At 42.4% G+C, this 55,914-nt stretch overlaps 4 protein-coding genes, 2 long non-coding RNA genes and 1 pseudogene across 8 annotated transcripts; all 7 read right to left on the minus strand.

Moving 5' to 3' along the window:
* Positions 1-9,845: 9,845 nt before the first annotated feature.
* On the minus strand, positions 9,846-12,890 carry LOC121839396. 2 transcript variants are annotated; one of them, XM_042298280.1, is made up of 6 exons: positions 12,824-12,890; positions 12,304-12,666; positions 11,816-12,166; positions 11,486-11,617; positions 11,238-11,272; positions 9,846-10,230 (listed from the first exon to the last, which is right to left on the minus strand). In XM_042298280.1, exons 1-6 carry the CDS (start codon positions 12,879-12,881, stop codon positions 10,093-10,095), a joined length of 1,077 nt encoding a protein of 358 aa, XP_042154214.1. In that variant the 5' UTR covers positions 12,882-12,890; the 3' UTR covers positions 9,846-10,092. The 2 variants fall into 2 exon arrangements, with proteins under 2 accessions (XP_042154214.1, XP_042154215.1); XM_042298281.1 differs by having other exon boundaries at positions 12,304-12,628; positions 12,824-12,887.
* Positions 12,891-20,875: 7,985 nt separating this feature from the next.
* LOC121839397 lies at positions 20,876-21,838 on the minus strand. Its single transcript, XR_006078935.1, has 4 exons — positions 21,770-21,838; positions 21,431-21,637; positions 21,234-21,268; positions 20,876-21,125 (listed from the first exon to the last, which is right to left on the minus strand). It is a non-coding gene; the product is annotated as an uncharacterized LOC121839397 (long non-coding RNA).
* Positions 21,839-29,001: 7,163 nt separating this feature from the next.
* On the minus strand, positions 29,002-32,032 carry LOC112214675. 2 transcript variants are annotated; one of them, XM_042298282.1, is made up of 6 exons: positions 31,966-32,032; positions 31,446-31,808; positions 30,958-31,308; positions 30,628-30,759; positions 30,380-30,414; positions 29,002-29,386 (listed from the first exon to the last, which is right to left on the minus strand). In XM_042298282.1, exons 1-6 carry the CDS (start codon positions 32,021-32,023, stop codon positions 29,249-29,251), a joined length of 1,077 nt encoding a protein of 358 aa, XP_042154216.1. In that variant the 5' UTR covers positions 32,024-32,032; the 3' UTR covers positions 29,002-29,248. The 2 variants fall into 2 exon arrangements, with proteins under 2 accessions (XP_042154216.1, XP_042154217.1); XM_042298283.1 differs by having other exon boundaries at positions 31,446-31,770; positions 31,966-32,029.
* A 100-nt stretch (positions 32,033-32,132) lies between these two features.
* Positions 32,133-41,149, minus strand: LOC112214877 (annotated as a pseudogene).
* A 1,453-nt stretch (positions 41,150-42,602) lies between these two features.
* Positions 42,603-45,642, minus strand: LOC112214964. Its single transcript, XM_024373996.2, has 6 exons — positions 45,011-45,642; positions 44,559-44,906; positions 43,900-44,106; positions 43,574-43,705; positions 43,341-43,386; positions 42,603-42,985 (listed from the first exon to the last, which is right to left on the minus strand). The coding sequence occupies exons 1-6, from the start codon at positions 45,048-45,050 to the stop codon at positions 42,964-42,966; spliced, it is 795 nt and encodes a 264-aa protein (XP_024229764.1). The 5' UTR covers positions 45,051-45,642; the 3' UTR covers positions 42,603-42,963.
* Positions 45,643-51,244: 5,602 nt separating this feature from the next.
* On the minus strand, positions 51,245-52,343 carry LOC112214682. The gene is made up of 3 exons (XR_002948141.2): positions 52,266-52,343; positions 51,831-51,875; positions 51,245-51,727 (listed from the first exon to the last, which is right to left on the minus strand). It is a non-coding gene; the product is annotated as an uncharacterized LOC112214682 (long non-coding RNA).
* A 1,916-nt stretch (positions 52,344-54,259) lies between these two features.
* On the minus strand, positions 54,260-55,714 carry LOC112214878. Its single transcript, XM_024373914.2, has 5 exons — positions 55,466-55,714; positions 54,964-55,314; positions 54,724-54,852; positions 54,573-54,622; positions 54,260-54,471 (listed from the first exon to the last, which is right to left on the minus strand). The coding sequence occupies exons 1-5, from the start codon at positions 55,680-55,682 to the stop codon at positions 54,355-54,357; spliced, it is 864 nt and encodes a 287-aa protein (XP_024229682.2). The 5' UTR covers positions 55,683-55,714; the 3' UTR covers positions 54,260-54,354.
* Between the last annotated feature and the right edge of the window lie 200 nt (positions 55,715-55,914).

Here is a 55,914-nt window from a genome sequence, read left to right on the forward strand (position 1 = left end):
TGAGCTGCTCCTTCCTGTCACTCACACCACAGGAAGTGATGCATACCTTCACTGGCCCCTCCTCTACCTCAGACCCCAATCATATTCTCCTTATAAGGTGCTTCTCAGAATAGGGGGCTGTGATCAGTGCAAAGCCAAGACAGGAAATACTAAGGGGGGAATAACATCATGATAAAGGCAATTTTGGTTTAACTCTTTATTTGTCTTTAGAAGTGATCAGTATAATGCAATTGTCTACTGTTGGGTTTTTGCCCCTCATGGTCACCCAATATAAAAATGACCAAATCACTGACACACACACAACAGAGATCTAAGTTAAGAGAGGCCAAAAGAGGCAACTACTCCTCTGCAGCCATTAAACAGTTGTTACTTCACTGGGTCTCAACCCCGCCCTGTGCAATTGGGTCCTGGACTTCCTGATGGGCCGCTCACAGGTGGTGAAGGTAGGAAACAAAATTTCCACTTTGCTGATCCTCAAAGCTGGTCCCCACAAATGTATGTACTCAGCCCCCTCCTGTACTCCATGTTCATCCAAGACTGCGTGGCCATGCACGCCTCTATCTCAATCATGAAGTTTGCAGATGACACAACAGTAGTGGGCTTAATTACCAACAACGACGAGATATCCTATAGGGAGGAGGTGGGGGGCACTCGGAGTGTGGTGTCAGGAAAACAACCTCTCACTCAACATCAACAAAACAAAGGAGATTATCGTGGACTTCAGGAAACAGCAGAGGGAGCACCACCCTATCCACATTGACGGGACAGCAGTGGAGAAGGTGGAAAGTTCCTCTGCATACACATCACGGACAAACTGAAATGTTCCACCCACACAGACAGTGTGGTGAAGAATGCGCAACACCGCCTCTTCAACCTCGGGAAGCTGAATAAATTTGGCTTGTCACCTAAAACCCTCACAAACTTTTACAGATGCACAACTGAGAGCATCCTGTTGGGCTGTATCACCGCCTGGTACGGCAACTGCACCCCAACAACCGCAAGGCTGTCCAAAGGGTGGTGCAGTCTGCACATTGCATCACCGGGGGCAAACTACCTGCCCTCCAGGACACCTACAGCACCCGATGTCACAGGAAGGCCCAAAAGATCATCAAGGACAACAACCACCCGTGCCACTGCCTGTTTACCCCGTTACCATCCAGAGGCCGAGGTCAGTCCAGGTGCATCAAAGCTGGGACCGAGAGACTGAAAAACAGCTTCTATCAGACTGTTAAACAGCCATCACTAACACAGAGAGGCTGCTGCCTACATACAGACTTGAAATCATTGACCTCTTTAATAAATGGATCACTAGTCACTTGCATTACTCATCTCATTGTATTTAATACAATCTATTGCATTTTCTCTATGCCGCTCGGTCATCGCTCATCCATATATTTATATGTATATATTCTTATTCCATCCCTTTACTTAGATTTGTGTGTATTAGGTACAGTAGTTGTTGGGAAATTGTTAGATTACTTGTTAGATATTGCTGCACTGTCGAAGCTAGAAGCACAAGCATTTCGCTACACTTGCAATAACATCAGCTGACCATGTGTATGTGGCCAATGAAATTGGATTTGATTTGATGTGATTTGATTTCTAACTCCTCCTCTCTAACCACACCCTGTACCACTGAGCTGTGTGGCCTAACTACTTTGCAGAAGGCTACAGTAGGCATAAGGTACAACTAACAAAGTAACACTACAAAGATTGATTGATTTACATTTCAATAGGTTTAACTTAACTACACAGATACAATACAGCAAGATTTAAACTTGTATTCTAAGATATGGCAAATTAATGTATTCAAAGATATGGACAACTTATTGTCCTCCTCTTCCATCCTCCTCCACTTTATCATCTTGTAGCAGCATACACTACATGGGGGTCCAGCTCCTTCTCTCTTCTCCTCTCCATCATCCTCTTCTTGGATGTGAAATTCAGGCGGCATAATTCAATGCATCTGGATCGTGGTTTTGTAGATTTGCAAACACCATGACATAACCAACATCTGTTATTTCCACGATTTTTGAACTGCTAATATTTCAGTATTTAATCATGCAGTATTTACCTGATCATTGTGTGATTGCCTTTGAGAATCAGGTCCTAAATATGATATAAAAGAGAGACGAGAGAACGGTCTAATGGATCATTCCATTCTAGTGTACACACTGACTCTGATCATCAGTGTACAGTTTGTCATGGGAAAAACATCCACATTTGAAGTGTAGTTCACAGGTCCAATATTATCATGAAATTGAATCCTACCTGTATTGTGTCGGTTTGAGTCTCGTCTGATCTTGAGGACCAGGATGAGGATGACTATCAGTAGAACAGCAGTCACAACACCCAGGATCACAACCAGGGGAAGTAGGTACATGGTTCCATCATCCTCTCCTAGGTATATGTCATCATCCTCTCCTAGGTACATGTCATCATCCTCTCCTACTAGACTGATAGTTCCATTACAGTGTCCTATTAGATGACATTTTATTAAATCACTTGGTGATCCTTTAATGACAGACTAAAAAAATGTTGCGTTATTGTTTCTTAATTATTCTTTTTTTTTTAAATCTACATGAGAAAGAAAGATAAACTCACTCTCTTTATATGACTCTGGTATTTCCTCACCTCCATTGTGCCCTATAACATTGAGATGAGTAAAAAATAAAGAAGTATTTTTTTCTCAAAAATATAATATTAAAAAAAGATGTCCACTAACGTTTTGCCTTTGTTTCATGATAACTCCTGACAAGGCTCTATAAACATGTTCAAATGTAACAAAAGACAGAGAAAAAGCTGAACACTTAACCTGAATTCTTTAGAACTGTTGCATTGACAAAGAGCACGTGGCTATGTGGATACAATCCACAGAAACACAGGCCACAATCAGTTATTTCAAATTCAGTGATTTTGAGAAAGAAAGTGGTCTTGTTGGTGCTGTTGCTGAACATTTCAAAATGGCTCCTTTGAAACCATTGTGGAGATCAGGTGTTGAATTAAAGAACTACATAGACGAGATACACACAGGCTCTGATCCGTTGACTTGCTTGAACCAGGCTGTGTGTCCCACAACCGTTGTAACATTGGAGCACTGCAAGGTGATGGTATCCCCAGTACGGACCACCATAGTCTGAGACTGAGAAACCAACACAGAGACCAAACCTGAAACACAGAGAACAAAGTCCTACATTAATGACTGTAATCAGTGATATCACATTTACATGTTAGAAATCAGGAAGAAGTGACGCACTGAACATTCTGGTTATACTTGATGGATGCAGTCAATCTTACTCTGTCTAAATTAGAGATTTAACAGTAGCTTGCTTACTCAATTCATAGTGCAGTAGAGCTGGTAGGAAGGTTCTCACCATTCTGTTCGTAAATCTATTCTGCTCTGTCTGGTTGTGAGTCAGAGAACATCTCGTTATTCACAATGAGATCAAATCAAAAATCAAATCAAATCAAATTTTATTTGTCACATACACATGGTTAGCAGATGTTAATGCGAGTGTAGCGAAATGCTTGTGCTTCTAGTTCCGACAATGCAGTAATAACGAGCAAGTAATCTAACTAACAATTCCAAAAAAAAAAAAAAAAAAAACTACTGTCATACACAGTGTAAGGGGATAAAGAATATGTACATAAGGATATATGAATGAGTGATGGTACAGAGCAGCATAGGCAAGATATAGTAGATGATATTGAGTACAGTATATACATATGAGATAAGTATGTAAACCAAGTGGCATAGTTAAAGTGGCTAGTGATACATGTATTACATAAGGATGCAGTCGATGATATAGAGTACAGTATCAACGTATGCATATGAGATGAACAATGTAGGGTAAGTAACATTATATAAGGTAGCATTGTTTAAAGTGGCTAGTGATATATTTACATCATTTCCCATCAATTCCCATGATTAAAGTGGCTGGAGTAGAGTCAGTGTCATTGACAGTGTGTTGGCAGTAGCCACTCAATGTTAGTGGTGGCTGTTTAACAGTCTGATGGCCTTGAGATAGAAGCTGTTTTTCAGTCTCTCGGTCCCAGCTTTGATGCACCTGTACTGACCTCGCCTTCTGGATGGCAGCGGGGTGAACAGGCAGTGGCTCGGGTGGTTGATGTCCTTGATGATCTTTATGGCCTTCCTGTAGCATCGGGTGGTGTAGGTGTCCTGGAGGGCAGGTAGTTTGCCCCGGTGATGCGTTGCGCAGACCTCACTACCCTCTGGAGAGCCTTACGGTTGAGGGCGGTGCAGTTGCCATACCAGGCGGTGATACAGCCCGCCAGGATGCTCTCGATTGTGCATCTGTAGAAGTTTGTGAGTGCTTTTGGTGACAAGCCGAATTTCTTCAGCCTCCTGAGGTTGAAGAGGCGCTGCTGCGCCTTCCTCACGATGCTGTCTGTGTGAGTGGACCAATTCAGTTTGTCTGTGATGTGTATGCCGAGGAACTTAAAACTTGCTACCCTCTCCACTACTGTTCCATCGATGTGGATGGGGGTGTTCCCTCTGCTGTTTCCTGAAGTCCACAATCATCTCCTTAGTTTTGTTGACGTTGAGTGTGAGGTTATTTTCCTGACACCACACTCCGAGGGCTCTCACCTCCTCCCTGTAGGCCGTCTCGTCGTTGTTGGTAATCAAGCCTACCACTGTTGTGTCGTCCGCAAACTTGATGATTGAGTTGGAGGCGTGCATGGCCACGCAGTCGTGGGTGAACAGGGAGTACAGGAGAGGGCTCAGAACGCACCCTTGTGGGGCCCCAGTGTTGAGGATCAGCGGGGAGGAGATGTTGTTGCCTACCCTCACCACCTGGGGGCGGCCCGTCAGGAAGTCCAGTACCCAGTTGCACAGGGCGGGGTCGAGACCCAGGGTCTCGAGCTTGATGACGAGCTTGGAGGGTACTATGGTGTTGAATGCCGAGCTGTAGTCGATGAACAGCATTCTCACATAGGTATTCCTCTTGTCCAGATGGGTTAGGGCAGTGTGCAGTGTGGTTGAGATTGCATCGTCTGTGGACCTATTTGGGCGGTAAGCAAATTGGAGTGGGTCAAGGGTGTCAGGTAGGGTGGAGGTGATATGGTCCTTGACTAGTCTCTCAAAGCACTTCATGATGACGGATGTGAGTGCTACAGGGCGGTAGTCGTTTAGCTCAGTTACCTTAGCTTTCTTGGGAACAGGAACAATGGTGGCCCTCTTGAAGCATGTGGGAACAGCAGACTGGTATAGGGATTGATTGAATATGTCCGTAAACACACCGGCCAGCTGGTCTGCGCATGCTCTGAGGGCGCGGCTGGGGATGCCGTCTGGGCCTGCAGCCTTGCGAGGGTTAACACGTTTAAATGTCTTACTCACTTCGGCTGCAGTGAAGGAGAGACCGCATGTTTCCGTTGCAGGCCGTGTCAGTGGCACTGTATTGTCCTCAAAGCGGGCAAAAAAGTTATTTAGTCTGCCTGGGAGCAAGACATCCTGGTCCGTGACTGGGCTGGGTTTCTTCCTGTAGTCCGTGATTGACTGTAGACCCTGCCACATACCTCTTGTGTCTGAGCCGTTGAATTGAGATTCTACTTTGTCTCTGTACTGGCGCTTAGCTTGTTTGATAGCCTTGCGGAGGGAATAGCTGCACTGTTTGTATTCAGTCATGTTACCAGACACCTTGCCCTGATTAAAAGCAGTGGTTCGTGCCTTCAGTTTCACACGAATGCTGCCATCAATCCACGGTTTCTGGTTAGGGAATGTTTTAATCGTTGCTATGGGAACGACATCTTCAACGCACGTTCTAATGAACTCGCACACCGTATCAGCGTATTCGTCAATGTTGTTGTCTGACGCAATACGAAACATCTCCCAGTCCACGTGATGGAAGCAGTCTTGGAGTGTGGAGTCAGCTTGGTCGGACCAGCGTTGGACAGACCTCAGCGTGGGAGCTTCTTGTTTTAGTTTCTGTCTGTAGGCAGGGATCAACAAAATGGAGTCGTGGTCAGCTTTTCCGAAAGGGGGCGGGGCAGGGCCTTATATGCGTCGCGGAAGTTAGAGTAACAATGATCCAGGGTCTTTCCACCCCTGGTTGCGCAATCGATATGCTGATAAAATTTAGGAAGTCTTGTTTTCAGATTAGCCTTGTTAAAATCCCCAGCTTCAATGAATGCAGCCTCCGGATAAATCGTTTCCAGTTTGCAGAGAGTTAAATAAAGTTCGTTCAGAGCCATCGATGTGTCTGCTTGGGGGGATATATACGGCTGTGATTATAATCGAAGAGAATTCTCTTGGTAGATAATGCGGTCTACATTTGATTGTGAGGAATTCTAAATCAGGTGAACAGAAGGATTTGAGTTCCTGTATGTTTCTTTCATCACACCATGTCACGTTAGTCATAAGGCATACGCCCCCGCCCCTCTTCTTACCAGAAAGATGTTTGTTTCTGTCGGCGCGATGCGTGGAGAAACCCGTTGGCTGCACCGCTTCGGATTGCGTCTCTCCAGTTAGCCATGTTTCCGTGAAGCAAAGAACGTTACAGTCTCTGATGTCCCTCTGGAATGCTACCCTTGCTCGGATTTCATCAACCTTGTTGTCAAGAGACTGGACATTGGCAAGAAGAATGCTAGGGAGTGGTGCACGATGTGCCCGTCTCCGGAGTCTGACCAGAAGACCGCTTCGTTTCCCTCTTTTTCTGGGTCGTTTTTTTTTTGGGTCGCTGCATGTGATCCACTCGGTTACACTGGTTGTAAGGCAGAACACAGGATCCGCATCGCGAAAAACATATTCTTGGTCGTACTGATGGTGAGTTGACGCTGATCTTATATTCAGTAGTTCTTCTCGGCTGTATGTAAAGAAACCTAAGATGACCTGGGGTACTAGTGTAAGAAATAACACGTAAAAAAACAAAAAACTGCATAGTTTCCTAGGAACGCGAAGCGAGGCGGCCATCTCTGTCGGTGCCGGAAGTACAATAGTACAAGTGAGATCAAAAGGGATTTCATTGGTAGTGGGCGTGGTAGGTAGTATTGGACCATGATGTCTATTTGCAGAAAGCATAATTGACACAGATGTTTTCTGTGGATTGTAAAAACAGAAATGTATCATATTTTTGTTGAATCAAAATGGAAATAGGTGTTTGGGTTCGGTTGGGTTCATATAGGTCAGTGTTTCAGAAAAAAACTGAAATAAAATGTACTAAATCGCTCTTGGCTCATAGAACTGGGGTTACGTCAGTAACCTCCTGTAGCCACGAGTTGCTGTTGTAATAAACAGAGCGGTTTCTGTTTTCTTCTTACAAATGTGTGACAAACTATTATGACCCTATCCCTGAAAGATAAGACTCTTCTGTTTCCCTCTACAATGCCCACAAGCACCAATGACTCACAAGACCAGGCATTGGGGGAAAAACATCATCAACGCCGACATTCTTTTCTTTATTGCCTGATGATCTTCTGAACTTCCCAATACATTTCTGACGCATTTCAGTCACTTCAAACCATACTTCCTTCAGATTGAAATACTGTCAAAAATACTGTCAACAATTAAAAAATAAACATTGGCAGTTGATTGCATCACTTTTTTTACATGGTGGGTCTCGTAAGATGTTGGATATCAAAATGAGGTCGTAGGCCAAAAAGGTTTGGGAACAGCTGACATAGGTGTTTCAGTTTGGTGGGGTTCCTAGATGACCGCAAGGCTTCACCCTACAGATGGATTATACATGTTCAAATGAACTATTCACCAGCCTTAACCCTTAACCCCAGGTCTAGCCTAACTCTAACCTTTAAGCTCAGCCCTAACCCTAGTCCTAGCTGTAACCCTAGCCTAATCCTAACCCTAATGACTGAAACTACAGCTACAAAGGTAGACAGGTCTTTTCAGGTGTTTTTGCGAGAAGGTAGCTGTAGTCCAGTATGATGACTGGAGAATGGCTGAGTGGGTGTGTGGAAAGGAAAGTAGTGGGCATGTGGAAAGGAGTTGGTGTGTTGAACGTTATCTGCTATAGATTAGACCGTTTTGATTGAGCTATGTTTTTTTTCTCTTCAGTTTCTTACCACGTAACTACGATACATTGAGCTACCGTGAGAGTTTGGAAGTCTGTTTTGAAACAAGAACATGACTCTGAGTCATATTTCACTGTTAGTTTTACACATATCCATTTTCATCATCATTGATGATGCTCCTTTTCCCCCAGTCTGAGTTAGTGCCTGGTCTTGTCCAGTCTGTTCTGACATCTGGGAATTGTAGAGGGAAACAGAAGATGCATATGTGTTCCTGAGAGTATTATCCTTCAGTGATGGGGTCATAATGTTTTGTAGTTTAAAGCATTCCAACGATAGAGTAACATTTGTAGGAAGAAAACTGAAACCACTCTATTTATTACATCCGCATCTAGCATTTGAATTTGTAAAGGATCCGCCCCTGTTTACATTTTAGCCTAAAATGACATACCCAAATCTAACTGCCTGCAGAGTCAAGGTAGAAGACATTATTAGTTATCTTCCAGTAAATAGCTACTAAAACACAGAAGAAATGGACTAGGCAGTCTAGATATGCACATACAGTACAGTACTTAGTGAGATGCAGAATCACACAGAAATCAGAACCATGGACAGCCACATCATATTTAGCTTACGTTGATTGGACTAAATCGTTTTTGGTATATTTTAGTTGTCACTGTATTAGACTAAGCAGAGGTGATCAAATCTACTCAAATCAAAGTTTATTTGTCACGTGCGCCGAATACAACAGGTGTAGACCTTACAGTGAAATGCTTACTTACAGGCTTTAACCAATAGTGCAATAAAGGTATTAGGTGAACAATAGGTAAGTAAAGAAATAAAACAACAGTAAAAAGACAGGCTATATACAGTAGCGAGGCTATAAAAGTAGCGAGGCTACATACAGACACAGGTTAGTCAGGCTGATTGAGGTAGTATGTACATGTAGGTATGGTTAAAGTGGCTATGCATATATGATGAACAGAGAGTAGCAGTAGCGTAAAAGAGAGGTTGGCGGGTGGTGAGTGGCGGGACACAATGCAGATATCCCAGTTAGCCAATGTGCGGGAGCACTGGTTGCTCGGCCCAATTGAAGTAGTATGTACATGAATGTATGGTTAAAGTGACTAGGCATATATGATAAACAGAGAGTAGCATCAGCGTAAAAGAGGGGTGGGGTGGGGGGGGGCACAATGCAAATAGTCCGGGTAGCCATTTGATTACCTGTTCAGGAGTCTTATGGCTTGGGGGTGAAATGTTGAAGTTGAAATGGTGCTGGAATAGTGGAGGCAGTTCCTGTTTTCATTGCGACTTGCGGTAACTCTCCGTGGTTCTAAATCAATAGTTGTTTAGTGGTCCGAAAATGTGAATTTATGCTGCCAATGTGTCCCCCTATTGTCTCGGCCATTAGGCTTGTGTATCACGGTCTCAAGGCATATGCATTTACAGGTTATAGAGAAAACAATGCAATTATCACAAAACATAGGTTGTAATATGGCTTGGCTTCCCCAGTGTTTTTACCCACGCACCACTACTGCCTGGTAGGTGTGTAAACCGACACTTCACTTCTTATAAAGCAAAGTGTATGTCTATGTGCGGTATGTGGAGTCAGAGAGATTCTCATGTTCTCTCCTGAAAAATGTATTTGTATCTCAACGAGACTAAACATAATTAAATGAAGGTTAAATAAAAAATTCACCTCTTCTGTGATAAGAAATAGATGTGTGTTGGTGTTCCTCCATTTCTAATGGTGTGATGGAGCCTGACACAAATTCAGCTAAACTGATATTACTTTTAATAATTTTGTATATTTGTATATGTGGTGGCAGAGATGTTCTGTAGACAGAGAATAGAGATGAACGGAGTGTATAAATGAATGGTTTATTATGTTAAAAACACACAGTCATACAGCAAAAATGGGATTCTCTATCAGATGATTTCTTACAAACTGTCAAAAGTTATGGCTATTTAAGGCTGGACAGGATCATTATGTAAATCTAACAAAGACAGTGTTAAAGTTTTCTTTGTTGACTTGTAAATTACTAAGTAATTTAAGTTACTAAATAATAAAATGTTGCTTCTTGTAGTCTTTGTGACAGTGGTGATATTTCACTGCTGCTGAAGGTATCTGACATCAGAGTACACTGCATCCTCTCTGCTGGTCTTCTTTCTTGCTGTTCTAGAGGAGGACTTGTTCTTGGGGGTGAAACTGACAGCTGCATAGTTCAACACATCACTGTCTTGATTCTGAGGGGGGTGGAGCCATGAGAAAATACATTATGATGACAGCATGATCTACTATATAATGTTTCTATTCTCCTGTGGAAGAAAACACTCTACAAAAGACATGACTGTTCAGACTGTACACCCACTACAATGACCTGACAGTCAGTGGAACAGTGACAGACAGAAGTTCAATGATCACGAAGATAAGTAGGCTATATCTAGTACAGTGACCTATTACTTCCAAGAAAGCTTATGTTACGCGGAGTGGAACAGGGGAAAGCAGACCCAAGAGCAGACTCAGATGAGGAGACGGGGATGAAGTAACCAAGGCATTTATTGAAACACAGGGGGAGATGGAGTGCAGGTCAGGGGAAACTCAGTCGGGTTCTGAAACCAGGTGCGGCGGCTGAGGCTGGAGCGAGAGGGGTTGAGACAGGGTAAGCAGGTCTGGGGTGGAATTCAAGGGAGCAGTAGAGTGGGAAATCCAGGACAGAGAAGCAGGATAACGAGATGTGGGACAGGAGACTGGGACCAGAGTCAGAGCGGGCAGAATGAGCAGAGATTACAATCTGGCAGTGTGGAAGTGGCAGGGCTGCGTATTTGTAGAGGTCTTGATTATGGAACAGGTTGCAGCTGGTGGGGATCTGCTCTGACTCCAGCATACCTGTCTACGCCAACACAATCACACACACACACAGAGAGAGAGAGAGAGAGAGAGAGAGAGAGAGAGAGAGAGAGAGAGAGAGAGAGAGAGAGAGAGAGAGAGAGAGAGAGAGAGAGAGAGAGAGAGAGAGAGAGAGAGAGAGAGAGAGAGAGAGAGTGTACTGGGGGAGTGGCGGTAGGTCAAGGAGACACAGGATGAGCAGTAGAGGGCATTGCAGGAGCAGATGTGACAGCTTAATAACATAAAAAGCACAAATAAGCTGAATACCAGCTGTATAATAAAATTATATAATAAAATAAAGTTAAATGTCAGTTTCTTGAAAAGACATAAAATATACTATATTTATAAATGTTGTAAAATTTACCTGATTGCCCTGGGACGTTGGGACACCTGTCCTTCCTTCAAAGAGATTGAAATAGAGGAAGCTTTTTTATAAGCAATTATTTTATATGACAATCTATCTCTTTTAAACTCATGTAGTTAATTAACAGTGCTTATACGTTGGCATTTAACTGATATTTACAGAATGTACATTGCATAGCGATGCATGAAGCTTTAGATACATCACCTATAACATTATTTACATTGGATACATTAGATATAAAGTAATACCTCTGCTATCTCTATTCAGAGTCTTGCACAGCACCCAGACAAGTAGAAGGGTCACTATCCCCAGAACGATATTGGAGATGACCAAGGCCAGAACAGTAGAAGTCAGATGAAATGGAGGATGATGCTCTGGAACTGTGGAAAGGGTATCAGAGAATTCATATTGTATTCATGGGCGCTTAGGAAGATCATCAAACAGTAAAGTATGGCATCAAAAGCTGATGGTGATATTGTATAGCTTGTTGAGACAAATGTATGGGATCATTTGGAGGTAGGCTGTTTGCACGAATATACTGTATTGTTGGGGATATTTACAGATTAAATGAGATTTACCTTGAATGTCCAGCTTGGTCCCGTTCCCAAACAGTATCTCCCCACATGAGGCCACAGCACAGTAGTAAGTCCCAGCATCAGAGAGGCTGAGGTTCCTCTTGGGGAGGTTGTAGACACAGCTCTGTGTAGGAGACCCAGTCTCAGGGCTCTTCCTAAACTGATCATTCCTGTCTACATGCGAGTAAATGATACCTGGAAGGGATTCTCCTGAGCCATGTCTGAACCAATAGACCCTGTGGTCTCCTACACAGGTCTCAGTGTGTATTGTACAGTTCAGTGTCACAGAGTCTCCTGGCAGGACAGACTCAGACACAGGCTGCTGGAGCACAGTCATGTTTCTGGACCCTGATCCTGACAAGAAGTTCAATAAACCCATTGAATCTCTAGAATATCACTGTAGACATTTTCCAATTCAACATCTCATCTGAATAAGATAATACCTCATATTTACACTGCATATATGTAAATTAAGTTATACAAAAATGTACCTTTTACTATGAGAATGGCTCCTTCTCCGAACTCCATCTTGCTTCCATAAGCGCTTCCACAGTAGTATGTGCCTGAATCAGAGAGCTGCATGTCTGAGATCTTTAGGTGATTCTTTTCTTGGCCGTTTTCCACTGAGAATCGAGGGTTATCCTTAAACTCATGGTAAAAGGTTGCGTTCCTGTCAAACTTATAGACAGTTGAGAAGAGTTGAAGCTTATCTCCCAAGGGTTGCTTGTACCAGGAGAAATACATGTCCATGTGGTCTTTATAGAAGCAGTGCACAATCACTGCGTCTCCAACGTTGGCTGATATGAGACCACCGTCCTGAAGTACAGATGAGGACCCAGTACCAGTTACCACATCTATTAAGGAACATACAATATAGTATATTTGCTGTTACTTACCCCAAACACAACGTAGAATATTATAATTGTCTGTAAAGTATTGCATGTGATATCTCAAGCATCCAAATCAAAGGCGAACATCTCATAAGCAGAGATATATAAAAGTTGGACTTACCCATCTCTACAAGAAGTGGAAATATCAGACACAGTGTGAACCTCTTTGCAGTTGTCATCCTCCTCACAACTTGTCTTGAGTGGAAAAAGTCCACCAATGTAGACAGCACTTGAACAATGGAGTTACAGGTGATTGGTCGAACTGGACCCATCATTTTTGTTGACGCCTTATTCCGTTACGACAATCTTCTTCACATTGTCCAGAGTCACAGAGTCTCCTGGCTGGACTGAATCAGACACAGAAAGATTTTATTAAAGGTATATTCGTATCCTTATATATTCAGGACAAATTTAGGTATAATCATTCAAGTTTGGAATCCCTTATTCTTTATCACTACAGATACTGTTGTCTACGTCAAGAGTCTGATAGTTGTGAACTTCACCTCACTTAAAAACATCTATGGAAAACAATCTCTAATTCAGGACATTCAGTTGGACTGAAATCTGTGAAAAAACACTAAGGTATTTATTCGGTAATTTCACCTAGAGCTGTAGTTCTTAGTCAAACACAACACAGTTTTAACAATGAAGAAAACAATCATGGGAAGGGATTCTATCCCTCCTCAATAAGGGATTCTATCCCTTCCCATGATTTTGTTATTGAGGAGGCAGATTCCTCTAGGCCAATAGGTGATGATAATACTTCACAGTTAAAACGGTGTTGTGTTTGACTAAGAACTACAGCTCTAGGTGAAATTATCGAATAAATACCTTATTGTGTTTTTTCACAGATTTCAGTAAGCTATGTATAGATAAGATGCCTCATCAAAAGAGTTGGTTTACTGTTGTTAAATGGTCAAATTGAAGAGCAAGTAGTATAGCCTACAGTATCGGAGAGCTAAGAGTTCTGAGACATTCGGCTGAAAACCACAGAGAGAGAGAGAGAGAGAGAGAGAGAGAGAGAGAGAGAGAGAGAGAGAGAGAGAGAGAGTAGAGGGTCCTGTGTACAAAACTAGTAGGCTCTAACAAAGCGCAGATACATCCTCATCTTGTGTTCATCACAGACTGCAGACAATGTAAATAGGTTGCTGTGTGTTTGAGGGCATGTTAGTGGCACGAGAAGAGATTAAAAAACGGTTTAACACTACAAATTAAAGCAGCAATATGTAACTTTTTGGGCGACCTGACCAAATTCCCATAGAAATGTGAGTTATAGATCTTTCCTTCTCATTGAAAGCAAGTCTAACAAGCAGTAGATCTATTCTAGGCGCTCTAGTTCTAAGCTTCCTGTTCTTAAGTTTAGTTTTTGCATCTTTTACTTTCAGTTTTGTACACTAGTTTATAACAGCTGAAAATACAATATTATTTCTTATTGAAAAGATATTTCACAGAGGTTTAGATGGTACAATGATTCTCTACACATTGGTTGTTTTGTCACATAAACTGAAACTAGGTGAACTATTAGAATTTTAGCAACCAGGAAATGGCGTAGCGATTTCTGCATATTGCACCTTTAAAGATCCTGAGCTTGGCCTAAATAAATACATTCAACTTCCTTTGTCTTGACTGTTGTTAAATGCTTTATTCATCTTATCACATGTCCATTTAAAATGAGTTTGGCAGAGAAGCAATGCACTTAATTCAGGTAGCTACAGTAATTATATGTTACAGTAATACAGATAATAATGTTAATAAAGTGGGAGTTGATAAAAATATCATTCATTGGACTGTTTCATTCATCCAGTTCTACTGTCTGATCCCAGCATACACCACTGTCTCCATGTGACCTCTCTGTCTTCTAGACCTGTTCTTCTTGTTGCTCAGATTCAGAGCTACGCAATGGAGACTGTCTCCATCTTGGTTCTGTGAGAAACAATTATAAAAGTGGGAGGGGGAAATAATACCATATGTTATTATTTAAAATAAACATTTCCAAACATATTTTTATGGTAATACAAAATGTAAGGAATTCTACTTACCCCTGCATCTGTAGAAGGGACTGCTGGACATGGTGTCAGAGAGACGGATCCTGAAAAGAAACACCTCAAAGATAAAGATGCAACTCCTTCTTCCCATGCAGATACATCTGTAGATGGTAATGTTAAAGAAGAGCAACTTCTAAAAGGTTGTCACTTACCTCTGCACTGCAGACACTTTCTCTGGTTCATCTTGTACATGATGCAAGCAAGGACAATGATCAGGATTAACGAGAAAGCCAATCCTACACCCAAGCAGTACATCAAGATAAGAGGGTCTGCCCTTTGGCCTGTGGACATTCAAACATTGATAAAGGACCTTCAGAACAGCAAGTCAACAGCAACAGCAAGTTTTTTTAACCTTTATTTAACTAGGCAAGTCAGTTAAGAACAAATTCTTATTTTCAATGACGGCCTAGGAACAGTGGGTTAACGACAGAACGACAGATTTGTACCTTGTCAGCTCGGGGATTCAAACATGCAACCTTTCGGTTATTAGTCCAACGCTCAAACCACTAGGCTACCCTCTGTGTAGGAGACCCAGCCTCAGAGCTCTTCACACACTGATCACTCTTGTCTCCATGGGTGTAAATGATTCCTGGACGGGATTCTCCTGAGGCATGTCTGAACCAAAGGACACTGTGTTCTCCTGCACAGGTCTGAGTGGGTATTGTACAGTTCAGAGTCACAGAGTCTCCTGGCTGGACTGACTCGGACACAGGCTGCTGGAGCACAGACATTTTTCTGTACCCTGAACCTGACAAGAATGTTTATAAGTCAGTACAACTGTCCCCAATGTTGTGTCCCAAGTTAACATTGTTGAAATCATACACAGTCATATCTGATCATGCAAATACAGCATAATTAAGCCATTGTATCCTAAACGTAATGTGGAAAAATCCCTTAACATTATAAGTGCAGAAAATGAGTTACTATTTCCTTTGTTTGTAAATTCAGATGTTGTACCTTTCACAGTGAGAATGACTCCTGCTCCAAACTCCACCTGGTTGGCATACGAGTTCCCACAGTAATATGTGGCTGAATCAGAGAGTTGCATGTCTGAGATCTTTAGGTGATTCATTCCTTCACCGCTTTGCACTGAGAAGTGAGTGTTACCCTTAAATTCATGGTAAAATGTTGCATTCTTGTTATACTTGTAAAAGGTTAATAAGAGTTGAGGATTGTCACCCATTGTTTGCTTGTACCACATAAGGTACAGTGCCAGGTTGCCTTTATAGAAGCAGTGCAAAGTCACAGTCTCTCCAACATTGGCCATAATAAGATGCATTTCCAAGGATTGTGCAGCAGCTAAAATACACACAGAAACATGATCCATTACTTACACAAGTCCTTTATATACCCAAAAATACCTATATGAATTGCATCAATTAAGTACCTGAGTCTACATCCCTTAAGCAGAGAAATATCAAAGTTGGACTTACCCATCTCTACAAGAAGTGCCAGTATCAGACACAGTGCCATCATCTTTGAAGATGTCCTCTTCACAACCTGTGTGTTGAGTGGAAAAAGTCCACCTACTGTATGTAGACAACACTTCAACTATGGGGTTATTGGTGATTGGTCGAACTGGACGCGTCATTTTTGTTAACACCTTATTCAGCCAACCATGGTCTTCGTAACTGAAAATCACTCATATAATCCATGCAAAGTGAACCAATGCTTACTGTGTAGGATATTGTGGAGAGGGTGGGTGAAGCATACACACTTTGTGGTGTCTAGATGATAATTTTATATATTTTTTCAACTTTGTATAGTTTGCTATTTAGGCACCAACTGAATCAAAGATGTCCAATACTGATGCAGTGTTTAAAGAGAATAAATGTATGTCCTTCATTAAAGTGGGTTGAAAGTATAATGTTATCTGGTAACTATGCAGTACATTTTAAATTATACATTACACATCATGTACCTCCATGCTCTTGGTATCAAACGTGTGCTTTAAATAGATTTAGCCCCACCCCATGCAACAGCTACAGGCAGTACTCCTGATGACCTATAGGGATAGAACATATCCTGACATGAAGGGTGAACAGGGGTGGAGCATTACTGTGAGGGTATGTGGAGGAAACACCTACAGAATGAAAGTCAGTCTCATCCCTGTCATTCAGTTACTAACTCAAGTGTAGGCTACTAGTTGAGTGTTTAGTAGGGGTGTACCTTATGGATAGGCCTCTTCACTGTAGCCTAGTATACATGAACAAAAACAATTAACTCAGTAAACAAATGATTGTAGTTTGAATTAATTTAACCTATGACCTTGTAAGTGACAAGATATAGGCGACATGGCATACAGTATATAAGTGGACTGTGTTGCTTATTGTCATGGTTGTGAACAACATTGAAAGAATGAGAGAAAACAGAGTGACACCACATAGACATCCTGCTGAAAACCACATAGAGGCACAGAGTGTGTAAAAGGCCAGCAGGCCTGTCCAAAGCGTAGAGATGGCCTTGTTTTGTGCTCACAGCAGACCGCAGTGTGTAGGTACCTGTGAACATCTCGCTGTGTGGGTGTATGCATGGGTGGGTTTTGTATTTATCAGTAGGTTGGATCTGCAGAAGCCCTCTGCACACATTCATACAGACATGGTGTATGTACAGACCAGAGGAGAAGGGACAAGTCTATTTTAGTTAGTATCAGTTGTTTAAATGGATATTTATAAATGCTATGAGAAGCAGCATATACAGGGAATTTCAGAAGAGCAATTTAACCAACTGACATCCAACTTTTTAAACAAGGTCAAAGGCCATTAATTTAAAAAAATGCAATATGAAACAACTCAGCAATCTCAACAAATACACATTTTCAATACATAGTGATGATATTTCCGACTTTTACTGCAAAAGTCCATCGACATTGTCTTAGATTGATCTATTTCCTGGTGGTGTAGATGATGATGAAGATGGTCAGACAGCGGAGGAGAACTCCAGTTCTTATGACAGAGAGAAGGACCAGGATTCTCATCTGTGGATCATCAGAGTGACCACACTCAACATCCAGCTTGATCCCATTCCCAAACAGTATCTCCCCACGAGGCCACAGCACAGAAGTATGTCCTAGCATCAGAGAGGCTTACCCATCTCTACAAGAAATGCCAGTATCAGACACAGTGCCATCATCTTTGAAGATGTCCTCTTCACAACCAGTGTGTTGAATGGAAAAAGTCCACCCATGTAGACAACACTTCTACTATGGGGTTATTGGTGATTGGTCGAACTGGACGCGTCATTTTTGTTAACACCTTATTCAGGTGTGTAGAGGGTGCATGTAGAGGGTGCATGTAGAGGGTGCGTAAAGCATACACACTTTGTGGTGTCTTGAGGATGTTTTTTTTGTTTTTATACATTGTATAGTTTGCTATTTAGGCATCAACTGATTCAAAGATGTCCAATACTGAGGCAGTGTTTAAGAGAATATATGAATATGATTAATTTAATTGGGTGAAAAGTATAATGTTATCTGGTAAGTATGCAGTACATTTTCAAGCATACATTACACATACATACACCTGTATCCTCTTGTTATTAAACTCAGTTGTGTGCCTTAGATCGATTTAGCCCCTCCCCATGTAACAGTTACAGGCAGTACTCCTGATGCCCTTTAGGGATAGAACATATCCTGACATGAAGGGTGAACAGGGGTGGAGCATTACTGTGAGGGTATGTGGAGGAAACACCTACAGAATGAAAGTCAGTCTCATCTCTGTCATGCATGTACTAATTCATGTGTAGGCTACTAGTTGAGAGTTTAGTAGGTGTGTAGGCTTCTTCGCTGTAGCCTAGTATACATTGATACAATTTCTACTTTAACCTCTGTAAACAAATGATTGTAGTTTGAATGAATTAAACCTATGATCTTGTAAGTGGCAATACATAGGCTACATGGCATACAGTGGACTGTGTTGCTAATTGTCATGGTTGTGAACAACATTGAAAGAATGAGAGAAAACAGAGTGACACCACATAGACATCCTGCTGAAAACCACTTAGAGACACAGGGTGTGTAAAAGGCCAGCAGGCCTGTCCAAAGCTTAGAGACTGTCTTGTTTTGTGCTCACAGCAGACCGCAGTGTATTATAGATGTATTCTCATAACTCAGGACCCATAGTTGAAGAAACCCTGCACAGTTTAGGGTTTGAAAAATGGTTTGTATTCTTTACATACTTTGCACATATAAATGAGCACCAGGGGTCTGGTGAGAGAGAGAGAGAGAGAGAGAGAGAGAGAGAGAGAGAGAGAGAGAGAGAGAGAGAGAGAGAGAGAGAGAGAGAGAGATAGAGAGTGAGAGAGAGAGAGAGAAAGAGAGCGATAGAGAGAGAGCACATAAGGGACATTTCACCCCCCAGTGTCAGTCTATGAGAGACACAGTGATGTTCACCTCAGCAGGTCTCACTTTACACTGAGCTGCTCCTTCCTGTCACTCACACCACAGGAAGTGATGCATACCTTCACTGGCCCCTCCTCTACCTCAGACCCCAATCATATTCTCCTTATAAGGTGCTTCTCAGAATAGGGGGCTGTGATCAGTGCAAAGCCAAGACAGGAAATACTAAGGGGGGAATAACATCATGATAAAGGCAATTTTGGTTTAACTCTTTATTTGTCTTTAGAAGTGATCAGTATAATGCAATTGTCTACTGTTGGGTTTTTGCCCCTCATGGTCACCCAATATAAAAATGACCAAATCACTGACACACACACAACAGAGATCTAAGTTAAGAGAGGCCAAAAGAGGCAACTACTCCTCTGCAGCCATTAAACAGTTGTTACTTCACTGGGTCTCAACCCCGCCCTGTGCAATTGGGTCCTGGACTTCCTGATGGGCCGCTCACAGGTGGTGAAGGTAGGAAACAAAATTTCCACTTTGCTGATCCTCAAAGCTGGTCCCCACAAATGTATGTACTCAGCCCCCTCCTGTACTCCATGTTCATCCAAGACTGCGTGGCCATGCACGCCTCTATCTCAATCATGAAGTTTGCAGATGACACAACAGTAGTGGGCTTAATTACCAACAACGACGAGATATCCTATAGGGAGGAGGTGGGGGCACTCGGAGTGTGGTGTCAGGAAAACAACCTCTCACTCAACATCAACAAAACAAAGGAGATTATCGTGGACTTCAGGAAACAGCAGAGGGAGCACCACCCTATCCACATTGACGGGACAGCAGTGGAGAAGGTGGAAAGTTCCTCTGCATACACATCACGGACAAACTGAAATGTTCCACCCACACAGACAGTGTGGTGAAGAATGCGCAACACCGCCTCTTCAACCTCGGGAAGCTGAATAAATTTGGCTTGTCACCTAAAACCCTCACAAACTTTTACAGATGCACAACTGAGAGCATCCTGTTGGGCTGTATCACCGCCTGGTACGGCAACTGCACCCCAACAACCGCAAGGCTGTCCAAAGGGTGGTGCAGTCTGCACATTGCATCACCGGGGGCAAACTACCTGCCCTCCAGGACACCTACAGCACCCGATGTCACAGGAAGGCCCAAAAGATCATCAAGGACAACAACCACCCGTGCCACTGCCTGTTTACCCCGTTACCATCCAGAGGCCGAGGTCAGTCCAGGTGCATCAAAGCTGGGACCGAGAGACTGAAAAACAGCTTCTATCAGACTGTTAAACAGCCATCACTAACACAGAGAGGCTGCTGCCTACATACAGACTTGAAATCATTGACCTCTTTAATAAATGGATCACTAGTCACTTGCATTACTCATCTCATTGTATTTAATACAATCTATTGCATTTTCTCTATGCCGCTCGGTCATCGCTCATCCATATATTTATATGTATATATTCTTATTCCATCCCTTTACTTAGATTTGTGTGTATTAGGTACAGTAGTTGTTGGGAAATTGTTAGATTACTTGTTAGATATTGCTGCACTGTCGAAGCTAGAAGCACAAGCATTTCGCTACACTTGCAATAACATCAGCTGACCATGTGTATGTGGCCAATGAAATTGGATTTGATTTGATGTGATTTGATTTCTAACTCCTCCTCTCTAACCACACCCTGTACCACTGAGCTGTGTGGCCTAACTACTTTGCAGAAGGCTACAGTAGGCATAAGGTACAACTAACAAAGTAACACTACAAAGATTGATTGATTTACATTTCAATAGGTTTAACTTAACTACACAGATACAATACAGCAAGATTTAAACTTGTATTCTAAGATATGGCAAATTAATGTATTCAAAGATATGGACAACTTATTGTCCTCCTCTTCCATCCTCCTCCACTTTATCATCTTGTAGCAGCATACACTACATGGGGGTCCAGCTCCTTCTCTCTTCTCCTCTCCATCATCCTCTTCTTGGATGTGAAATTCAGGGCGGCATAATTCAATGCATCTGGATCGTGGTTTTGTAGATTTGCAAACACCATGACATAACCAACATCTGTTATTTCCACGATTTTTGAACTGCTAATATTTCAGTATTTAATCATGCAGTATTTACCTGATCATTGTGTGATTGCCTTTGAGAATCAGGTCCTAAATATGATATAAAAGAGAGACGAGAGAACGGTCTAATGGATCATTCCATTCTAGTGTACACACTGACTCTGATCATCAGTGTACAGTTTGTCATGGGAAAAACATCCACATTTGAAGTGTAGTTCACAGGTCCAATATTATCATGAAATTGAATCCTACCTGTATTGTGTCGGTTTGAGTCTCGTCTGATCTTGAGGACCAGGATGAGGATGACTATCAGTAGAACAGCAGTCACAACACCCAGGATCACAACCAGGGGAAGTAGGTACATGGTTCCATCATCCTCTCCTAGGTATATGTCATCATCCTCTCCTAGGTACATGTCATCATCCTCTCCTACTAGACTGATAGTTCCATTACAGTGTCCTATTAGATGACATTTTATTAAATCACTTGGTGATCCTTTAATGACAGACTAAAAAAATGTTGCGTTATTGTTTCTTAATTATTCTTTTTTTTTTTTTTTTAAATCTACATGAGAAAGAAAGATAAACTCACTCTCTTTATATGACTCTGGTATTTCCTCACCTCCATTGTGCCCTATAACATTGAGATGAGTAAAAAATAAAGAAGTATTTTTTCTCAAAAATATAATATTAAAAAAGATGTCCACTAACGTTTTGCCTTTGTTTCATGATAACTCCTGACAAGGCTCTATAAACATGTTCAAATGTAACAAAAGACAGAGAAAAAGCTGAACACTTAACCTGAATTCTTTAGAACTGTTGCATTGACAAAGAGCACGTGGCTATGTGGATACAATCCACAGAAACACAGGCCACAATCAGTTATTTCAAATTCAGTGATTTTGAGAAAGAAAGTGGTCTTGTTGGTGCTGTTGCTGAACATTTCAAAATGGCTCCTTTGAAACCATTGTGGAGATCAGGTGTTGAATTAAAGAACTACATAGACGAGATACACACAGGCTCTGATCCGTTGACTTGCTTGAACCAGGCTGTGTGTCCCACAACCGTTGTAACATTGGAGCACTGCAAGGTGATGGTATCCCCAGTACGGACCACCATAGTCTGAGACTGAGAAACCAACACAGAGACCAAACCTGAAACACAGAGAACAAAGTCCTACATTAATGACTGTAATCAGTGATATCACATTTACATGTTAGAAATCAGGAAGAAGTGACGCACTGAACATTCTGGTTATACTTGATGGATGCAGTCAATCTTACTCTGTCTAAATTAGAGATTTAACAGTAGCTTGCTTACTCAATTCATAGTGCAGTAGAGCTGGTAGGAAGGTTCTCACCATTCTGTTCGTAAATCTATTCTGCTCTGTCTGGTTGTGAGTCAGAGAACATCTCGTTATTCACAATGAGATCAAATCAAAAATCAAATCAAATCAAATTTTATTTGTCACATACACATGGTTAGCAGATGTTAATGCGAGTGTAGCGAAATGCTTGTGCTTCTAGTTCCGACAATGCAGTAATAACGAGCAAGTAATCTAACTAACAATTCCAAAAAAAAAAAAAAAACTACTGTCATACACAGTGTAAGGGGATAAAGAATATGTACATAAGGATATATGAATGAGTGATGGTACAGAGCAGCATGGACAAGATTCAGTAGATAATATTGAGTACAGTATATACATATGAGATAAGTATGTAAACCAAGTGGCATAGTTAAAGTGGCTAGTGATACATGTATTACATAAGGATGCAGTCGATGATATAGAGTACAGTATCAACGTATGCATATGAGATGAACAATGTAGGGTAAGTAACATTATATAAGGTAGCATTGTTTAAAGTGGCTAGTGATATATTTACATCATTTCCCATCAATTCCCATGATTAAAGTGGCTGGAGTAGAGTCAGTGTCATTGACAGTGTGTTGGCAGTAGCCACTCAATGTTAGTGGTGGCTGTTTAACAGTCTGATGGCCTTGAGATAGAAGCTGTTTTTCAGTCTCTCGGTCCCAGCTTTGATGCACCTGTACTGACCTCGCCTTCTGGATGGCAGCGGGGTGAACAGGCAGTGGCTCGGGTGGTTGATGTCCTTGATGATCTTTATGGCCTTCCTGTAGCATCGGGTGGTGTAGGTGTCCTGGAGGGCAGGTAGTTTGCCCCCGGTGATGCGTTGCGCAGACCTCACTACCCTCTGGAGAGCCTTACGGTTGAGGGCGGTGCAGTTGCCATACCAGGCGGTGATACAGCCCGCCAGGATGCTCTCGATTGTGCATCTGTAGAAGTTTGTGAGTGCTTTTGGTGACAAGCCGAATTTCTTCAGCCTCCTGAGGTTGAAGAGGCGCTGCTGCGCCTTCCTCACGATGCTGTCTGTGTGAGTGGACCAATTCAGTTTGTCTGTGATGTGTATGCCGAGGAACTTAAAACTTGCTACCCTCTCCACTACTGTTCCATCGATGTGGATGGGGGTGTTCCCTCTGCTGTTTCCTGAAGTCCACAATCATCTCCTTAGTTTTGTTGACGTTGAGTGTGAGGTTATTTTCCTGACACCACACTCCGAGGGCTCTCACCTCCTCCCTGTAGGCCGTCTCGTCGTTGTTGGTAATCAAGCCTACCACTGTTGTGTCGTCCGCAAACTTGATGATTGAGTTGGAGGCGTGCATGGCCACGCAGTCGTGGGTGAACAGGGAGTACAGGAGAGGGCTCAGAACGCACCCTTGTGGGGCCCCAGTGTTGAGGATCAGCGGGGAGGAGATGTTGTTGCCTACCCTCACCACCTGGGGGCGGCCCGTCAGGAAGTCCAGTACCCAGTTGCACAGGGCGGGGTCGAGACCCAGGGTCTCGAGCTTGATGACGAGCTTGGAGGGTACTATGGTGTTGAATGCCGAGCTGTAGTCGATGAACAGCATTCTCACATAGGTATTCCTCTTGTCCAGATGGGTTAGGGCAGTGTGCAGTGTGGTTGAGATTGCATCGTCTGTGGACCTATTTGGGCGGTAAGCAAATTGGAGTGGGTCAAGGGTGTCAGGTAGGGTGGAGGTGATATGGTCCTTGACTAGTCTCTCAAAGCACTTCATGATGACGGATGTGAGTGCTACAGGGCGGTAGTCGTTTAGCTCAGTTACCTTAGCTTTCTTGGGAACAGGAACAATGGTGGCCCTCTTGAAGCATGTGGGAACAGCAGACTGGTATAGGGATTGATTGAATATGTCCGTAAACACACCGGCCAGCTGGTCTGCGCATGCTCTGAGGGCGCGGCTGGGGATGCCGTCTGGGCCTGCAGCCTTGCGAGGGTTAACACGTTTAAATGTCTTACTCACTTCGGCTGCAGTGAAGGAGAGACCGCATGTTTCCGTTGCAGGCCGTGTCAGTGGCACTGTATTGTCCTCAAAGCGGGCAAAAAAGTTATTTAGTCTGCCTGGGAGCAAGACATCCTGGTCCGTGACTGGGCTGGGTTTCTTCCTGTAGTCCGTGATTGACTGTAGACCCTGCCACATACCTCTTGTGTCTGAGCCGTTGAATTGAGATTCTACTTTGTCTCTGTACTGGCGCTTAGCTTGTTTGATAGCCTTGCGGAGGGAATAGCTGCACTGTTTGTATTCAGTCATGTTACCAGACACCTTGCCCTGATTAAAAGCAGTGGTTCGTGCCTTCAGTTTCACACGAATGCTGCCATCAATCCACGGTTTCTGGTTAGGGAATGTTTTAATCGTTGCTATGGGAACGACATCTTCAACGCACGTTCTAATGAACTCGCACACCGTATCAGCGTATTCGTCAATGTTGTTGTCTGACGCAATACGAAACATCTCCCAGTCCACGTGATGGAAGCAGTCTTGGAGTGTGGAGTCAGCTTGGTCGGACCAGCGTTGGACAGACCTCAGCGTGGGAGCTTCTTGTTTTAGTTTCTGTCTGTAGGCAGGGATCAACAAAATGGAGTCGTGGTCAGCTTTTCCGAAAGGGGGGCGGGGCAGGGCCTTATATGCGTCGCGGAAGTTAGAGTAACAATGATCCAGGGTCTTTCCACCCCTGGTTGCGCAATCGATATGCTGATAAAATTTAGGAAGTCTTGTTTTCAGATTAGCCTTGTTAAAATCCCCAGCTACAATGAATGCAGCCTCCGGATAAATCGTTTCCAGTTTGCAGAGAGTTAAATAAAGTTCGTTCAGAGCCATCGATGTGTCTGCTTGGGGGGATATATACGGCTGTGATTATAATCGAAGAGAATTCTCTTGGTAGATAATGCGGTCTACATTTGATTGTGAGGAATTCTAAATCAGGTGAACAGAAGGATTTGAGTTCCTGTATGTTTCTTTCATCACACCATGTCACGTTAGTCATAAGGCATACGCCCCCGCCCCTCTTCTTACCAGAAAGATGTTTGTTTCTGTCGGCGCGATGCGTGGAGAAACCCGTTGGCTGCACCGCTTCGGATTGCGTCTCTCCAGTTAGCCATGTTTCCGTGAAGCAAAGAACGTTACAGTCTCTGATGTCCCTCTGGAATGCTACCCTTGCTCGGATTTCATCAACCTTGTTGTCAAGAGACTGGACATTGGCAAGAAGAATGCTAGGGAGTGGTGCACGATGTGCCCGTCTCCGGAGTCTGACCAGAAGACCGCTTCGTTTCCCTCTTTTTCTGGGTCGTTTTTTTTTTGGGTCGCTGCATGTGATCCACTCGGTTACACTGGTTGTAAGGCAGAACACAGGATCCGCATCGCGAAAAACATATTCTTGGTCGTACTGATGGTGAGTTGACGCTGATCTTATATTCAGTAGTTCTTCTCGGCTGTATGTAAAGAAACCTAAGATGACCTGGGGTACTAGTGTAAGAAATAACACGTAAAAAAACAAAAAACTGCATAGTTTCCTAGGAACGCGAAGCGAGGCGGCCATCTCTGTCGGCGCCGGAAGTACAATAGTACAAGTGAGATCAAAAGGGATTTCATTGGTAGTGGGCGTGGTAGGTAGTATTGGACCATGATGTCTATTTGCAGAAAGCAAAATTGACACAGATGTTTTCTGTGGATTGTAAAAACAGAAATGTATCATATTTTTGTTGAATCAAAATGGAAATAGGTGTTTGGGTTCGGTTGGGTTCATATAGGTCAGTGTTTCAGAAAAAAACTGAAATAAAATGTACTAAATCGCTCTTGGCTCATAGAACTGGGGTTACGTCAGTAACCTCCTGTAGCCACGAGTTGCTGTTGTAATAAACAGAGCGGTTTCTGTTTTCTTCTTACAAATGTGTGACAAACTATTATGACCCTATCCCTGAAAGATAAGACTCTTCTGTTTCCCTCTACAATGCCCACAAGCACCAATGACTCACAAGACCAGGCATTGGGGGAAAACATCATCAACACCGACATTCTTTTCTTTATTGCCTGATGATCTTCTGAACTTCCCAATACATTTCTGACGCATTTCAGTCACTTCAAACCATACTTCCTTCAGATTGAAATACTGTCAAAAATACTGTCAACAATTAAAAATAAACATTGGCAGTTGATTGCATCACTTTTTTTACATGGTGGGTCTCGTAAGATGTTGGATATCAAAATGAGGTCGTAGGCCAAAAAGGTTTGGGAACAGCTGACATAGGTGTTTCAGTTTGGTGGGGTTCCTAGATGACCGCAAGGCTTCACCCTACAGATGGATTATACATGTTCAAATGAACTATTCACCAGCCTTAACCCTTAACCCCAGGTCTAGCCTAACTCTAACCTTTAAGCTCAGCCCTAACCCTAGTCCTAGCTGTAACCCTAGCCTAATCCTAACCCTAATGACTGAAACTACAGCTACAAAGGTAGACAGGTCTTTTCAGGTGTTTTTGCGAGAAGGTAGCTGTAGTCCAGTATGATGACTGGAGAATGGCTGAGTGGGTGTGTGGAAAGGAAAGTAGTGGGCATGTGGAAAGGAGTTGGTGTGTTGAACGTTATCTGCTATAGATTAGACCGTTTTGATTGAGCTATGTTTTTTTCTCTTCAGTTTCTTACCACGTAACTACGATACATTGAGCTACCGTGAGAGTTTGGAAGTCTGTTTTGAAACAAGAACATGACTCTGAGTCATATTTCACTGTTAGTTTTACACATATCCATTTTCATCATCATTGATGATGCTCCTTTTCCCCCAGTCTGAGTTAGTGCCTGGTCTTGTCCAGTCTGTTCTGACATCTGGGAATTGTAGAGGGAAACAGAAGATGCATATGTGTTCCTGAGAGTATTATCCTTCAGTGATGGGGTCATAATGTTTTGTAGTTTAAAGCATTCCAACGATAGAGTAACATTTGTAGGAAGAAAACTGAAACCACTCTATTTATTACATCCGCATCTAGCATTTGAATTTGTAAAGGATCCGCCCCTGTTTACATTTTAGCCTAAAATGACATACCCAAATCTAACTGCCTGCAGAGTCAAGGTAGAAGACATTATTAGTTATCTTCCAGTAAATAGCTACTAAAACACAGAAGAAATGGACTAGGCAGTCTAGATATGCACATACAGTACAGTACTTAGTGAGATGCAGAATCACACAGAAATCAGAACCATGGACAGCCACATCATATTTAGCTTACGTTGATTGGACTAAATCGTTTTTGGTATATTTTAGTTGTCACTGTATTAGACTAAGCAGAGGTGATCAAATCTACTCAAATCAAAGTTTATTTGTCACGTGCGCCGAATACAACAGGTGTAGACCTTACAGTGAAATGCTTACTTACAGGCTTTAACCAATAGTGCAATAAAGGTATTAGGTGAACAATAGGTAAGTAAAGAAATAAAACAACAGTAAAAAGACAGGCTATATACAGTAGCGAGGCTATAAAAGTAGCGAGGCTACATACAGACACAGGTTAGTCAGGCTGATTGAGGTAGTATGTACATGTAGGTATGGTTAAAGTGGCTATGCATATATGATGAACAGAGAGTAGCAGTAGCGTAAAAGAGAGGTTGGCGGGTGGTGAGTGGCGGGACACAATGCAGATATCCCAGTTAGCCAATGTGCGGGAGCACTGGTTGCTCGGCCCAATTGAAGTAGTATGTACATGAATGTATGGTTAAAGTGACTAGGCATATATGATAAACAGAGAGTAGCATCAGCGTAAAAGAGGGGTGGGGTGGGGGGCACAATGCAAATAGTCCGGGTAGCCATTTGATTACCTGTTCAGGAGTCTTATGGCTTGGGGTGAAATGTTGAAGTTGAAATGGTGCTGGAATAGTGGAGGCAGTTCCTGTTTTCATTGCGACTTGCGGTAACTCTCCGTGGTTCTAAATCAATAGTTGTTTAGTGGTCCGAAAATGTGAATTTATGCTGCCAATGTGTCCCCCTATTGTCTCGGCCATTAGGCTTGTGTATCACGGTCTCAAGGCATATGCATTTACAGGTTATAGAGAAAACAATGCAATTATCACAAAACATAGGTTGTAATATGGCTTGGCTTCCCCAGTGTTTTTACCCACGCACCACTACTGCCTGGTAGGTGTGTAAACTGACACTTCACTTCTTATAAAGCAAAGTGTATGTCTATGTGCGGTATGTGGAGTCAGAGAGATTCTCATGTTCTCTCCTGAAAAAAATGTATTTGTATCTCAACGAGACTAAACATAATTAAATGAAGGTTAAATAAAAAATTCACCTCTTCTGTGATAAGAAATAGATGTGTGTTGGTGTTCCTCCATTTCTAATGGTGTGATGGAGCCTGACACAAATTCAGCTAAACTGATATTACTTTTAATAATTTTGTATATTTGTATATGTGGTGGCAGAGATGTTCTGTAGACAGAGAATAGAGATGAACGGAGTGTATAAATGAATGGTTTATTATGTTAAAAACACACAGTCATACAGCAAAAATGGGATTCTCTATCAGATGATTTCTTACAAACTGTCAAAAGTTATGGCTATTTAAGGCTGGACAGGATCATTATGTAAATCTAACAAAGACAGTGTTCAAGTTTTCTTTGTTGACTTGTAAATTACTAAGTAATTTAAGTTACTAAATAATAAAATGTTGCTTCTTGTAGTCTTTGTGACAGTGGTGATATTTCACTGCTGCTGAAGGTATCTGACATCAGAGTACACTGCATCCTCTCTGCTGGTCTTCTTTCTTGCTGTTCTAGAGGAGGACTTGTTCTTGGGGGTGAAACTGACAGCTGCATAGTTCAACACATCACTGTCTTGATTCTGAGGGGGGTGGAGCCATGAGAAAATACATTATGATGACAGCATGATCTACTATATAATGTTTCTATTCTCCTGTGGAAGAAAACACTCTACAAAAGACATGACTGTTCAGACTGTACACCCACTACAATGACCTGACAGTCAGTGGAACAGTGACAGACAGAAGTTCAATGATCACGAAGATAAGTAGGCTATATCTAGTACAGTGACCTATTACTTCCAAGAAAGCTTATGTTACGCGGAGTGGAACAGGGGAAAGCAGACCCAAGAGCAGACTCAGATGAGGAGACGGGGATGAAGTAACCAAGGCATTTATTGAAACACAGGGGGAGATGGAGTGCAGGTCAGGGGAAACTCAGTCGGGTTCTGAAACCAGGTGCGGCGGCTGAGGCTGGAGCGAGAGGGGTTGAGACAGGGTAAGCAGGTCTGGGGTGGAATTCAAGGGAGCAGTAGAGTGGGAAATCCAGGACAGAGAAGCAGGATAACGAGATGTGGGACAGGAGACTGGGACCAGAGTCAGAGCGGGCAGAATGAGCAGAGATTACAATCTGGCAGTGTGGAAGTGGCAGGGCTGCGTATTTGTAGAGGTCTTGATTATGGAACAGGTTGCAGCTGGTGGGGATCTGCTCTGACTCCAGCATACCTGTCTACGCCAACACAATCACACACACACACAGAGAGAGAGAGAGAGAGAGAGAGAGAGAGAGAGAGAGAGAGAGAGAGAGAGAGAGAGAGAGAGAGAGAGAGAGAGAGAGAGAGTGTAGAGAGAGAGAGGGAGTGAGCGAGTGTACTGGGGAGTGGCGGTAGGTCAAGGAGACACAGGATGAGCAGTAGAGGGCATTGCAGGAGCAGATGTGACAGCTTAATAACATAAAAAGCACAAATAAGCTGAATACCAGCTGTATAATAAAATTATATAATAAAATAAAGTTAAATGTCAGTTTCTTGAAAAGACATAAAATATACTATATTTATAAATGTTGTAAAATTTACCTGATTGCCCTGGGACGTTGGGACACCTGTCCTTCCTTCAAAGAGATTGAAATAGAGGAAGCTTTTTTATAAGCAATTATTTTATATGACAATCTATCTCTTTTAAACTCATGTAGTTAATTAACAGTGCTTATACGTTGGCATTTAACTGATATTTACAGAATGTACATTGCATAGCGATGCATGAAGCTTTAGATACATCACCTATAACATTATTTACATTGGATACATTAGATATAAAGTAATACCTCTGCTATCTCTATTCAGAGTCTTGCACAGCACCCAGACAAGTAGAAGGGTCACTATCCCCAGAACGATATTGGAGATGACCAAGGCCAGAACAGTAGAAGTCAGATGAAATGGAGGATGATGCTCTGGAACTGTGGAAAGGGTATCAGAGAATTCATATTGTATTCATGGGCGCTTAGGAAGATCATCAAACAGTAAAGTATGGCATCAAAAGCTGATGGTGATATTGTATAGCTTGTTGAGACAAATGTATGGGATCATTTGGAGGTAGGCTGTTTGCACGAATATACTGTATTGTTGGGGATATTTACAGATTAAATGAGATTTACCTTGAATGTCCAGCTTGGTCCCGTTCCCAAACAGTATCTCCCCACATGAGGCCACAGCACAGTAGTAAGTCCCAGCATCAGAGAGGCTGAGGTTCCTCTTGGGGAGGTTGTAGACACAGCTCTGTGTAGGAGACCCAGTCTCAGGGCTCTTCCTAAACTGATCATTCCTGTCTACATGCGAGTAAATGATACCTGGAAGGGATTCTCCTGAGCCATGTCTGAACCAATAGACCCTGTGGTCTCCTACACAGGTCTCAGTGTGTATTGTACAGTTCAGTGTCACAGAGTCTCCTGGCAGGACAGACTCAGACACAGGCTGCTGGAGCACAGTCATGTTTCTGGACCCTGATCCTGACAAGAAGTTCAATAAACCCATTGAATCTCTAGAATATCACTGTAGACATTTTCCAATTCAACATCTCATCTGAATAAGATAATACCTCATATTTACACTGCATATATGTAAATTAAGTTATACAAAAATGTACCTTTTACTATGAGAATGGCTCCTTCTCCGAACTCCATCTTGCTTCCATAAGCGCTTCCACAGTAGTATGTGCCTGAATCAGAGAGCTGCATGTCTGAGATCTTTAGGTGATTCTTTTCTTGGCCGTTTTCCACTGAGAATCGAGGGTTATCCTTAAACTCATGGTAAAAGGTTGCGTTCCTGTCAAACTTATAGACAGTTGAGAAGAGTTGAAGCTTATCTCCCAAGGGTTGCTTGTACCAGGAGAAATACATGTCCATGTGGTCTTTATAGAAGCAGTGCACAATCACTGCGTCTCCAACGTTGGCTGATATGAGACCACCGTCCTGAAGTACAGATGAGGACCCAGTACCAGTTACCACATCTATTAAGGAACATACAATATAGTATATTTGCTGTTACTTACCCCAAACACAACGTAGAATATTATAATTGTCTGTAAAGTATTGCATGTGATATCTCAAGCATCCAAATCAAAGGCGAACATCTCATAAGCAGAGATATATAAAAGTTGGACTTACCCATCTCTACAAGAAGTGGAAATATCAGACACAGTGTGAACCTCTTTGCAGTTGTCATCCTCCTCACAACTTGTCTTGAGTGGAAAAAGTCCACCAATGTAGACAGCACTTGAACAATGGAGTTACAGGTGATTGGTCGAACTGGACCCATCATTTTTGTTGACGCCTTATTCCGTTACGACAATCTTCTTCACATTGTCCAGAGTCACAGAGTCTCCTGGCTGGACTGAATCAGACACAGAAAGATTTTATTAAAGGTATATTCGTATCCTTATATATTCAGGACAAATTTAGGTATAATCATTCAAGTTTGGAATCCCTTATTCTTTATCACTACAGATACTGTTGTCTACGTCAAGAGTCTGATAGTTGTGAACTTCACCTCACTTAAAAACATCTATGGAAAACAATCTCTAATTCAGGACATTCAGTTGGACTGAAATCTGTGAAAAAACACTAAGGTATTTATTCGGTAATTTCACCTAGAGCTGTAGTTCTTAGTCAAACACAACACAGTTTTAACAATGAAGAAAACAATCATGGGAAGGGATTCTATCCCTCCTCAATAAGGGATTCTATCCCTTCCCATGATTTTGTTATTGAGGAGGCAGATTCCTCTAGGCCAATAGGTGATGATAATACTTCACAGTTAAAACGGTGTTGTGTTTGACTAAGAACTACAGCTCTAGGTGAAATTATCGAATAAATACCTTATTGTGTTTTTTCACAGATTTCAGTAAGCTATGTATAGATAAGATGCCTCATCAAAAGAGTTGGTTTACTGTTGTTAAATGGTCAAATTGAAGAGCAAGTAGTATAGCCTACAGTATCGGAGAGCTAAGAGTTCTGAGACATTCGGCTGAAAACCACAGAGAGAGAGAGAGAGAGAGAGAGAGAGAGAGAGAGAGAGAGAGAGAGAGAGAGAGAGAGTAGAGGGTCCTGTGTACAAAACTAGTAGGCTCTAACAAAGCGCAGATACATCCTCATCTTGTGTTCATCACAGACTGCAGACAATGTAAATAGGTTGCTGTGTGTTTGAGGGCATGTTAGTGGCACGAGAAGAGATTAAAAAACGGTTTAACACTACAAATTAAAGCAGCAATATGTAACTTTTTGGGCGACCTGACCAAATTCCCATAGAAATGTGAGTTATAGATCTTTCCTTCTCATTGAAAGCAAGTCTAACAAGCAGTAGATCTATTCTAGGCGCTCTAGTTCTAAGCTTCCTGTTCTTAAGTTTAGTTTTTGCATCTTTTACTTTCAGTTTTGTACACTAGTTTATAACAGCTGAAAATACAATATTATTTCTTATTGAAAAGATATTTCACAGAGGTTTAGATGGTACAATGATTCTCTACACATTGGTTGTTTTGTCACATAAACTGAAACTAGGTGAACTATTAGAATTTTAGCAACCAGGAAATGGCGTAGCGATTTCTGCATATTGCACCTTTAAAGATCCTGAGCTTGGCCTAAATAAATACATTCAACTTCCTTTGTCTTGACTGTTGTTAAATGCTTTATTCATCTTATCACATGTCCATTTAAAATGAGTTTGGCAGAGAAGCAATGCACTTAATTCAGGTAGCTACAGTAATTATATGTTACAGTAATACAGATAATAATGTTAATAAAGTGGGAGTTGATAAAAAGATAATTCATTGGACTGTTTCATTCATCCAGTTCTACTGTCTGATCCCAGCATACACCACTGTCTCCATGTGACCTCTCTGTCTTCTAGACCTGTTCTTCTTGTTGCTCAGATTCAGAGCTACGCAATGGAGACTGTCTCCATCTTGGTTCTGTGAGAAACAATTATAAAAGTGGGAGGGGGAAATAATACCATATGTTATTATTTAACATAAACATTTCCAAACATATTTTTATGGTAATACAAAATGTAAGGAATTCTACTTACCCCTGCATCTGTAGAAGAGACTGCTGGACATGGTGTCAGAGACGGATCCTGAAAAGAAACACCTCAAAGATAAAGATGCAACTCCTTCTTCCCATGCAGATACATCTGTAGATGGTAATGTTAAAGAAGAGCAACTTCTAAAAGGTTGTCACTTACCTCTGCACTGCAGACACTTTCTCTGGTTCATCCTGTACATGATGCAAGCAAGGACAATGATCAGGATTAACGAGAAAGCCAATCCTACACCCAAGCAGTACATCAAGATAAGAGGGTCTGCCCTTTGGCCTGTGGACATTCAAACATTGATAAAGGACCTTCAGAACAGCAAGTCAACAGCAAGTTTTTTTAACCTTTATTTAACTAGGCAAGTCAGTTAAGAACAAATTCTTATTTTCAATGACGGCCTAGGAACAGTGGGTTAACTGCCTGTTCAGGGCCAGAACGACAGATTTGTACCTTGTCAGCTCGGGGATTCAAACATGCAACCTTTCGGTTACTAGTCCAACGCTCTAACCACTAGGCTACCCTCTGTGTAGGAGACCCAGCCTCAGAGCTCTTCACACACTGATCACTCTTGTCTCCACTTGTAAAAGGTTGATAAGAGTTGAGGATTGTCACCCATGATTCCTGGAGCAGGTCACAGTTCTCCTGGCCATAATAAGGCATGTCATGAACCAAAGGACACTGTGTTCTCCTGCACAGGTCTGCCAGTGGGTATCTTTGAAGATGTACCTGTGTGTTGAGTGGAAAAAGTTACAGAGACAACACTTCAACAGAAGTCATTTTGTTTATTCATAGAACATATCCTGATATGTACAGTCGTGGCCAAAAGTTTGAGAATGACACAAATATAAATTTTCACAAAGTTTGCTGCTTCAGTGTCTTTAGATATTTTTGTCAGATGTTACTATGGGGTACTGATGTATAATTACAAGCATTTCATAAGTGTCAAAGGCTTTTATTGACAATTACATGAAGTTGATGCAAAGAGTCAATATTTGCAGTGTTGACCCTTCTTTTTCAAGACCTCTGCAATCCCCCCTGGCATGCTGTCAATTCATTTCTGGGCCACATCCTGACTGATGGCAGCCAATTGTTGCATAATCAATGCTTGGAGTTTGTCAGAATTTGTGTTTTTTTGTTTGTCCACCCGCCTCTTGAGGATTGACCACAAGTTCTCAATGGAATTAAGGTCTGGGGAGTTTCTTGCTAAAAATATCGATGTTTTGTTTCCCGAGCCACTTAGTTATCACTTTTGCCTTATGGCAAGGTGCTCCATCATGCTGGAAAAGGCATTTTTCGTCACCAAACTGTTCCTGGATGATTGAGAGAAGTTGCTCTCGGAGGATGTATTCGTACCATTCTTTATTCATGGTTGTGTTGTTAGACAAATTTGTGAGTGAGCCCACTCCCTTGGCTGAGAAGCAACTACACACATGAATGGTCTCAGGATGCTTTACTGTTGGCATGACACAGTAGCGCATCACACAGATGGTAGCGCTCACCTTGTCTTCTCCGTACAATCTTTTTTCCGGATGCCCCAAACAATTTGAAAGGGGATTCATCAGAGAAAAGGACTTTAGCCCAGTCTTCAGCAGTCCAATCCCTGTACCTTTTGCAGAATATCAGTCTGTCCCTGATGTTTTTCCTGGAGAGAAGTGGCTTCTTTGCTGCCCTTCTTGACACCAGGCCATCCTCCAAACTCTTCACCTCACTGTGCGTGCAGATTCACTCACACCTGCCTGCTGCCATTCCTGAGCAAGCTCTGTACTGGTGGTGCCCCGATCCTGCAGCTGAATCAACTTTAGAAGACGGTTCTGGCGCTTGCCGGACTTTCTTGGGCGCCCTGAAGCCTTCTTCAGAATAATTGAACCGCGCTCCTTGAAGTTCTTGATGATCCGATAAATGGTTGATTTAGGTGCAATCTTACTGGTAGCAATATCCTTGCCTGTGAAGCGATTTTTGTACTAAGCAATGATGACAGCACGTGTTTCCTTGCAGGTAACCATGACTGACAGAAGAACAATGATTCCAAGCACCAATGCACCTCTCTAAAAACAAGTCTCTCACCGTTGCCGCCTGCTATAGACCACCCTCTGCCCCCAGCTGTGCTCTGGACACCATATGTGAACTGATTGCCCCCCATCTATCTTCAGAGCTCGTGCTGCTAGGCGACCTAAACTGGAACATGCTTAACACCCCAGCCATCCTACAATCTAAACTTGATGCCCTCAATCTCACACAAATTATCAATGAACCTACCAGGTACCTCCCCAAAGCCTTAAACACAGGCACCCTCATAGATATCATCCTAACCAACTTCCCCTCTAAATACACCTCTGCTGTCTTCAACCAAGATCTCAGCGATCACTGCCTCATTGCCTGCATCCGTAATGGGTCAGCGGTCAAACGACCTCCACTCATCACTGTAAAACGCTCCCTGAAACACTTCAGCGAGCAGGCCTTTCTAATCGACCTGGCCGGGGTATCCTGGAAGGATATTGATCTCATCCCGTCAGTAGAGGATGCCTGGATATATTTTTTAAATGCCTTCCTAACCATCTTAAATAAACATGCCCCATTCAAGAAATTTAGAACCAGAAACAGATATAGCCCTTGGTTCTCCCCAGACCTGACTGCCCTTAACCAACACAAAAACATCCTATGGTGTTCTGCATTAGCATCGAACAGCCCCCGTGATATGCAGCTGTTCAGGGAAGCTAGAAACCATTATCCACAGGCAGTTAGAAAAGCCAAGGCTAGCTTTTTCAAGCAGAAATTTGCTTCCTGCAACACTAACTCAAAAAGGTTCTGGGACACTGTAAAGTTCATGGAGAATAAGAACACCTCCTTCCAGCTGCCCACTGCACTGAAGATGGGAAACACTGTCACCACTGATAAATCCACCATAATTGAGAATTTCAATAAGCATTTTTCTACGGCTGGCCATGCTTTCCACCTGGCTACTCCTACCCCGGTCAACAGCACTGCACCCCCAACAGCAACTCGCCCAAGCCTTCCCCATTTCTCCTTCTCCCAAATCCATTCAGCTGATGTTCTGAAAGAGCTGCAAAATCTGGACCCCTACAAATCAGCAGGGCTAGACAATCTGGACCCTTTCTTTCTAAAATTATCTGCCGAAATTGTTGCCACCCCTATTACTAGCCTGTTCAACCTCTCTTTCGTGTCGTCTGAGATTCCCAAAGATTGGAAAGCAGCTGCGGTCATCCCCCTCTTCAAAGGGGGACACTCTTGACCCAAACTGCTACAGACCTATATCTATCCTACCATGCCTTTCTAAGGTCTTCGAAAGCCAAGTCAACAAACAGATTACCGACCATTTCGAATCTCACCATACCTTCTCTGCTATGCAATCTGGTTTCAGAGCTGGTCATGGGTGCACCTCAGCCACGCTCAAGGTCCTAAACGATATCTTAACCGCCATCGATAAGAAACATTACTGTGCAGCCGTATTCATTGATCTGGCCAAGGCTTTCGACTCTGTCAATCACCACATCCTCATCGGCAGACTCGTCAGCCTTGGTTTCTCAAATGATTGCCTCGCCTGGTTCACCAACTACTTCTCTGATAGAGTTCAGTGTGTCAAATCGGAGGGTCTGCTGTCCGGACCTCTGGCAGTCTCTATGGGGGTGCCACAGGGTTCAATTCTTGGACCGACTCTCTTCTCTGTATACATCAATGAGGTCGCTCTTGCTGCTGGTGAGTCTCTGATCCACCTCTACGCAGACGACACCATTCTGTATACTTCCGGCCCTTCTTTGGACACTGTGTTAACAACCCTCCAGGCAAGCTTCAATGCCATACAACTCTCCTTCCATGGCCTCCATTTGCTCTTAAATACAAGTAAAACTAAATGCATGCTCTTCAACCGATCGCTACCTGCACCTACCCGCCTGTCCAACATCACTACTCTGGACGGCTCTGACTTAGAATACGTGGACAACTACAGATACTTAGGTGTCTGGTTAGACTGTAAACTCTCCTTCCAGACCCATATCAAACATCTCCAATCCAAAGTTAAATTTAGAATTGGCTTCCTATTTCGCAACAAAGCATCCTTCACTCATGCTGCCAAACATACCCTTGTAAAACTGACCATCCTACCAATCCTCGACTTTGGCGATGTCATTTACAAAATAGCCTCCAACACCTTACTCAACAAATTGGATGCAGTCTATCACAGTGCAATCCGTTTTGTCACCAAAGCCCCATATACTACCCACCATTGCGACCTGTACGTTCTCGTTGGCTGGCCCTCGCTTCATACTCGTCGCCAAACCCACTGACTCCATGTCATCTACAAGACCCTGCTAGGTAAAGTCCCCCCTTATCTCAGCTCGCTGGTCACCATAGCATCTCCCACCTGTAGCACACGCTCCAGCAGGTATATCTCTCTAGTCACCCCCAAAACCAATTCTTTCTTTGGCCGCCTCTCCTTCCAGTTCTCTGCTGCCAATGACTGGAACGAACTACAAAAATCTCTGAAACTGGAAACTCTTATGTCCCTCACTAGCTTTAAGCACCAACTGTCAGAGCAGCTCACAGATTACTGCACCTGTACATAGCCCACCTATAATTTAGCCCAAACAACTACCTCTTTCCCAACTGTATTTAATTTATTTATTTATTTTGCTCCTTTGCACCCCATTATTTTTATTTCTACTTTGCACATTCTTCCATTGCAAAACTACCATTCCAGTGTTTTACTTGCTATATTGTATTTACTTTGCCATCATGGCCTTTTTGCCTTTACCTCCCTTCTCACCTCATTTGCACACATTGTATATAGACTTGCTTATACTGTATTATTGACTGTATGTTTGTTTTACTCCATGTGTAACTCTGTGTCGTTGTATCTGTCGAACTGCTTTGCTTTATCTTGGCCAGGTCGCAATTGTAAATGAGAACTTGTTCTCAACTTGCCTACCTGGTTAAATAAAGGTAAAATCATTTTTTTTTAAAAACCTCCTTTTGAAGCTTCCAGTCTGTTATTCGAACTCAATCAGCATGACAGAGTGATCTCCAGCCTCGTCTTCGTCAACAATCACATCTGTGTTAACGAAAGAATCACTGACATGATGTAAGCTGGTCCTTTTGTGTCAGGGCTGAAATGCAGTGGAAATGTTTTGGGAGGATTCACTTAATTTGCATGGCAAAGAGGGACTTTGCAATTAATTGCAATTCATCTGATCACTCTTCATAACATTCTGGAGTATATGCAAATTGCCATCATACAAACCGAGGCAGCAGACTTGGTGAAAATTAATATTTGTGTCATTCTCAAAACTTTTGGCCACAACTGTACAGTGAACAGGGGTGAAGCATTACTGTGAGGGTATGTGGAGGAATCACCTACAGAATGAAAGTCAGTGTTATCCCTGTCATTCATGTGCTAACTCAAATGTAGGCTACTAGTTGAGAGTTTAGTAGGGGTGTACCTCGGTGGTTAGGCCTCGTCACTGTAGCCTAGTATACCTTGATACAATTTCTTCTTTAAACTCTGTTAACAAATGATTGTAGTTTGAATGAATTTAACCCGTGATCTTGCAAGTGACAAGATATAGGCTACATGACATACAGTATATAAGTGGACTGTGTTGCTTATTGTCATGGTTGTGAACAACATTGAAAGAATGAGAGAAAACAGAGTGACACCACATAGACATCCTGCTGAAAACCACATAGAGGCACAGAGTGTGTAAAAGGCCAGCAGGCCTGTCCAAAGCGTAAAGACGGACTTGTTTTGTGTTCACAGCAGACCACAGAGTGCAGGTACCTGTGAACATCTCGCTGTGTGGGTGCATGCATGGGTGGGTTTAGCATTTATCAGTAGGTTGGGTAAGCAGAAGCCCTCTGCACACATTCATACAGACATACTTTGTGTACAGAACACAGGAGAAGGAACAAGTCTATTTTAGTCAGTATCAGTTGTTTAATGGACATTTATTGATGCTAAAAGTAGCAACATATGCAGGGATTTCAGAAGAGCAATTTAGTCTACTGACATACACTACCAGTCAAAGGTTTGCACACATGCACTCATTCAAGGGTTTTTCTTTATTTTTACTATTTTCTACATTGTAGAATAATAGTGAACACATAAAACATTGAAATAACACATATGGAATCATATAGTAACCAAAATATTTTAGATTCTTCAAAGTAGCCACCCTTTGCCTTGATGACAGCTTTGCACACTATTGGCATACTCTCAACCAGCTTCACCTGGAATGATATTCCAACTGTCTTAAAGGAGTTCCCACATATGTTGAGCACTTGTTGGCTGCTTTTCCTTCACTCTGCAGTTCTTATGAATGTCCAGCTTGGTCCTGTTCCCAAACAGTATCTCCCCACAGCACAGTAGTAAGTCCCAGCATCAGAGAGGCTGAGGATCCTCTTGGGGTGGTTGTAGACACAACTCTGTGTAGGAGACCCAGCCTCAGAGCTCTTCTCACACTGATCACTACTGTCTCCATGGGTGTAAATGATTCCTGGACGGGATTCTCCTGAGCCATGTCTGAACCAATAGACACTGTGTTCTCCTGCACAGGTCTCAGTGTGTATTGTACAGTTCAGAGTCACAAAGTCTCCTGGCTGGACTGACTCAGACACAGACTGCTGGAGCACAGACATGATGTTGGACTCGGAGTCTGAAGAGAGTGAGTAACTAAAGTAAAACTAAGATGTTGATGAAAAACATGAAAAGCCATGTATTCATCAGCAGCATTTGATGAAGCAGCTGTACAAACGTACCAACATACAGGGCCACACATTTTGAAATTAAAGAAGCAAATGTTTAGTTACCTTTGACAATTAATACAGTTCCCTCTCCATATGTGAGCTCATAGATGACTGTAGTGGAACAATAGTATGTAGCTGAGTCCCCTGGCTCTGTGTTGGATATGGTCAATTTACAGCTGTAGTCTCCTCTCCTCACACCCAAACGTTTGGTCTCAGTAAATCCTTGATAAAGTTGATGGAATAATAATGGCCACCATAAAAAGAGGATGTCATGTGGATGGGTTTCTGTCCAAAACTCTGCTTGAACCAATGAAACCTGGTCACCGACACATCAGGACAAAAGCAAGTGAGAGTCACAGTGCCTCCCAGCTCAGTAACCATCACAGGGGTCGGTTGGATTACGTTTGGTTTGGTAAAAGCACAAACTGTCAAAGCAAACAAACAAAATGGATCAAAGACAAAGACATTTCTACACATTACAGACAGAACATCCACTTCACTCATATTCAAACGACATACTTCAAATTATTAAAAAAGGAACTAAATTAAAATGTCTTACACTTACACAAGTTAATGTAAAACATAAATACTTCTCTATTCATCATTGTAACATTAGTCCCTTCTGCACTGTATAGTGTGTGGGTCTGACAGTGGGACACTTTATATGCACCTAATATAGGACGGCACTTTACATGTACCTTTCATGCAGTAGGAGGGAACACTGAAACGAGAGATTTTATTGGCCAACTACAATCTTAGTGTGTCCTCTGGCTCACCATAGTCTGAGCTTCCTGGGAGTTACTTTTTAAGAAGACATTACAAAGTAACTCAGAGTTACTGGATCAACCAGTTGAATATTTGCTTCATACAACTGTTTGTTTTTTGAGAGAAATGAAACATTTACTGAAATGATTTCTCTTTTGATGTTTGGACAGAAAACAGTAATTGATCTCTAGTGCTGCTAATACTACCGACTCCAACCCAGCCCAGCCCAGCCCAGCCCAGCCCAGCCCAGCCCAGCCCAGCCCAGCCCAGCCCAACCCAGCCCAGCCCAAAGGTTAAAATAATCATTCATAATGCACATTTACCCACCACTGCATAAAAGCCACATTTCTGGCTCTTGATTTTCATCATCAACATTAAATACTGACATTAGTTACAGCAATAGCATTGAATAATATACATTTTTTCAGACCTTTGTTTGATTCCAATACCTTATTTTTTTCATGAAGGGAGAGTTAACAAAACTATTGAGACACTCAATCTTTATCTGCACTTTGTCCTTTTGTCAAAAGTTTTAGGGTTCTTAAACGTTTTCAACTCGAGACCCAAATGGGAAATTGACTGTCCTCTCATGACCCAAATTCAACCTCAAACGACCCTAAATAAGAATAAATAGTGTGTGATTATAGATGTATTCAAATAACTCAGGACCCATAGTTTAAGAAACCCTGCACAGTTTAGGGTTTGGAAAATGATTTTAGCTTGTGGTTTGTATTCTTGACATTGTACATCTAACTGAGAGGCAGGGGTCTGGTGTTTACCATCCAGATGAAGAGAGGTATGTAAAGAGCATACAAGCCAGTGAAGTCTATGCGTTACAGCTGGATGAGTCAACAGACGTGGCGGGCCTGGCACAGCTCCTGGTATATGTCCGTTATGTTTATGGGGGGTGTGAACTGACACTGCACTTCTTACAAAGAGAGCATGTATTGTAAATCGTATACATATATCTCTATGCGGTATATGGAGTCAAAGAGATTCTCATGGTCTGTGAGAACCAGGTTTCTCCTGAAAAATCAATTTGTATCTAGACTAAACATAGCTAAATAAAGGTTCAATTAAACGGCTCTGCTATTCCTTTTAATGACATTGTATATGTGGTCGCAGAGATTTACTGTAGACAGAGAATAGAGATGTACAGAATGTAAAAATGTATAGTTTATTATGTTAAAAACACATAGTAATACAGCAAAAATGGGATTCTCTATCATATGATTTCTTACAATAAAAAGCTGTAAAAAGTTAAGCTATTTAAGGCATTGCAGGATCATTATATACATCTAGCACACAGACAATGTTAAAACAACAGTTTCTTTGTAACATTGAAAATTAAATAGTAATTTTTGTTACTAAAAGCAGTTTTATTATGCTACAAATAGTACAACTTATTTTTGTAGTCTGTGACAGTGGTGATATATTTCACTGCTGCTGAAGGTATCTGACATCAGAGTACACTGCATCCTCTCTGCTGGTCTTCTCTCTCGCTGTTCTAGAGGAGGACTTGTTCTTGGGGGTGAAACTGACAGCTGCATAGTTCAACACGTCACTGTCTTGATTCTGAGGGGGGTGGAGCCATGAGAAAATACATTATGATGACAGCATGAACTACTATATAATGTTTCTATTCTCCTGTGGAAGAAAACACTCGACAAAAGACATGACTGTTCAGACTGTACACACACTACAATGACCTGACAGTCAGTGGAACAGAGACAGAAGTTCCATGGAAAAATCAACAACAATCACAAGGCTTCATCTAGTAGAGTGACTGTACAGTTACTTATTACTTCCAAGAAAGCTTAATAACACAAAATGCATAAATAAGCTGACTTCTAGCTGTAAGGAAAGTGAAATGGCTGGTTTCTTATAAAAACTGAAAATATACTATATTTATAAATGTTGACAAATTTACCTGATTGCCCTGGGATGTTGGGACATCAGTCCTTCCTTCAAAGAGACTGAAATAGAGGAATGCCAGCTATTATTTTGTATGACAATCCCATCTCTTTTTAACCTCATGTAGATAATTAACAATGCTTGTATGTTGGACATTTACAGAGTGTACGTTGCATAGAGATGCATGAAACTTTAGATACATCAGTTGTAACATCACATACATTGGATACATTAGATATAAAGTAATACCTCTGCTATCTTTGTTCTGAGTCTTGCACAGCGCCCAGACAAGTAGAAGGGTCACTATCCCCAGAACGATGTTGGAGATGACCAAGGCCAGAACAGTAGGACTCAGATCAAATGGAGGATGATGCTCTGGAACTGTGGAAAGGGTATCAGAGAATTCATATTGTATTCATGAGCGCTTAGGAAGATCATCAAACAGTATGTAATCAAAAGCTGATGGTGATATTGTATTGCTTGTTGAGACAAATGTATGGGATCATTTGGAGGTAGGCCATTTGCATGAATATACAGTATATTTTGGGGATACTTGCACATTAATTGGGAATTACCTTGAATGTCCATTTTGGTTCCGTTCCCAAACAGTATCTCCCCACTTGAGGAAACAGCACAGTAGTAAGTCCTAGCATCAGAGGGTGTGAGGTTCCTCTTGGGGAGGTTCCTCTTGGGGAGGTTGTAGACACAGCTCTGTGTAGGAGATCCAGCCTCAGGGTTCTTCTCACACTGATCACTCCTGTCTCCATGTGTGGAAATGATTCCTGGAATTTTTTTATTTTTTTAAATTTGACCTTTATTTAACTAGTCAGTTAAGAACAAATTCTTATTTTCAATGACGGCCTAGGAACAGTGGGTTAACTGCCTTGTTCAGGGGCAGAACGACAGATTTGTACCTTGTCAGCTTGGGGGTTTGAACTTGCAACCTTCCGGTTACTAGTCCAACGCTCTAACCACTAGGCTACCCTGCCTCAGGATGGGATTCTCCTGAGCCATGTCTGAACCAATAGACACTGTGTTCTCCTGCACAGGTCTCAGTGTGTATTGTCTCCTGGCTGGACTGACTCAGACACAGGCTGCCGGACAACAGTATTACTATTCAACTCTTCACCTTTGAAATGAAATGTAACTGATTTATCGTAAAAAATATTTCAGCATATCATTATTCAACGTATGACTTCAAGCTCTGTTCCCTTCTTACAAGTAATTGCATTACCTTTAAGCATCAAGGTGGTCGCAGGTCCAACCTCTATGAAGTTTAAGTGCAAAACTTCACAGTAGTACATTTCAATGTCCTCTTGCTTTGTTGAAGACATATTTAGGTGAAATATCCCAACTTTTATCAATCCACCAAAACGGCCATTTATAAAGTCACCAAAATAATGTGCATGTTTGGTAACGATCTCTGCCTTTGCCACACACTGGAGTTTCTTGCCAGTGGTCATCTTGTACCACACCATGTGATCAACATTACTGGTTACATGGTATTCAACTGTCACGTTGTCCCCCAACTTTGCTGCTAGGAATGGAGCAGGCTGAGAAATCTCAGATGATTTAGTCACATCTGAAACAAAATCAGGTATTTCCATTGAGAAAAAGACAATATACCAAACACATATTATTGAACCCAGATTGAAAGCAGACTTTCTTAGGAAATGTGTCACTTACATGAGTTGCAGAGAAGAAGAAAGACCAAGAGCTCAACCATCTTGTCCTCACCCCTAGCTTTTCTGGATCAGGGGTGATTTGTAGTGTGCAACTTGTAAACAGACATTGAATCACACATCTGTGGTCTGATTGGTTAGATCGAGGTGGGGTCTGATTGGTCTAATAAATGTGTTCAGCTGAACACCTGATTGGCTGTTCAGTTGGTCATATATGGAACAGAAACAATCATTCTATGAAGATTGAATCAGTGTCACTTCGCAAGACTGGATACAAGAAAATACAACCTGAAAATATGATGTTTGGATCAGATGGTAACCCATGTTGTGAGTAAGGAAACTCAAACCTACTTAGGGACATCCCAGTCTTCACTTTGACTTTACAGTTCAACTTCAGGGTAAAAATTGTTGACAGTTTAACATATCTAAACATTAACATATAACATGTGATGAAAATACACTTGGATGTAACAACAAACTCATAAATTAAGCAGTGCTTTTTGATCAGCAACACTTATTCAGTTAAATCAAATCAAATCAAATGTATTTATATAGCCCTTCGTACATCAGCTGATATCTCAAAGTGCTGTACTGAAATCCAGCCTAAAACCCCAAACAGCAAGCAATGCAGGTGTAGAAGCACGGTGGCTAGGAAAAACTCCCTAGAAAGGCCAAAACCTAGGAAGAAACCTAGAGAGGAACCAGGCTATGTGGGGTGGCCAGTCCTCTTCTGGCTGTGCCGGGTGGAGATTATAACAGAACATGGCCAAGATGTTCAATCTTCATAAATGACCAGCATGGTCATATAATAATAAGGCAGAACAGTTGAAACTGGAGCAGCAGCATGGTCAGATGGACTGGGGACAGCAAGGAGTCATCATGTCAGGTAGTCCTGGGGCATGGTCCTAGGGCTCAGGTCAGTTAAAATTGGAGCAGCAGCACGGCCAGGTGGACTGGGGACAGCAAGGAGTCATCATGTCAGGTAGTCCTGGGGCATGGTCCTAGGGCTCAGGTCCTCCGAGAGAGAGAAAGAACGAGAGAAGGAGAGAATTAGAGAACGCACACTTAGATTCACACAGGACACCGAATAGGATAGGAGAAGTACTCCAGATATAACAAACTGACCCTAGCCCCTCGACACATAAACTACTGCAGCATAAATACTGGAGGCTGAGACAGGAGGGGTCAGGAGACACTGTGGCCCCATCTGAGGACACCCCCGGACAGGGCCAAACAGGAAGGATATAACCCCACCCACTTTCCCAAAGCACAGCCCCCACACCACTAGAGGGATATCTTCAACCACCAACTTACCATCCTGAGACAAGGCTGAGTATAGCCCTCAAAGATCTCCGCCATGGCACAACCCAAGGGGGGGGGGGGGCGCCAACCCAGACAGGATGACCACATCAGTGGATCAACCCACTCAGGTGACGCACCCCTTCCAGGGACGGCATGAGAGAGCCCCAGTAAGCCAGTGACTCAGCCCCTGTAATAGGGTTAGAGGCAGAGAATCCCAGTGGAAAGGGGGACCGGCCAGGCAGAGACAGCAAGGGCGGTTCGTTGCTCCAGAGCCTTTCCGTTCACCTTCCCACTCCTGGGCCAGACTACACTCAATCATATGACCCACTGAAGAGATGAGTCTTCAGTAAAGACTTAAAGGTTGAGACCGAGTTTGCGTCTCTGACATGGGTAGGCAGACCGTTCCATAAAAATGGAGCTCTATAGGAGAAAGCCCTGCCTCCAGCTGTTTGCTTAGAAATTCTAGGGACAATTAGGAGGCCTCCGTCTTGTGACCGTAGCGTACGTGTAGGTATGTACGGCAGGGCCAAATCAGAGAGATAGGTAGGAGCAAGCCCATGTAATGCTTTGTAGGTTAGCAGTAAAACCTTGAAATCAGCCCTTGCTTTGACAGGAAGCCAGTGTAGAGAGGCTAGCACTGGAGTAATATGATCAAATTTTTTGGTTCTAGTCAGGATTCTAGCAGCCGTATTTAGCACCAACTGAAGTTTATTTAGTGCTTTATCCGGGTAGCCGGAAAGTAGAGCATTGCAGTAGTCTAACCTAGAAGTGACAAAAGCATGGATTATTTTTTCTGCATCATTTTTGGACAGAAAGTTTCAGATTTTTGCAATGTTACGTAGATGGAAAAAAGCTGTCCTTGAAATGGTCTTGACATGTTCTTCAAAAGAGAGATCAGGGTCCAGAGTAACGCCGAGGTCCTTCACAGTTTTATTTGAGACGACTGTACAACCATTAAGATTAATTGTCAGATTCAACAGAAGATCTCTTTGTTTCTTGGGACCTAGAACAAGCATCTCTGTTTTGTCCGAGTTTAAAAGTAGAAAGTTTGCAGCCATCCACTTCCTTATGTCTGAAACACATGCTTCTAGCAAGGGCAATTTTGGGGCTTCACCATGTTTCATTGAAATGTACAGCTGTGTGTCATCCGCATAGCAGTGAAAGTTAACATTATGTTTTCGAATAACATCCCCAAGAGGTAAAATATATAGTGAAAACAATAGTGGTCCTAAAACGGAACCTTGAGGAACACCGAAATTTACAGTTGATTTGTCAGAGGACAAACCATTCACAGAGACAAACTGATATCTTTCCGACAGATAAGATCTAAACCAGGCCAGAACTTGGGTTTCCAATCTCTCCAAAATAATGTGGTGATCGATGGTATCAAAAGCAGCACTAAGGTCTAGGAGCACGAGGACAGATGCAGAGCCTCGGTCCGATGCCATTAAAATGTCATTTACCACCTTCACAAGTGCCGTCTCAGTGCTATGATGGGGTCTAAAACCAGACTGAAGCATTTCGTATACATTGTTTGTCTTCAGGATGGCAGTAAGTTGCTGTGCAACAGCCTTTTCTAAAATTTTTGAGAGGAATGGAAGATTCGATATAGGCCGATAGTTTTTCATATTTTCTGGGTCAAGGTTTGGCTTTTTCAAGAGAGGCTTTATTACTGCCACTTTTAGTGAGTTTGGTACACATCCGGTGGATAGAGAGCCGTTTATTATGTTCAACATAGGAGGGCCAAGCACAGGAAGCAGTTCTTTCAGTAGTTTAGTTGGAATAGGGTCCAGTATGCAGCTTGAAGGTTTAGAGGCCATGATTATTTTCATCATTGTGTCAAGAGATATAGTACTAAAACACTTGAGTGTCTCTCTTGATCCTAGGTCCTGGGAGAGTTGTGCAGACTCAGGACAACTGAGCTTTGAAGGAATACGCAGATTTAAAGAGGAGTCCGTAATTTGCTTTCTAATAATCATAATCTTTTCCTCAAAGAAGTTCATGAATTTATCACTGCTAAAGTGAAAGTCATCCTCTCTTGGGGAATGCTGCTTTTTAGTTAGCTTTGCAACAGTATCAAAAAGGAATTTCGGATTGTTCTTATTTTCCTCAATTAAGTTAGAAAAATAGGATGATCAAGCAGCAGTAAGGGCTCTTCGGTACTGCACGGTATTGTCTTTCCAAGCTAGTCGGAAGACTTCCAGTTTGGTGTGGCGCCATTTCTGTTCCAATTTTCTGGAAGCTTGCTTCAGAGCTCGGGTATTTTCTTTGTACCAGGGAGCTAGTTTCTAATGAGAAATGTTTTTAGTTTTTAGGGGTGCAACTGCATCTAGGGTATTGCGCAAGGTTAAATTGAGTTCCTCAGTTAGGTGGTTAACTGATTTTTGTCCTCTGGCGTCCTTTGGTAGACAGAGGGAATCTGGAAGGACATCAAGGAATCTTTGTGTTGTCTGTGAATTTATAGCACGACTTTTGATGTTCCTTGGTTGGGGTCTGAGCAGATTATTTGTTGCAATTGCAAACGTAAGAAAATGGTGGTCCGATAGTCCAGGATTATGAGGAAAAACATTAAGATCCACAGCATTTATTCCATGGGACAAAACTAGGTCCAGCGTATGACTGTGACAGTGAGTGGGTCCAGAGACATGTTGGACAAAACCCACTGAGTCGATGATGGCTCCGAAAGCCTTTTGGAGTGGGTCTCCTGACCCCTCCTGTCTCAGCCTCCAGTATTTATGCTGCAGTAGTTTATGTGTCGGGGGCTAGGGTCCGTTTGTTATATCTGGAGTACTTCTCCTGTCCTATTCGGTGTCCTGTGTGAATTCTTTAATTCTCTCCTTCTCTCTTTCTTTCTCTCTCTCGGAGGACCTGAGCCCTAGGACCATGCCCCAGGACTACCTGACATGATGACTCCTTGCTGTCCCCAGTCCACCTGGCCGTGCTGCTGCTCCAGTTTCAACTGTTCTGCCTTATTATTAATCGACCATGCTGGTCATTTATGAACATTTGAACATCTTGGCCATGTTCTGTTAAAATCTCCACCCGGCACAGCCAGAAGAGGACTGGCCACCCCACATATGCTCTCTCTAATTCTCTCTTTCTTTCTCTCTCTCGGAGGACCTGAGCCCTAGGACCATGCCCCAGGACTACCTGACATGATGACTCCTTGCTGTCCCCAGTCCACCTGACCGTGCTGCTGCTCCAGTTTTAACTGTTCTGCCTTATTATTATACGACCATGCTGGTCATTTATGAACATTTGAACAACAACATTAAAGTCACCAAAGATTAGAATATTATCTGCTATGACTACAAGGTCCGATAGGAATTCAGGGAACTCAGTGAGGAACGCTGTATATGGCCCAGGAGGCCTGTAAACAGTAGCTATAAAAAGTGATTGAGTAGGCTGCATAGATTTCATGACTAGAAGCTCAAAAGACGAAAACATCTTTTTTTTTTGTAAATTGAAATTTGCTATCGTAAATGTTAGCAACACCTCCGCCTTTGCGGGATGCACGGGGGATATGGTCACTAGTGTAGCCAGGAGGTGAGGCCTCATTTAACACAGTAAATTCATCAGGCTTAAGCCATGTTTCAGTCAGGCCAATCACATCAAGATTATGATCAGTGATTAGTTCATTGACTATAATTGCCTTTGAAGTAAGGGATCTAACATTAAGTAGCCCTATTTTGAGATGTGAGGTATCATGATCTCTTTCAATAATGACAGGAATGGAGGTGGTCTTTATCCTAGTGAGATTGCTAAGGCGAACACCGCCATGATTAGTTTTGCCCAACCTAGGTCGAGGCACAGACACGGTCTCAATGGTGATAGCTGAGCTGACTACACTGACTGTGCTAGTGGCAGACTCCACTATGCTGGCAGGCTGGCTAACAGCCTGCTGCCTGGCCTGCACCCTATTTCATTGTGGAGCTAGAGGAGTTAGAGCCCTGTCTATGTTGGTAGATAAGATGAGAGCACCCCTCCAGCTAGGATGGAGTCCGTCACTCCTCAGCAGGTCATGCTTGGTCCTTTTTGTGGGTGAGTCTCAGAAAGAGGGCCAATTATCTACAAATTCTATCTTTTGGGAGGGGCAGAAAACAGTTTTCAACCAGCGATTGAGTTGTGAGACTCTGCTGTAGAGCTCATCACTCCCCCTAACTGGGAGGGGGCCAGAGACAATTACTCGATGCCGACACATCTTTCTAGCTGATTTACACGCAGAAGCTATGTTGCGCTTGGTGATCTCTGACTGTTTCATCCTAACATCGTTGGTGCCGACGTGGATAACAATATCTCTATACTCTCTACACTCGCCAGTTTTAGCTTTAGCCAGCACCATCTTCAGATTAGCCTTAACGTCGGTAGCCCTGCCCCCTGGTAAACGGTGTATGATCGCTGGATGATTCGTTTTAAGTCTAATACTGCGGGTAATGTAGTCGCCAATGACTAGAGTTTTCAATTTGTCACAGCTAATGGTGGGAAGCTTCGGCGTCTCAGACCCCGTAACGAGAGGAGTAGAGACCAGAGAATACTCGGCCTCTGACTCCAACTCGCTGCTTAATGGGGAAAACCGGTTGAAAGTTTCTGTCGGCTGAATGAGCGACACCGGTTGAGTGTTCCTACAGCATTTCCTTCCAGAAACTGTGAGAAAGTTGTCCGGCTGCGGGGACTGTGCCAGGGGATTTATACTACTATCTGTACTTACTGGTGGCACAGACGCTGTTTCATTCTTTGCTACACTGAAATTACCCTTGCCTAACGATTGCGTCTGAAGCTGGGCTTGTAGCACAGCTATCCTCGCCGTAAGGCCAGTACAGCGACTGCAATTAGAAGGCATCATGTTAATGTTACTACTTAGCTTCGGCTGTTGGAGGTCCTGACGAATCGTGTCCAGATAAAGCGCCCGGAGTGAAAAAGTTGAGGGGGAAAAAAACTAAAATATAAACGGTCATTAAAAAGTAAAAACTGTAAAATTGTCAGGTAGCAAAATAGGTTGGCAACAAAACGCACAGCAACTCGAAAACAAGTCTGCAAGTTGTGACCGGAAATGAGGTCATTTGCATATTTAAGACATTGGAGAAACAATGAAAGCCTACTCATCGAATATTCGAATACATGTTGCTTCTCCAGGTTACAAGTAGAGCTATTTCCTATTTTATTTAGCTATTATTTACATACTAAAAGCAGTTGTTTTACCAGTCATCACAAGGCCTTCGAAGTTATTTCTATTGTATATGGATGTGGTTTCTGTTCAATGTGGTGAGGTTGTTCACATATCTCACTCCTGCTGAAGTTACCTGACCTCAGAGTACTCTGCATCCTCTCTGCTGGTCTGGGCTCTCTCTCTTCTGGAGGAGGGGCTTTTCTTGGTGGTGAAACTCACACCTGCATAGTTTACCACGTCACTGTCTTGGTTCTGTGTGAGAGAGGTGGAGCCATAACAAGACATTATACTGGTCACATCTCCTAGATAAACCCCTTTTGAGATGGAGAAAAAAGTGATACAACAAAGAGTTTACCTGATTGACTGATGGGGTTGGTGATCTATCAGTGCATCTATGCATCTTCAAATGAAAAACAAGTAGATAAAAACGTGTTACATATACAAGCTATCTCGCTGAAACCATCAATATGGTTTGAACATCGGAAAAAATTATAGTCAAAGAAAAATTCCACAACAGCAAGTTACAACAATTACTGTAACTAGTCATATGCTGGAAACATGCAAAACAACAGCAAGGATATTAGTGTAACTACTCATATGCAGGAAACATGCAAAACAACAGCAAGGATATTAGTGTAACTACTCATATGCAGGCCTCTCTCATCTTTTTAAGTAGGAGAACTTGCACAATTGGTGGCTGACTAAATACTTTTTTGCCCCACTGAGGGAAGAACCTGTAATGTATGTTTAACAGTTATAAGATTAGTAAATTGACCTAGATGTTACTTACAAGCTTTCCAGATGAAAAGAAAGATGAAGAGTTCGTCCATCTGGCTTGTTCCTTCAAGTGATGATATTGACCTGTGTGAAATGCAGTCTCTCTACAGAAGAGAAAAGGAACTTGTGTTTGCTTTCATTGGTTGATCTCCGGTACCGTCTGATCTGGATGGTCAGATTTGATTGGCTGGCCAGTAGGTCATGAATGCAACAAACACTGTCCATTCAGGTTGTTGTACAGCTCGAACATGTGTTGCACAACTTTATCACATTGCAAGTTTGAAAATGACTATGTTACTTTTTATTTTTGAAACTGAATGTGAAACTGAATGTGACGAGTGTGGATTCATCCTTTATTAGACCTCAATACAGCTCATACTGTCTACAATACTATGTACTACAGCCGTCCACCTGAGGGTTTGTCCAGTGTTGTATAAGACATAACCACAAGCATCAATGGATCACTTTACTTCATCAGTTGTTCTTGCCGTTGTGGTCCATGGGAATCATACAGTAGTTGTGATCTTGTTGGCCACATTTTATGACCCTGTCATCCTCGAGGGCTTCTATGACCACCACACAATCACTTCATAACACAGAGAAACATCTACAGAAAACATGGTAATAGTCTTATCTCATATACAATTTATTCTCCAAAGTATGGACTCAAAGGAACCTCACCCATCACATGATGTAAATATGATATTTGCTTAGCCAGCAATATCTCATATACATTTTATTCTCCAATGTATGGACAGATAAAAGCCCTCCCATGACATAAATATGAGGAGGCTCTTTCTTCGTGTCCCAGATGATGATGATGCTTTACATCACACTTAAAACTGTCATGTGTGTTAGGCAAAGTACCTCAGATGTCTTGGTCAAATGACCGAATAGAAAGTTCATCTGAATATATATACAGATAACAAGCTGCATCATGAAAATAGTGGTCTACTGTTGCTAAAATGGGCAACTTGAAGAGCAAGTATAGAGTATGTGAAACAACTGACTGACACCACTGAGACATCCTGCTGGAAACCACATGGAGAGAGAGAGACGTTCGGTAGGTCCTGTGCAGAAGCCCAACAGGCCTCACCAAAGTACATCTAGCTACAGCCTCGTGTTTTGTTCATAGCAGACCACAGACTACCTGTAAATAGGTTGCTGTGTATGTGAGTTTGTGTGTGGCATGCAATCAGTAGTCTTAACTAAAAAACTAAAAAACTAACACTACAACAGAATGAGGCCTAACTATGGCCTGCCCTTCCTCTGTGGTATTGGCTATTGTGCAACTTTCACTATGAGTAGTTCTGTTGCAAGAAGCCTAAATCATTTACCATAGCATGATGTGGAACTGCTAGACTTTGACCTACACATTTGTGTTGAGAGACCCTTGAGAGTCTGTTTCACACTAAGGGGTGTGAACAATACAGGGCCCTAAGGGACAATGTAGAGAGAAGTGTGGGTGCAGGTCAGTCTTCCTGTGTTAAATGTCTATAAGAGGTTAGTTTCCATCAGTGGAAAGTTACTGCAACACTTCCACCTTCACCACAAGGCTTTGTAAACAGACCATAATGTCTGAGACAGTTAAGAGCATCCGTCTGTACAACGCGCCACATCATCATAGTATGCAGTGGGAAACAGTTTTAAACGCAATCAACTAGTTCACTGTTGCTAAAATGGTCACAACAAATACAACAATAAAATAATAATAATCTGTCACTGTGCCCTTGGGCATGGCACTTAACCCTAATTGCTCCCGGTGTGCTGTACAATGGTGACCCTGGCTGTGAACCCACTCCCTGCGGGTGTCTCGGGGGGAGTTGGGTTAGCAATAAACAAACAAAAACATTTTCATTACACACTTGTGTACCAAGACAAATATAAGCACCACCCCTAATTATTGATATTATAATAACATTAAAAAAATGTTTGTTAGAGAAGCAATGCATTCAATGTTTTCAACATTGTATAACAAAAAAAGCTATGACCACTGTTTATCACATTTGACTGCTTATGCATTCACAGATAGTTCATGAAGCTAGAACTAGTTAATAAAGAGTTATCTAGTATAAAATGATCATTGGTTCATTCATCCAGTTCTACTGTCTGATCCCAGCATACACCACTGTCTCCATGTGACCTCTCTGTCTTCTAGACCTGTTCTTCTTGTTGCTCAGATTCAGAGCAACGTAATGGAGACTGTCTCCATCTTGGTCCTGTGAAGCACAAAATAGCATTGTTGACATTCAATTAGTTAAGTTGGTTAAAGACAAGCTTCACAATAGACTTCAGACAATATAAAAGTATTTCTGCTTACCCCTACATCTGATCTGGTAACTGAAGGACTTCTGGTCTGAGAGACGAGTCCTAAAACGAATGACAAAAAAGATTAGGATACTTTTACTTCTTCCACTACTGAAACAACAACAAATGGTGACATCAACGAATATCAAGGGATAGTAACTTACCTCTGCACTGCACACATGTTGTGTTGTTCATCTTGTACATGATGCAAACCAGGACAATGATCAAGGTGAACGTGACACACAATACTACACCCAGGCAGGACACCAAGAGAAGAGGATCTGCTCTATGGTCTGTTGAAATTCAAACAGTAACAGAAGAAACCCAGAATAGCTAGTAAATGTATGTTCTACACAGTAGACTATACAGTAGATATAAAATAAAATAGAAGCTGTATCACCTACCGTCAATGTCCAACTTGGTCCCGTTCCCAAAGAGTATCTCCCCACATGAGGCCACAGCACAGTAGTAAGTCCCAGCATCAGAGAGGCTGAGGTTCCTCTTTGGGAGGTTGTAGACACAGCTCTGTGGAGGAGACCCAGCCTCAGAGCTCTTCTCACACTGATCACTTCTGTTTCTATGGGTGTAAATTATTCCTGGACGGGATTCTCCTGAGCCATGTCTGAACCAATAGACACTGTGTTCTCCTGCACAGGTCTCAGTGTGAATTGTACAGTTCAGAGTCACAGAGTCTCCTGGCTGGACTGACTCAGACACAGGCTGCTGGAGCACAGACATGCTGTTGGACTCTGAGTCTGAAGAGAGTGAGTAATTAAAGTAAGACTAAGTGGGTGAAAAACATGAAAAGCCATGTATTCATCACTAGCATTTGATGAAGCAGCTGTACAAATATACCAACATACAGGGACACACATTTTGAAATTAAAGAAGCAAATGTTTAGTTACCTTTGACAAATAAAACAGTTCCCTCTCCAAATGTTTGCTCATAGATGTCTGTAGTAGAACAAAAGTACATAGCTGAGTCCCCTGGCTCTGTCTTGGATATGGTCAAGTTACAGCTGTAGTCTCCTCTCCTCACACCCAAACGATTGGTCTCAGTAAAGTCCTTGATAAAGTTGTTTGAATAATAACTCTCTTGGCCAGCATAAAGAGATGATGCCATGTGGAGGGGTTCCTGTCCTAAACTCTGCTTGAACCAAAAAAATCTGGTCACCGACTCATCCGGACAATAGCAGGTGAGAGTCACAGAGCCTCCCAGCTTAGTAATCATCACAGGGGTTGGTTGGATTACTTTTGGTTTGGTGAAAGCACAAACTGTCAAAGTAAACAACCAAAGATCCAGAGATCGGGACTGCATAGTGAAGGAAAAGCAGCCAATAAGTGCTCAGCATATG

The sequence above is a fragment of the Oncorhynchus tshawytscha genome, linkage group LG15, assembly GCF_018296145.1.
Source record: "Oncorhynchus tshawytscha isolate Ot180627B linkage group LG15, Otsh_v2.0, whole genome shotgun sequence".
NCBI classification, from domain to species: Eukaryota; Metazoa; Chordata; class Actinopteri; order Salmoniformes; family Salmonidae; genus Oncorhynchus; species Oncorhynchus tshawytscha.

Excerpts from the sequence above, each read along its gene's own strand:
- LOC112214964 (XM_024373996.2), bottom strand. The coding sequence starts at position 45,050 with ATGGTTGAGCTCTTGGTCTTTCTTCTTCTCTGCAACTCAT. Across the intron at positions 44,907-45,010 it reads TCTTCTTCTCTGCAACTCAT|ATGTGACTAAATCATCTGAG; the intron begins GTAAGTGACACA and ends ATTTTGTTTCAG. Across the intron at positions 42,986-43,340 it reads CAACATCCCAGGGCAATCAG|AATCAAGACAGTGACGTGTT; the intron begins GTAAATTTGTCA and ends CACCCCCCTCAG.
- LOC112214878 (XM_024373914.2), bottom strand. The coding sequence starts at position 55,682 with ATGGCATCATCTCTTTATGCTGGCCAAGAGAGTTATTATTCAAACAAC. Across the intron at positions 55,315-55,465 it reads AACTGTTTTATTTGTCAAAG|ACTCAGAGTCCAACAGCATG; the intron begins GTAACTAAACAT and ends CACTCTCTTCAG. Across the intron at positions 54,472-54,572 it reads TTACCAGATCAGATGTAGGG|GACCAAGATGGAGACAGTCT; the intron begins GTAAGCAGAAAT and ends TGTGCTTCACAG.
- LOC121839396 (XM_042298280.1), bottom strand. The coding sequence starts at position 12,881 with ATGACAACTGCAAAGAGGTTCACACTGTGTCTGATATTTCCACTTCTT. Across the intron at positions 12,667-12,823 it reads TCCACTTCTTGTAGAGATGG|ATGTGGTAACTGGTACTGGG; the intron begins GTAAGTCCAACT and ends GTTCCTTAATAG. Across the intron at positions 11,618-11,815 it reads GACCAAGCTGGACATTCAAG|TTCCAGAGCATCATCCTCCA; the intron begins GTAAATCTCATT and ends CCCTTTCCACAG.
- LOC112214675 (XM_042298282.1), bottom strand. The coding sequence starts at position 32,023 with ATGACAACTGCAAAGAGGTTCACACTGTGTCTGATATTTCCACTTCTT. Across the intron at positions 30,415-30,627 it reads TCTGAATAGAGATAGCAGAG|GAAGGACAGGTGTCCCAACG; the intron begins GTATTACTTTAT and ends ATCTCTTTGAAG. Across the intron at positions 29,387-30,379 it reads CAACGTCCCAGGGCAATCAG|AATCAAGACAGTGATGTGTT; the intron begins GTAAATTTTACA and ends CACCCCCCTCAG.